The sequence below is a fragment of the Macrotis lagotis genome, chromosome 2, assembly GCF_037893015.1.
Source record: "Macrotis lagotis isolate mMagLag1 chromosome 2, bilby.v1.9.chrom.fasta, whole genome shotgun sequence".
Taxonomy (NCBI): Eukaryota; Metazoa; Chordata; class Mammalia; order Peramelemorphia; family Peramelidae; genus Macrotis; species Macrotis lagotis.
Genome location: NC_133659.1, coordinates 224,411,544 through 224,483,632, shown reverse-complemented (window position 1 = coordinate 224,483,632; position 72,089 = coordinate 224,411,544). Strand labels below are relative to the sequence as shown.

The 72,089-nt window shown below is 38.3% G+C and overlaps 2 protein-coding genes across 2 annotated transcripts in view; both read left to right on the top strand.

Annotated features, from left to right (window-relative positions):
* LOC141514292 (coiled-coil domain-containing protein 40-like) overlaps positions 1–17,119 on the top strand; it is a 19,814-nt gene extending 2,695 nt beyond the window's left edge. Inside the window, exons 2-3 of the mRNA XM_074224990.1 lie at positions 10,208–10,366; positions 16,066–17,119. Coding sequence (XP_074081091.1) covers positions 10,208–10,366; positions 16,066–16,311 — 405 coding nt within the window. The 3' untranslated portion in view covers positions 16,312–17,119. The remainder of the gene's footprint in view (positions 1–10,207; positions 10,367–16,065) is intronic.
* Positions 17,120–20,326: 3,207 nt separating this feature from the next.
* LOC141514291 (lysosomal alpha-glucosidase-like) lies at positions 20,327–58,084 on the top strand. The gene is given in 21 exon segments (XM_074224989.1): positions 20,327–20,419; positions 31,313–31,907; positions 32,067–32,212; positions 34,240–34,342; positions 34,344–34,406; positions 36,198–36,294; positions 37,608–37,727; positions 38,320–38,438; positions 38,605–38,736; positions 41,055–41,165; positions 42,236–42,349; positions 42,453–42,537; positions 43,146–43,263; positions 43,927–44,060; positions 48,540–48,691; positions 49,413–49,561; positions 50,870–51,011; positions 51,365–51,514; positions 52,253–52,417; positions 53,641–53,793; positions 54,896–58,084. Coding segments are annotated over 21 exon segments (2,937 nt in total). The 5' UTR covers positions 20,327–20,390; the 3' UTR covers positions 54,956–58,084.
* The last annotated feature ends 14,005 nt before the right edge of the window (positions 58,085–72,089 follow it).

Sequence of the window (72,089 nt, the reverse complement as noted above, 5' to 3'; positions counted from 1 at the left end):
TCAAAAAGAGATCCAAAAGAAATAATTTAAAAATTATTGGGCTATCTGAAAGCCACAATCAGGAAAAGATTCTAGACTTCATATTTCAAGAAAATAATGCAGGGGTCCAGCCTCCCTGGGGTTCTTGGAACTTGACAGGAGGGATAGAGTTGGCAAAATGAGTTGAGTCAACAAGTGGGTAAAGGCAGGAGCAGGTTGACTGACTGTCCAGCTGCTTAGATTTATTTTTATAGTCTCAAAATCATATGAAACAAGAAAACTAAAATCATTTCCTTGGTTACAAAAGTGTACAATTTTCATCATTAATCATATAGTTCATATGGTTACAAGTTTGATCATGTAGTGGTTACAAGTGTGATTATCAATCATGTAGTTAATTTTCTTGTCCCTGCTAAGACTGTGATGACCTCAACCTGCCTGTTACCTAGTTTGTTGCTGCATAGTAAAGTTATTGATTAAATAGAACTTTCCTTATAATAATCTTTGATATAATTTGTTTAATGGAATGCTTCCATGTTTTTGTATCGCATATGTAATGTTTTTCAATATGCTCCCTTGACAACCTATAGTGAGGGTAGTTATGTTTGTCCACCTGTCCGTTGACTCCTTCAATTGGTAGACAATATGGTTTCTATGGTTTCTATGACTTTTTATTCTTTCCCAATAAACTAAGGCTGTTAGAGTTCACATATTGGTTACCTATACTAACTATTCTCTCACCATCTTTATCATATATTCCTGTGTATGATAAGGGGGGCAAAACTGTTAATTTCCCTGGAATTCTATCTGACCCATCTTCTGTTTTCCCTGTATATATTCTGACATCTCCCTGGAACTCTCAGTGCTGTATCTTCCAAAGATTTCATCATGTTGAAGCCTTTTGTATGTCTCAGGGAGAGACAGTCCTGTTAAATTTGGACAGAGTTCACAATCTGTTTTATTCAAGGAATTTCTCTGAAATCCTTCCTTTATAATCATTGCACTATTAAGATGAGTAAGTTTTGCAATCAATAATAGACCTATAAATATGGGTATACATGGAATCCCTATATATATATATATATTGAAGAAGGAAATGTTGTTCCATCAGGCAGTGTGACTGCCTTGAGGCTTCTTGCTGTGACTGTGTCAAACAGCTTAGAGACCCTGGCTCCCAACAAAATAAAATATCAAAATTGCCCCAAGATCCTAGAAGCAGAAGATAAAATAGAAATTGAGGGAATTCACCAGTCACCTCCTGAAAGAGATCCCAAAAGAAAAACCACCAGGAATATTATAGCCAGATCCCAAAACTCCCAAATCAAAGAGAAAATTCTAAAAGCTGCCAGAAACAAGGCTACTGAGGCTCCATAGTCAAGATTACACAGGATCTGGCAGCATCTATATTAAGGGCTCATAGGGATTGCAATATCATATTCCAGAAGGCAAAAGACCTTGGTTTACAACTGAGAATCAACTACCCAGCAAAACTGAACATCCTCTTTCAGGGGAAAAGATGGACTTTCAATGAAACAGGGGACTTTCAAACTTTACTACTGAAACAATAAGAGTTGAACAGAAAGTTTGATCTTCAAGTACAGGACTCAGGGGAACCATAAAGGGGGTGGATGAGAAGGACTAAGTATGAGGAACTTAATGATATTGAACTGTTTGTATTCCAGCACAGGAAGAAGATATTGATAACTCATATGAACTTTCTCATTTATAAGAGCAATTACAGAAGCATACATAGACAAGCAATAGGAAGGAGCTGAATATAATTGTATGATGGAGTCAATGGGTGATAAAGGAAAGTACTGGGAGGAAGGGAAAGGAGATGAAGAAGAAGATAAGAAATTTCACATAAGAGTCAAGAAAAAGCTTTTTCAATGGTGTGGAAAGGGGGAAGATAAGGGGGAATGAATGAATCTTCATTCTCATTAGAAATGGCTCAGAGAGGAAATAATATACACAATTAATAGGGTGAGGAAATCTATCTTACCCTAGAGAAAAATGAGAAGAAAGGGATGGGATAAGGGGGAATGGGGGGAGAGAAGAGGAGAATAGGTGATAGAAGAGAGGGAAGATTGAGAGAGATAGTACTCAGATACAATACTTTTTTGAACAGAGCCAGGATGAAAGGAGAGAGGAGAGAATAGAATAAATGAGAGTAGGGAGGAATAGAGTGGAGGTACAGCTAATAATAGCAACTGTGGGGAAAAAAAACTGAAGCAGCGTTCTCTGGTGGACTTATGATTAAGAAAGCAACTCACCGCAGAGACAGAGCCATTGGAATCTGAACACAGACTGAAGTACATTTTTTTCCCTCTCTCTCTCACACTCTTCTTGAGGTTTCTCATTTTCTTGGGGTGGGGGAGGGTTTATGTTTACTCTTATTACAAAATTATAGTAATAATAGTAATCACAAATTAAAGTTCATTTGAAAAAAAAAAAGAAATGAAGAGGCATGGGAATTCAAGGAAGCCTGGAGGGATTTGCATGAACTGATGCTGAGCGAGACAAGCAGAACCAGAAAACCATTGTACACCCTAACAGCAACATGGGGGGTGATGACAAACCTTGATGGACACACTCATTCCATCAGTACAACAATAAGGAACAATTTTGGGGTATCTGTGATGGAGAATACCATCTGGATCCAGAGAAAGAATCATGGAACTTGAAAAAAGACCAAAGACCTTTAATTTAGGGGGGGAAAAACCCCATTGTTTTTACTATATAATTCTGCTATCTCTTATACTTTATTTTTCTTCTTTAAGGATACAATTTCTCTCTTATCATATTCAGTTTAGATCAGTGTATACCATGGAAACATTGTGAAGACTAACAAGCTGCCTTCTGGGGGGGGGAAGAAAGATTAGGGGGGAAAATTGTAAAAACTCAAAATAAATAAAATTAAATTAAAAAATAAAGAAGGGACCTTGGGCAAAGTCAAAAAATAAAAATAAAATAAATCTATTATATTCTCAAAAAAAAAAAAAGATATTTAGAGTTAGAGTTAGAGTTTAAAAAGGGTACTCAGGACAAGAATTCCAGGGACCACATGAGCCAAAAACATAGAGGCATCCCAAATACAAGCTTGTGCAGATCCATCATAAGTCCTGGGTAGGGTAAACAAAACAAGAATGCTTTCGGTAAATCCAGGACCTGGAGGAGTTCCAGATTACCTTGTTAATTCTAGCATTCCTAGAGTTATTGAGGTCAGGCAACATTCTGGGTGTTGTCATTAATCACATTTAAATAGTGTAATAATTTACTTGGAAAAATTATTTTTCCTAGAAATTCCTCCTTTGGTATTTTCAAGAACCCAACATTCTCATATTAATGCAAGCACAGTTACAGAAACAACAAGCTGAGTTAAAGTATCAAAGGGAGTTCATTAAAACAACAGCTAGGTAGTACAGTAGATAGAGCTACAGCTGTGGAGTCCAGAGGGCCTGAGTTTAAATTGACCTCAGACACTTGATACTTGCCAACTTGTGACCTTGGGCCAATCCCTTAACCCTTTTACCTCCCACTTTGGCTGGGAGTGGTATTAATTTCTCATACTTAAAATCAGAACTTTACAACATACTGATAAGATTTTATTATCCTGCCCAAATGGAAAGTCCCAACCTCCCAGGTGAGAACAATTTAAACATCCTTTTTCCCAAAACCAGTATGTTATTATTTTCCATTTTAAAGAAAAATATACCTAATTAAATACTTAAAATTTTCATTGTGACCTCATTTTTAAATGGCATGATTCATAATCTAACAACTCTAGATTAAAAAAGAAGTAATGTTTCTAATGAAACATTTTTTCAATTAATAGCATCTCTTAAATAATTCTTATTTTATAATAGGTTCCCAAAATTCATGAGAAAAATTATAATTCTAACAATAACATTAAACAATTATATATATTTTTAGAACATAACTCAAAACTTTTTGCTAGTCAAATAATATCAATTTATTTGAATATATCCCTGAATTCTCTCATATAGAAAACCAGCATCTATCAATTTAACTTTCTATATCAATCACATTAAAAAAACATTATAGTGAGATTATAATTAATTAATATGATAATAGTTAACATTTGTAAAGTGCCTCCCACCACCTGCTAGATACTGTGCAAAGCATTTTACAATTTATTTCACTGAATCCTCACAACAACCTTAGGATGTAGGTACTTAATATTATTTACAGATGAGAAAACTGAGGCAAACAGGTAAAGCAACGTGCTTAAAGTCACACAGCTAGTATTTCCAAGATCATATTTGAACTCAGGTTTTCCTGATCCATGTAGTTTCTTTTTTTTTTTTTTAAAGATTTTATTTGGGGCGGCTAGATGGCTTAGTGGATAAAGCACCTGCCCTGGAGTCAGGAGTACCTGGGTTCAAATGTGACCTCAGACACTTAATAATTACCTAGCTGTGTGGGCTTGGGCAAGCCACTTAACCCCATTTGCCTTGCAAAAACCTAAAAATAAAAGATTTTATTTTGAGTTTTACAATTTTTCCCCTAATTTTACTTCTCTTCCCCCACTCCCCACAGAAGGCAATTTGCTAGTCTTTACATTGCTGATCCATGTAGTTTCAAAGCATCATACCTTAATGTCAACTATCCAGTGTATTTTTCATTAAGTTCTGATTTACCACAGTTTTCCTAATAAGAGAACACTTCTCACCATAAATGAGATTACATTATAAGTTGATTTCAGGACAAATTTCAACAAATTAGATCTAGATTCATAATTACAAATGACAATATTCAAAATCTCAATTTTCCCAAGGTCCATTAACTGCCTGCACCTCAAATTTTAGGGCCCACTGCTTTTAGGTTACTTTCTTTTTTTAATTTTTTTTGCAAGACAATGGGGTTAAGTGTCTTGCCCAAGGCCACACAGCTAGGTAATTATTAAGTGTCTGAAGTTAGATTTGAACTCAGGCACTCTTGACTTGAGGGCCCATACTCTATCCACTGCACCATCTAGCTGCCCCTAGATAGTTTACTTTCAAAGATTCTTATCGATAGTCTCATATTCCCACTACCTTTCATTTTGGGGTCCATGAGGCTGAAGACCAGTATATGCCCTTCTAATGGGGCATCTAATATTTTTTAGTTTGCATACTCAAATAATTTCATGCCACAAATTTATTTCTGTTGTTTCCATTTTGGCAAATGTTAAAACTTGATATACTATTGTCTGTCTGAAATTGCTAATAGGTTTTCCAATAGAAAGTTTCACAAATACTTCTATCTTTTTTTTTTTAAGATTTTTGCGAGGCAAATGGAGTTAAGTGGCTTGCCCAAGGCCACACAGCTAGGTAATTATTAAGTGTCTGAGACCGGATTTGAACCCAGGTACTACTGACTACAGGGCTGGTTCTTTATCCACTGCACCACCTAGCCACCTCTAAATACTTCTATCTTAATGGAATCAAAAAACTTCACAAACTTCTTTCCAAAACTCCCAACTCTTGATTTTCAAACCCTCCATTTCACACTGTCAGGGCAAACTTTCTTTAACTTTCCATCCATTGTCCTTCTATTGCTACTTACTTTAAACCTTCTCTCTGGTAATTTTTCCCCCTTTCAGTAAACTTTGATTAAAGGTTACCATTTTTGAAAATAACCTTTCATTTTAAACTCTGATACCTCACATCTCTTTACTTTCACTCCTTAAGTCTATTTCATCTTATTTCTCAATCATCTTCTAATCTAACATTCTCCTGAATCTCTACTGTACAGATTTTTCCTTTTTACAATACCAATTAAATTGCTGTACTTTTACTTTTGGAGTTGTATAGTCTATTTCAGTTCAGGTGACTTTGCTACTGGTTTATTTTAAAAATTAAATTCTGTTGAATCAATATAACTTTAGTTCTACTTATTCCCTAGTAAGTGAAATCACCTTCAACTAAACAAAACATCTATCTCCCTCCAGGAAGATGAGTAAAGTGTATGTTGTTTGCATCTTAATCCTAGCAGCAAACCTCCAAAAATCCACTAGGATACTATCATAATTAAGAAATTTACAGTAAAGAGATTACATTTCAGAAAGAAATTTTAGTTTGTAATTAGTTTATAATACCATATATTTCTACAAACCATGAAAAAAGATTTCCTTCCTTTTCTTGTCTGTCTTTATCTTTATGATCTCCAACCTGGACAGGGCTGTGAAAACAAAGTTTTCCTTCATTATCTCCCATTGCAAATGCCTTGTTTAAAAAACAAACCTAGAATCACAGAGACTCGGTTTCCTTTGAGAACAGACCTCAAAATCTGAAATAGTTTTAGAAAGAAATTTATATCATTGTTTGGTAGCGGAAAGTGAGCCAGTAAGAAGTGTGACTCCCTCTTTTCCAGGCTCTGGAAGGTTTCCATTATATGGGATTTAGCAAGGATGCCCAGAATAAGAACCAAGCAAGCCAAAATACAGAGGAATCATCACAAGTCCTGGATGTGATAATGCAAAACAAGAATGTTTTGGGTAGATCCAGGACATGGGGAAACCCAAAACACATTGTAAACATTTCCAGTATTACTAGATTGTTATTGTCTAGAGAGATTCTGAGTGTGGATAATCTTTAATCACATAATGTTGGATTTAAACAGTATAATCATTTTCCCAAACAATATAATCATTTTTCTTACAGAATATACTCTGAATGTGTAATTTTTTAAAGATTATTTGTCCAAAGATATTTAAAGCAGTACTATGTGTAATTAGAAAAAAATTAAATACTCTATACAATAATGGGAAAATGGTTAAATAAATGTGGATAATGGAATAGAATTTAAGAACTTGGATTCTAGTTTCAGCTCTGACATCAACTAATTGTGCCATTGAGTATATTACCTTTCTGGAATTCAGATTTCTCATCAATAAAATGAAGAGATTCAATTAGATGTTTATTGAGATCTCTTCATAATTGACATTCTATGATTCTGTGAGTGGAAGGCTCAGAGGATTTTAAAAGGTTCAAGGTAAACCATTCAATTATGATACCAGAGCAAGTAAAATGAGTCACTCAACATTTTCTGCAGTACTCAGATTAATTAGAAATCATAATATATATACACATACATATTCACACATACATTTGTTATATCAAACAGTTGTTTGGAGGGCTATTGACTGATAAAGAGATCTCTATCAACCAAGTATTCTACTTCAACAAAAAAGGTCTAAGTCTTGATTACTTTTTAAAAATTTTTAATTAGTTTATTTCTAACATTCTTTTCTTTTGAAATTTTGAGTTCCAAATTTTCCCCCTCTCTCCCACAACCACTGAGAAGACAAGAATATAATATCAATTATATTTGTGGAATCATGCAAAACATATTTCCATATTAGATATATTTCAAAAAGAAGAAAGAAATCTAAAGAAAATGAGAAAATCATACTTCAATTTGCACTCAGAGTTCATGAGTTCTCTTTCTGGAGTAGGTAACATTTTTTTTTTTAATCATGAGTCCTTTGGCATTGTCTTCATGAGAGTAGTTTTGCCTTTCACAGTTGAACATCATTACAATATTATTACTGTGCACAATAATCTCCCATTTCTTCTCACTTCACTTTGTATCAGTTTACACAAGTCTCAACATGATTTCTGAAACTATCTCCTCATTATTTCTTATAGTACAATATCATTCCATCACATTTATATACCAACTTGTTCAGCCATTCCCTAATTGATAAGCATCCTCTCAATTTCCAGTTCTTTGCCACCACAAAAAGAGCTGCTATAAATATTTTTGTGCATACAGAACTATTTCCTTTTTCTTTGGTCTTTTTTAGATACAGACCTAGCAATGATATTTCTATGTTAAAGAATATGCACAATTTTATAGCCCTTTGAGAATAGTTCTTGTATAATACTTCCAGAAAGTTCTAAAAATTACCTTACCCTATAGAGTTTGCAATAATTTAACAAATCAAGAATAGAATATTTTTCAAACAGAAAGAGAAAACAAGTCAAATGCAATTTGTGATGTTAGATTATAACAGTAAAGTTTCAAGGACTTCTATGACAAGATAAATCATTACTATTCAGCAACAGTAGTTTTATGAAAACAGATTTCATTTTGTCTAATTGTCTAAAAAAGTATCATTTTGGGGTACATCCCATTATTTGCACAGAGGCTCTTTTGTTTTCATATGAAACAAGTAGCTTTTAAAAATGTAACAGCCTAATAAATTTTGGCTAAAACTTTAAGACCCTAAGACTTTTTTTCCATAATCCATGACTTTATGTCATTTGGGTTCAACAGAAACTCAAACTTCAATATGCTTCAGCTTTTTACTTTTACTGTCTGCCTCAACTCTTTCCACTTTGATCCATGCTGCTGTTTCCTAAAACAAAGGTCTTGTCCTGGCACCTCCACTCCATCCTGTTCCACTCTGTACCCCCACTCATTACACTCCAAAAGCTTCTCATTACCTCTAGGAGCAAATACAAAATGTTCTGTATGTTATTCAAAGTCCTTCATAATCTTGTCCCCTTTACATTTTTTATTCTTCTGTAGGCAGACTCAGTGGGCTAAAGGTGGGCTTAATGTTTAGTGCTGAACCTGGAGTCAGGATAACAGTTCATATCTGGGCTCAGACACTTGCTTCCTCTGTGATCTTAAGTCACTTAAAGTCTAGCCTCAGTTTCTTCCCCTGTGTTGTTGTTCAGTCATTTTAGTCAAGTCTGGCTCTTTGTCCATTGCTGGTTTTCTTGGCAAAGATACTGGAGAGGCTTGCCATTTCCTTTCTAGTTCATTTTATAGATAAGAGATCTAAGGCAAACAGGGTTAAACCGTTTGCTCTAGCCACAGCACCACCTAGTTGCCCTAGTTGTAAAATAAGGACAAGAAAATAATATACTGGTAATTTGCCTGGCATTACTGGAGCAAGGAGATGCCTCAACATCCAGTCTATCACCAAGAAGTCCTATTTCCTATTAAACCAGACTATAGAGTAAGATAGTTCTGGAAAAGGCAGGGAAGAGGATGTCTTTGCTCAGCATTGATTACAGCCCCCCCAACTCTGGTTCTTTGCTCTTGTTCTTGCTTTAGAGTGCCCTCTCTCTTCATTTTCCCATTCACCCAGTGACTAATGCCTTTTCCTTCTTCAATCTCATATAACCCTTTATTTAGCAAGTCTATTGCACTTACATGATATTATACTCAGTTGTACAGTAAGCATCTATTTATTTGTTTATTTATAAAATTAAAAAATTATATTTTGATTTTTATTCATATTCCAAACAGTTCTTTTCCTGGACGTGGTTAACATTTTTTTATCATTAAATTTTCTTAGACTACTATTGCTGAAATATCTAAGTCATTCACAGTTGATCTTGGCACACTATTGCCATTATTGTATATATACAATAAGCATTTATTAAGCACCCATTAAATACTGGGGATACAAAGAAAGGCAAAAATATATATAGACTGTCTCTGTTCTCAGTAGTTAACTATGTTTGTCTCATTCTCCTCCTAGATTATGGATTCCGTGAGGGTAAGGATGGTGTCTTAATAATAACTAACATAAATAGAATATCTTAAGGTTTGCAAAGTACTTTATATTATTTCATTTAATTCTCACAATAACTTTATAAGGTAAGAGGTAAAATTTTCAAGTCCCATTTTAAAGCAAAGAAATTTGGGTAAAGAATATATTTAAATAACTAGTGTCAGAAATAGGATTTAATGCCAGAATAACTCTAAATCCAGTGCTCTGTCCACTATATCATGTTAGCTTTGTATTAACTTAGAAAACCACATATTAACATTATCTTAATATTAATATATTCTTTTATTATTTTGTTCAACATTTTAATCAGATCTGCCTTAAGGTATATCCCAAGTCCTCCTAGAAGCTACTACAACTTACACAGAACTCTTTTTCCTTTGCAATTTCTATTGGTTTTAGAGTTAACACTATATAGAATAACATTAGATTTGTTCCCTCATTATTTCATTTTTAAAATTTTGTCCCCCTGGTTAATAAGGGCTATCTTATATATCCTTTGTATCCCTTTCAATGCCTTGAATTTTATATTGCCATCAAGACTATTGCAAACTGTCAGGCACATATTGTATCCTTAATATTTAGCATAGATCATTGATTTATTTATCAATTATTGTGTGACTGTCATATTGGCAGGAGCTAAGATAATACCTTTGTCTATTGTTTTTAATCTCATAATTCATTTTCCTTTCATAGCTCACTGAAGAATGTGACCAAAGCATCTCTGAGATGGAAGAAAATCAAAAATCCCTAAGTCAATCCCTTGTAGAAAAGCAGAAAAAGCTTGACAATCTACAGAAAGAGACTGACCAACTTGATACCAGAATCAGCAAGCTCACAGAACTTAAAAGACAGGTAAATTGATTATTTTGTTCAGTCAGGTAGATGCACACAGGTTAGCAGAACCTAAAACAAACCCTGCCATTGTGAGAGCACAAAGTCTATATTCAGGCTATTGATGCTACCAGGTACTACATTGCTATGAGCTTTTATTTGATGATCTTCTCTGACTAGAGAAATCAGATACCCTGATTATAACAGTTAGATGGAGGACCCTGTATGTGACTTCTAAGAGTTCAAATGAGAAGAGATTCACATAGTTTCTCCTATTCATTTGAATGCCTACATTTGATTGCAAAGACTTTTCCAAATGAAAAATTATTTGATAACTCAGTGCCCAGTGAGTTAGGGAAGAAAAAAGGAAAATACACCAAGACTTGCATTTCCAGATGGGCTAAGTGAGGCCTCAGGAAGGATAGAGATGTTGAGAAGTGCCCCAGTCCTCCAAATCTACCCCCAGACTAGGGTGGGGATATGGCAGCTTCTTAAAATGGCACTGTAGCTTTCCTTTTTACACATACAGTGCCCCAGCTGAATTATCTCTTCCAACTTTTACTTGCTGGCTGGATTCTCTGAAAGATGATATTCTGGGTCCACCTCCTAAAACTGTCACTCACAGTTCCATCAATTCATTTATCTGTACTATATTTAGCCAGAGGACACGATTAACTCAAGGCTAAAGCATTTAGGAAGTGGCCAGGTACAAAGCATTTCCTTCAAAAACTCAGGATTTTCCCAAAAATATACACAAGGCTAGAAGCTGAAACTGAGACTGAACTCTTTTCCTGGTGTCTGAGCCTCTATTGCTGCTAGAAAGGGCCATAGCTATTTCTTAGCACACCATTTCTTAGTGTGTGGCATCCTAAAAAAAAGTCTGACCATATATTTAAGAATGCCTCACAAATACAGAAAAGCAGAAATATTAAATGTTCTTTTTTGGACCATAATGCAATAAAAATTACATTCAATAAAGTTTTTGAAACAAAGCTTAAAAATTAATGGAAACTAAATAATCCAATCCTTAAAAAATGAATGAGTTAAAGAATTAATCATTTCATTAAATTTCATTAAAGATCATGACAATGAGGCAACAAACCAAAATTTGTGGGATGAAATCAAAGAAATACTTCTGCGAAATTTTACAAATCTAAATACTTATGTCAAAAAGAGATCAACTAGAAAAACAAATTTCTTTTAAAATACTTTAAAAATCAAAGGAGAGATTAATAAAAGTGAAAATTTTAAAAATTAAAATAATAAAACTAGATGCTGATTTTATAACAAAAATGATAAATATATCAGCCATTGGTTAATTTGATTTTAAAAAAAGGAGTAATTACCAGTTTCAAAATTTAAAATAGTGAACAACCAATAAAGATGAAGCAAAAGCAATTCCTAGAAGCTATTTTGCCCAATTTTATACCAATAAAACTATCTGAATTAAATGGATGAATATTTTTAAAAATTTAAATTGCCCATATTAGCAGAGAGAAAAAGAATATTTAAATAATCCTATCTTAGAAAAAGAAATTGGCTCCCCAGGGGAGCACTCCAGTGTAAGGGAAAGTCTGTGCCCCTGGGTAAGAGGAACTCTCAGAAACATTTTAGGGAACCCAATAGGAACAGGTGGCAGTTATAAGCTTTGAGGTAACCAGATCTAGGGTGTACTGAGGAGAGGACCTGAGCCCAGTAGTGGTATTCTAGAGTGGTTACGGACCAAGAGGGAGAGAAAGTTCAGAAGCAAGCAGCTGCAGTGTGGTTCACATTCTAGGAACAAATCCAGCTTCCAGCCCAGTCTGAAGTGTGCAGAGGAATAACAAGGCAGGATTCCCAAGCCAAAGGGAGTATCCATAATTCTCTCACTCTGAAATAGCAGTTTCCCAGCTGGCTGATAGTAGTATAGAATTAAACTCTGATTAGGAATTTGTAGAACTCAAGATTATGTTGCCTTGGATAAACTTTGGGAGTACTCAAAGTTTGCAGTCCCCAGCCCAACTTGTCCCTAAGATCCTGGGATAACACAAGATTCAATTCCCCAAAAAGCACAAGAGTGGCACACTTTGCCTCATTCATATAAAATACAAAATTCAAAAGTGGTCTGAAAGGATGAAACAACAAACACAAAGAATCAGACCATAAAAAGCTTTTTATGATAACAAGAATGCTTGAGACATAAATCAAGAAAGAAAATGACTCCAAAACATCTCCAAGCAACATCTTGAAAAAAAAAATAACTTGGGCATAAATCCAAATACAATTCCCAGAAGATATAAAGCAAGTTTTCTTTTAAAAGGGTTTTTGTTAGGGCAGCTAAGTGGATAGCGTCACTGGCCTTAGAATCAAGAGGACCTGAGTTCAAATTCTACCTCAGACACTTAATAATTACCCATTGCCTTGCAAAAAAACAAAAGCAAAAAGAATGGAGAACTCTTGAAGAAAGAATTGGAAAGGGAATTAACAAGTTAGCATGAGGTACAAAGCTTTACCCAAGCAATAAGGTCCCTGAAAATAAGAATGGACCAAATAGAAGTCATTGACTCTGTTGGTTACCTCCTGAAAAAGAGTTAAAACTGAAAATTCCTAGGAACATCATAGCTAGAACTCCCAGGTTAAGGGAAAAAATATTGCATGTAGCCCCCCAAAAAAAGAATTCAAGTATCAAGAAGTCACATGCAGGGTCATACACAATTTAAAAGCCACCACCATTAAGGAGCAGAGAACTTGGAATAAAACATTCCAGAAGGCAAAGGACATGGGTTTACAGTCAAGAAGACAGAGAAAAAAAAAACGAATCTTTAAAGCATTCTTTATGAAATGACTAAAGTTGCATAGAGATTTTGAAGTTCAAACAAAGGAGTTAAGAGAAACATAAAAAAGGTAAATATGAATTAATAATTATAAGGGACAACAAGGATGAACTGATTACATTCAAATATGGAAAGATGATGTGTTTCCCCTCTGAACCCCATGATCATCAGGGTCATTGAGGGAGTCTATGACTTGAGGATCTTTAAGAAAAGAATAGAAAGAGAGGAAAGATGACTAGGAGGTCCTGGTCCTAAGGGGTTTATGCTAGGGAGTAAAGAGAAAGAAATGTTAGAAATTTCTTTCACATAATCAGTGTATACAAATAAACATCAATACAAATAAGGAGGAACAGGTGAAAAGAAAAACTGACACTTGAACCTCATCTGGTTAAAGGAATGAACAAAAACAAAAACACAGGTACAAAAATAGATTTCACTCAAACAGGGATATAGGAGGATAAGGGGAATCTAAGGGAAGATAAAAGATTGTTTCTAAGCAGAACAAACTCTAAAGATGTAACAAAAATACTTCTAAATCTTTTAGAGGTGGTGAAGAATAAGAGTCCTGAGTCAATTGGGGGAAATTTTATGGTATATAAATATGATGGGATATCATTGTGCTGTAAGAAAAGATGAAGGGGGGCGGCTAGGTGGCGTAGTGGATAAAGCACTGGCCTTGGAGTCAGGAGTACCTGGGTTCAAATCTGATCTCAGACACTTACTAATTACCTAGCTGTGTGGCCTTGGGCAAGCCACTTAACTCCATTTGCCTTGCAAAACCTAAAAGCAAACAAACAAACAACAAAAAAGAAAAGATGGAGGGGTTGGTTTGAGAAACCTGAGGAGACTTGAATGAAAATCAGAGTAAAATAAACAGAACCAGAAGAACATTCTACCAAGATAACATTGATAGCATACTAAAGGCAAACAACTTTGAAAGAATTAGAAATTCTGATCATTGTAATGACTATGATTTCTGAAGACTAGTGAGGAAACAAGCTACCCAAGTTTTTATAGAGAAATGAAGGACAGAATGAGAATTTTTTTTTAATGTGACCAATGTAGAAATCTGTTTTGCTTAACTATACTTGTTTAATAATGAGTTTTGTTTTTCTTTCATTATATATTTGGGGGAAGAGGGGAAGTGAGGATAGAAAGTGCTGGTTGAAAGAAAATAAGATTTTTAAAAATATTAAGGTGGGGGGAAAATACTAATAGAGGATTTAGAGGGACTTTTCTCCCTTCCCAGGTGCTAGGAGTCCATTAGGATTTACATAATCAGAGATGGAGGGGTAGATGTCCTCAGTTGGGTTAAGGGGTTAAAAACAAAAGAAAGTGAAAAACAATTCAGATTATACCAGTATTGGGATAATAGTCAATTAATATGGGCATGAATCTTCCCAGAGAGTTCTGCTTCTGTATTACTTAGCCAATATTAGAATACTATGATTGCAGTGCTTACAGCTTTTCCCCTTGGGATTCTATATTTGAATATTAACTCAGGTTATATTAGGTAGAGTGGAACAAACTTTGAATACACAAAGATCCAAACAAAAGGGGGAAAGACCTTAATTATTGATATATTTTTTATCTGTATTCTCAAGCAAGCAGTTTCAGTGCTTTTATATTCCCCAGAGAAAGGATGATACTACAGTTATAAAATTTTTAGAAGCAAACATCTTCATATATGTTATATTAACATGAGAAAGTTCATATAAACCACAATTTAAAGACTATAAAATGAATCATGAAAGTCATAGTTTAACAGGTCCTACAACACTAAAAATGCAATTTTAATTGCCTCATCTTTGGTTCCTTGATGATAACCTGCCCTCTCTCATTGGAACCTTCCCCTTCCTTTAACTTTGACTTTCCTGTTAAGTTGTGTATTTCAAGAAATTCCCTTCTGGAATGAATATAACAAATTTATCCAATCAACAAATTACAGTTTGTCCTCTTGGAGTAATTGTAATATCTCTCTATCCTAGACTATTTCATTTTATCAGCCTAACTCTGGGGAGCTGATGAAGCTCCAATTTAGTTTAAGCCTAATATTGATGAATCTATAGTTGGCTTAATTTTGTCCTATGACCAAAAGGAACTCTTAACCTTGATCATTTTTTCATGAAAATTCACAGTGATGAAGAGAATGGACCAAGACACAATCACTTAAATCACTGCAAATTTATCCCTGCTAGTTAAAAAAAAAAATTTTAAGTTATATTCTTTCCCAATTGATTGGTCAAGAACTATTTATCTTTATTTAAGAAAAATGGTTAATTACCATTATGTATTACCTACCACCCATTCTCCCTTCTCTTTCCTTATCTTTTCAAGTGCTAATAGATTTATGAAGATAAGGATGAAGACTTCAAGGAAATGTATAATTTTATTGTTGGGCAGACATATTGATCCTTAAATTACAGACATTTTCTTATCACCAGATCATAGGAATGATTTCCAGAGCTCACACTCCGCCTTTAAGAACCCCCATTCACTACCATATCACAACATAATAGCACCAAAAGGAAGTTGAAATGACAATGGGAAAAAATTCAAACTGTCATTCTAATCTTCTCTAATATGTATAGAGAAATATATTTTTTGATGGATCTCTTGCTAAGTATGACTTTTTGCCTTCTTTCCTCTGCCACTTAACTTTGTGGATTGGATTTCACTGAATCAACTCTGAACCTGATAGGGCATATTCTTCTACCTTCTTTTTAAGACAATGAAAGACTATGTATATATATATATATATATATATATATATATATATATCTCTTTATCTAAAGACCATTTTTCAGTGATCACTTCTTTTAGTTACTAAGTTTTCTTGTGTTTATCATTTACTGAGTTTGTGTTTTATTTTATTTTTAGTCTGATATCTCTCTTTTCCTTTCTAAGAACTTTACAGAACTTGTAATGCTTCAGAACCATGCAAAGTATCTCCAGGCTGTAAAGGATGGAAAATATGTATGCCAGTACCGAGCTGAACAAACTCTGAAGAATGAAAGGAAGAAACAGGAAGCCCGAATGAATCTCATATGCAGCATTCTAGACCATGTTGCAAAAGAATATCCCCATTTCCAGGCTGCACTTCAAAAGCTCAACCAAGCAATGTCAGCCAAGCCAGAATTAGTTCCTTCTTAGAGAGGACAGGACAGGTTACATCTCCTGAAAGCCAGCATGTGAGAGAGGAAATCTGTGAATTTTAACTATAGAGAACCACGTTTTAATAGTTTCTCTGTAAACAAAGATGGGGGAGTATTTTATGATATATTACCAGGCCAATAGAGCAGGATCTCTTAATATCTCTTAAAAAACCATAGTCAAGTAATCTATGAATTTTTCACTCCTTTGAGTACAAATACAAAACCCCTGAATACAAATCAAAATGTCCACTTTTACAAATTAAAGGGTTCTATACATCAGAATGGCCCCAGGGAAATGTTATTTATCCTTTTGTCATCACAGATTTTAGCAGCTTAAAGCATAAAGGACAAAGGAATAGCATGTCTTGGCAGCAAAGATCCTTTTAAAAAACTATATCCTTTGTCTTACTAGCAACTTTCTTTAAAATCTAGAAAGCATCTTTTTAAGAACTTAGACAATGATTTTTACTCTTTGGAGGCTCGTATAACAAAAGTCTAAAGAAATCATTTCTTTCCATAGACACTAAAAATATAAGAAATAAAAGGTCCTGTCATTTCAAACTTATACACTAAATTATAATTAAACTTAGAGTGACTACTTAATAAATACAAATGAGAACTATAATAACACTATAGTTTTTAATATTAGAAATATTTGTTGTATTTACCACATGTTCCCATTCATTTTCTCCACCTCAAAAGTTGTGATGCTTTTTTCTTCTTTCAATTTCTAACTGCCGACTTCTCTAAACACTAATATAGTACAGAGAAAATGCTGTAAGATATTTTTCCTTAAAAATTTTTCTTAGTAACAAAATAAAAAAATTAATATAGGATCTGTCTTTTGTTTTTGTTATTTACCTACTCTCTGTCTCTGTCTGTCTGTCTGTCTGTCTCTCTCTCTCTCTCTCTCTCTCTCTCTCTCTCTCTCTCTCTATATATATATATATATATATATATATATATATATATATAAAACCAGACCCTATGCTAGATGCTGGGTATAGAAGAATAAGAATATTAACAAGAATAATTGATAGAATCTATATAGTTCTTACTGTGTGGCCCACACATTTGATCCCCATAACAACCCTCTGGGGTAGGCACTTATTATTCTCCTCATTTTACAGTTTTAGGAAACAGGCAGACAGGTTAAATGATTTGCTCAAGGTTACACAACTATTAAATATCTGAAATTAGATTTGAATTCAGGTCTGACTTCAAACCTAGCATTCTGTGAACTGTGCCATCTCACACAAAATTATTTCACAGAAATGAGTTATCCCTAATCCTATCAGTAGAGATATGTCATATATATGGACATATATTTATTACATATATGTATATACAATAAACTGAGACAAGATAATAAGTGATCAGGAGGGGCTTCATATAGAAGATAGATTTTGAGCCTTAAAAGAAACCCAGATTTCTAAGAGTCAGGGAGACATAATATCCTATAAAAGGAAGAATAAGGCCAGCTTGTCCTTATACCACAGTACATGAAACTGATAATTGGAAAAAGATAGATTGAAACCAAGTTGTGATGGACCTTAAATGCCAGATAAAGGATCCTAAAGATAATAGGGAGCAGGGGAATGGCTTGGTTAGATATTGACTTCAGTTAAATCATTTTGGCAGCAATTTGGGAGGAAGATTAGAAAAGGCAGGAAAATGGTTTTTTTCCCCAATGAATCCAGATGAGATGATGAGGGCTTGAACCAGGAAAGAAGCTGAGTAAAGAGAAGGGGAAGGATATAAGAGATGCTGTACATAAAAGAATCACTGTGACTCAACCAAATTTCACTGATTAGATAGGAATAGGTGAAGAGTAAGGAGTTGAGGACTCCAGGCTTATGCTACTGGTTGACTAGAATAAGGGTGCTTATTTAAAAAAAAAAAATAGGTAAGTCTTTATAACCAATTTGAAATACCCAGTAAATTGACTTCCGGCCAAGATAGTGGCTTAGAGAAGCAGCCAAAGTACCCCAATACTCTCTTCCAAACTGAAGACAAGAGGAAATGGGGCTTGGGGGAAGGGTTTAAGAATCAATGTGGTTTCATTTAGTGAAGAATTCACTGATTCAGAGAGCTAAAAAAGACTTAAACTTTAAATGCAAAAAACGTTCACTTGTTAAATTCTTTGGAGGAGCAGCAAGATAGTGAATCACAGTAGAAGTAGGAAGAGGGTGGGAGGATATGGGAATCAATGCTCCCCAAAACTGGTAGGGGATAAGTAGCAGAGAAGCTCAAAAGATCATGCTCCCCCAGTGAAAGCTGTCCTTGGAAGGCAGAGGAGCAGATCAAAGGAGGAGTGAGCCCAGCTTTTAAGGAGAATATAGGGAACTGTAGGTAGGGGCTGATAACTCTGGGAGCAGAGGTAAAGATTTAATCCTTTCAGGTTATTTTGTTGATAAGGGCTTTTGTGCCTGGGGGGCAGGGATTTACTGAGTCCTAGCCAGGGAGGGAGTAGGTACTTTCCTTTTCAGGCTAAGGCAAGGATTCATTGTTTTGTTGATAGAGACTTGTTTTGTGCCTGAGACCCTGGATTCACTGAATCCTAGCCAGGGAGGACAAGGTACTTTACTAAAAGTTTATTGACCTTGTCTGATAGCTTTAACAGTGGGATGGGGAGTGTGGGGGAGGAGGGGAGGGGAAAGATACAGGGCCATTTCTGGAGCAGCAAAGCTAAGAAAAGGTCAAAGTAAGACTGTTTCAGCCCAAGACAAGCTAGGTCAAAGACATGAGGGTGGAGGATGACCTGGGGGTCATACGGGTGAAACACCAGTGGTGGGATTAGGTGGTAGTGACAAAAACAATAGCAGTTTTTGGGGGCGGCTAGGTGGCATAGTGAGTAGCCAGAATAATCCAAGATACAAGCTTTTGGATTAAGAACTGGACATTTGACAAAGATGTTGGGAAAACTAGAAAGCAGTGGGGCTGAAACAGGACCAGCATATACTTCACAGGATCATGAGGGGGGAAAATGAGATAAAATAGGCCAAGTGCTTTACTTATTAAATAAAAGGAGCAGTGCGCTGTAGAGGACAGAGGGCCAGCCTTTGGCTTCCAGTATTCCTCTGAAACATGACTACTCAAACTGGGGCAAGTCACTTTTCTTTATTTCTTTTTTGCAAGGCAGTGGCGTTCAGCGGCTTGCCCAAGGTCACACAGCTAGGTCATTATTAAGGGTCTGAGGTCCTGTTGATTGCAGGGCTGGGGCTCTGTCCAGTGCACCACTTAGCTGCCCAATTTTTCTTTCAATCCCCGAAGTTTTCATACCTGAGCACCTGAGGACCATGAAAGACCCCCGTCCCCCTCCCCCAAATACCCCAGATTTTAAGATCTTGGTTTCAAAGACTGGGTGTTTTTATTCCCAGCGCAACACTGGTGAAAATTGTTGCAGACGTGCATTCTTTTAATATAATATAATGAATAAAAGGATCAGAGAATCTTTTAGAAACCCTTCTGGCAGGCTGCAAGAAAGCCACGCCTCTCCGAAAACAAAAGAAACACTAGCCCCGCCCCGGCCGCCCCTCCCCTCCCTTTCTGCCAGCCGGAGGGGGAGGCCCGCAGCTCCGGGGGGGGGGGGGCGCCGAGGCGGAAGCCGAGGGTCCGAGAAGCCGCCCCTCCCGCACCCGCCTCTGATAGCAACTATCCCGAGGGCGAGGCCAGGAGGGGGGATGGGGCGGGAGGGGATCGGGGCCACGCCTCCCTCTCCGCGGACTGCGCATGACCAGACCCCGGGCCGGCCGGCCGTCACGTGGGCGGGGGGAGCGGAGGAGGAGAGCCCGCCGGGGTCACGCGGTCGGCGGGGCTGCCCCGGAGGGACTGCGGGAGGTGGCCCGGATGCGCTCGGGGGAGGTGGCCCGGATGCGCTCGGGGCAGTTCCCGGACCGGACCGCACCGCCCGGCGTGAGGAGCTGGGCCGGGGCTCGCCGGGACGCAGGGGTAAGGGCCGGGGCCCTGCGCCGGGCTGCTCCCCCCAGACCCCTGCCCAGCCCGTCCGCCACCTCCGCCTCGGCCCCGGCAGCCCCCACCAGCCCGGGTGGCCGTGCCCAGAAGCCGAAACTCACCATGTGCAGAAACCGAACCGAGCCCCCCCGGTATTCTCCCCCTTTCCTGCCTTCCCTTTTTTTTTCAAGAAAGAAACTCAAAATAGAGCCCTGCAGTGTTCCCCTAGTCTTGCTCGCCCACCCACCCGCCTTCCCCTTCACTGTGAGCACCCTCCTCCCGGCTCGCGCCTCACCCGGCGGATACAGACTGGCTGGCATCTGCCCTGCCACCCTTGCGGCTTCCTCCTCTCTGCCACCATGGTTTTAGTCCCCAACATAGGCACTGTTGCAGTGGGGCTGCCTGCCCCCTGCCCTCTCCTGTCTCATGCCCCTCCAGTCCGCCCTTCATTCAGTCACTGGGTTTCCTAAAGCCCAAGGCTAACCATATGACCCCCTAAATCACGAAATTGCAGTGGGTCCCTGTCTTCTAGAATCAAGTACCAGTCTTTTTTTTTTTTAGTTTTTTTCGTAAGGCCCAAGGCCGCGCAGCTAGGTAATTATTAAGTGTCTGAGGTCGGATTTGAACCCAGGTCCTCCTGACTCCAGGGCTGGTGCTGCACCACCTAGCCGCCCAAATAGCGGTCTTATTGAGTACTCTTCCATCCAAGGACAATGGGCCCCTGGCTGTTCCATCAAGAAGACAAGAGGTCTCTTGGATTTTCTGACTGTCCCCTATCTGAAACTTCTTTCTCTGGTCCATCGCTAATTTCCCTGTCTTTTAAGCTTTTTTTTTGTACTTAAAAGATTTTATTTATTTTGAGTTTTACAATTTTTCCCCTAATCTTACCTCCCACCCCCCATAGAAGGCAATTTGCCAGTCTCTACATTTCCTTTTAAGTTTCCACCCATCTTTCTTTGGAAAGGAAACCTTTCCAAACCTCTCTTAATTCTAGCACTCTTCTTATTTATTTCTTATTTTTACTTCTCATACATAGCTACACATGCCCATATTTATTTGGGCAACTAGCTGACCTAGTGGATAGAGTTCAGGGCCTACAGTGGGTAAGACCTGAATTCAAATCTAACCTCAGATAAATTGTGTGACTGGGCAAATCACTTAACTTTTTGCCTCAGTTTACTAAAATGGAGAAGAAAATAGCAAACCACTCTAGTAACTTTGCTACAAAAACCCTAGATGAGCTCACAAAGAGTTGGACATGACCAACAACATATTTGTTTGCTTCTTGTCTCTATGTATCCCCAACAATTCATTAATGGACTTACCTCCCTTCCTCTAGTAGGAAGCTCCATGGGTTGGCTCCCTCTTAGCTAATCTCAGATCTTATACAGACTCCTCTGTCTAATATTTAGAGCCTTCACAATCTGGTCCCAGTTTACCCTTCCATAGTAATTTTATATTAACTTCCCCCCCCAATTCACCATAATCATGTTATACATGACAACCACTTAGTTCCTGTCTTCGCACCAATACTTGGAGTGTACTCTTTCACTGTCTTCTAGAATATCATGGCTCAAGGATCTTTCCAGGACCAGGCCTTTGCTGATCTCCCCAAGTTGTAAGCCCACACTTTCCAGTTCTGTTGTAGTGACTCGGAAAACTACCTCTAGGTAGACTGGCCTTGGGTTCCCTATATCCAATATTCCTTCTCCCAGCATCAGACCCTTGTACAGGATGTTCCCCAGCTTGGAATGTACTCAGTCATCTCCATCAAGAAAAGCTTTCTATAGGAGATGCATCTGAGGTCAGCCTGCAAGGAAACCAGGGATTCCAAGAAGTGAGACAAAAGTATGGGCATGGGGAACAGACAGCCTGGGCTAGGGTCCAGAGAGGGAGAATGGAATGTGCAGGTCAGAGAGCAGCAAGTAGACTCTGGCTAGAGAGCAGAGTATCTGAAGGGGAATAATGCAAAATGACTCTGGAAAGATAGACTGGAGCCAGACCAGATGGCTTTGGTGCCATGGGAAGAATTGTGAGCGGGAGAGGGACAAGGTCAGTTTAAAATGAGTGCTGCTGGTGCTGTTGGTGGTGGGGATGCTGGTGGTAGTGGTGTTACTGGTAGTTGGTGGTGGTGGCAGCACTGTACTAAGCAAATATCTCACTTGATTGTCACAATAAACCTGGGGGGACAGGTGCTGTTATGCTGTTATTTTATTACATTTTGCAGATTAAGCTGCTCAGTGGTCCAGGGTATAGAGTGCTGGGCCAGAAATCAGGAAACACAGCTGTGTGACCCAGGGCTGGTCACAACCCTTTTTGTCTCAAGTTTCTCATCTTTTTCTCCCTTCCCACTCTCCTCTCCTCAACAGTCTGGTGAACATGCTATATTATATTTGTGTTTAATATGTTTACAGATTAGTCATTATCTGTATGAGGAATTAGGACTAAGGGAAAACAAAACCATAAGATAGGAAAGAAAAACATAAGAGAAATTTTTAAGAAGTAAACATTAGTGTTAATTCAGATTCTGTAGATTTTTCATTGTTTTGTTTTTCTTCCTCTGGATGTGGATGGCATTGTCCATTTTTCCAGGGTTGTCCTAGCTCTTTGAACTGCTGATAGGAGCTGACAAGGTTGTTCATATCATAAAGCTGTTAATGTGTACATTGTTATGCTCCCTTAGTTTAGCATCAGATCCTGTAAATCATTCCATGCTTCTCTAGAGTCTCACCATTTGTGGTTTCTTTTAGAACAATAGTATAATGTTCATATACCACAACTTGTTCAGCCATTTCCCAATTGATGGGCATCTCCTCAATTTTCAATTCTTTGCTACTCCAAAAAGAGCTGCTATATTTTGGAACACATGGAACTTTTCCCATTTTTTTATGATTTCTTCTGGATATAGGTCTAGTATTGGTATTGCTGGGTCAAAGGGTGTGATCGATTTTATTGCTCTTTGGGCATAGTTCCATATTTGTCTCTAGAATGGTTGGATCTGTTCACAACTCCACCAGCAATGCTTAATATTCCAATCCTCCCACAACCTAGCCAACATTGTTTTCCCTTTTTTGTCATTTTAGCCAATCTGATAGGTGTGAGATGGTACCTCATAATTGTTTTAATTTGCATTTCTCTAATCAGTAATTATTTGGAGCTTTTTTATATGGTTATATGTATCTTTAATTTCTTCATTTCTTAACTACCTGTTCACATCCTTTGGAATTGTAATCTTATACATTTGATTCTATTCTCTGTATATTTTAGAAGTAAGACCTTTATCAGAACTCCTAGTTGTGAAGATTGTTTCCCAGCTTTCTGCTTTCCTTCTGATTTTGGCGGCATTGATTTTTATTAGTGCAAAACCTTTTTAATTTAATATAGTCAAAATCATTCATTTTGCATTTTATAATGTATGATTCTTGTGTGGTCATAAATTTATCCCCTTCCCATAGATCTGATAAAGTATTTCTTCATCTGTTAATTTATCTATGATGTCACCCTTTATGTCTAAATCCTAAAAGCTGAGTGAATTTTACAAGGAGACATAGACAGCAAAACTTTAATAATGGAAGACCTCAATCTCCCTCTTTCAAAACTAAATAAATGTAACCATAAAATAAACAAGAAGGAAGTTAAGAAGGTGAATGAAATCTTAGAAAACTTAGATATATGAAAGACCTTTGGAGAAATGAAGATAGAAAGGAATATACATTTTACTTGGCAGAAGATGGCACCTAGGGGCGGCTAGGTGGTGCAGTGGATAAAGCACTGGCCCTGGAGTCAGGAGTACCTGGGTTCAAATGTCTCAAACACTTAATAATTACCTAGCTGTGTGGCCTTGGGCAAGCCACTTAATCCCATTTGCCTTGCAAAAACCTAAAAAAAAAAAAGAAGATGGCACCTATACCAAAATTGACCATTACTATGGGGAAAAAAAGCCTTATAATCAATTGCCAAAAGAATAAATACATACTTCTCAGACCATAATGCAATAAAATTACATGTAATAAGGGTCATGAAAAGAATTTAAAATTGTTATTTTAAATAATGAGTGGATCAAACAGCAAATAATAGAAATAGTCAATAATTATATCCAAGAAAATTATACTAATGATCCATACCAAAATTTATGGGATGCAGCCAAGGCAATTTTGAGGGGGAACTCTGTATCTATCTCTAAATGCCTATATGAATAAAATAAAGAGGACTTACAATGAATTGGGTATGCAACTAAAAAAACTAGGAAAAGAACAAATTAAAGGTCTACCCAACTTTATAAAGGATTTAATCTAAGTTTAAACTCCAGCCCATTCCCACTGTGTTTGACTTGGGCTTGGATGGGGATTTTTTTTTTGTTTAGATTACCCAAGGATGGGAATTTACAAGTAAATGACAATAAAAGTTACATGCTCTCCCCCAAACCCTCATTAGAACAAGTCCATCTCTCACTATAATAATCTTCATTACTTGTTAACCAATCAGAGTTGATTTCCCCCCTCAATTGCACCCCCCCCTTTCCCAAGGGCACATAAACTGCCATGGGTTGTCTTTGGTTCAAGAGATACAAATGACCTGACCATTTATTAGAAAAATGCTAAAATACTCAGAAACTTTATCTCTCAAACTTTTTAAATGTCACAGATGATCCAATGACTTATTAAATCAAATTCAAATATAATACTAAAAGAAGAAACCCCAATATAGAAAATCTCCAAACTTTAACTGGGGAAAAAAGTATCTTAGGAAGGTCATGAAAGTAAAATATTTGCTTTTTAATCTAAGAATAGTCTTCAAAAAAATAACTGGGTAAACCATTCTTTTAAATCCTCATGATCTCTCTGCTTCTCTGTCTCTGTCTCTCTTACACACACCCACATCAAACATAGTTTACTTTTGGTTGGCTAGGCCTTGCAAAAACCTAAAAAAAAAACCCATAGTTTACTTTGCCTCCTTTTTTTGTTGCAGTTATAGCCATATAAAATGAAAGTCTCAATTAATTATGCTAATTACAATCAAGCCAAGTGAAATCTAAGTCCCTTGAAAGATAAAAAGATTGTCTTTATTCTGCAATGTTGGGTTCCAAGTTGGGTTTTGGAAATTTCATTAAGGCTTTTCATGCCCCCATCCTCCCCAAAACTTTGCTAACTTCCTATATTCTGTTCAGGACTTAAACAATAGTCCAGTTCAATTTTCTATATATTTTAGAAATGAGAACTTTATCAGAACCCCTAGCTTTGAAGATTGTTGCTCAGCTTTCTGTTTTTTTTTTTTTTTGATTCTTCTTGACCTTTTATTGCTCTATATGAATTTTATTACTATTTTTTCTGGATCAGTAAAATAGTTATTTGGTGCTTTGATTGCTATGGCACTGAATAAGTAATTTCATTTGGCTAGAATTGTCATTTTTCTTATATTAGCCTGACATAACTGAGCAATTGACATTTTTCCAATTGTTTCTATATGACTTTATGAGAAAAGTGCTTTGTAATTGTGATCATACAGTTTCAAAGTTTGTCTTGGGTGATAGATTCCCAAGTATTTAATGGTGTCTGCAGTTACTTTAAATGGCATTTCTCTATTTCTTGCACATGGGCTTTGTTCTTATATAGAAATGCTGATGATTTATGTGGGTTTATTTTATTTTATTTATTTATTTTTGCAAGGCAATGGGGTTAAGTGACTTACCCAAGGCCACATGGCTAAGTTAGATTTGAACTCAGGTACTCCTGACTCCAGGGCCACCTAGCCACCCCTATGTGGGTTCATTTTAAATCCTGCCATTTTGCTGAATTTGTTAATTGTTTAGATGATTTTCTCAGGTATACTATCATATCATCTGCAAAAAGTGAGTTTTGTTTCCTCATTGCCAATTCCTATAATGTCTTTTCCTCTTATTGTTAAAGCTAACATTTTTAATACTATTTTGAATAGTAATGTGATATTGGGCATCCTTGATTCACCCCTGATCTTATCAGAAATGCTTCTCTTCATTATTTATAATATTTGTTGATTGTTTTAGATAGATACTGCTTATTATTTAAAGGAAAATTCCCATTTATTCCTCTTCTCTCTGGTCATTTAATAGGATTGGATCTTGTATTTCCACAAAGGCTTTTTCATCATTTATTGGGAATAATCATATGATTTCTGTTGGTTTTGTTATTGAAATGTTCAATTATGTTGAGTGAACCATCCCTGCCTGCCTACCTATTATCCTAGTAATAACTTACTGTAATTACTTTGCTAAAATTTTTATTTAAGATTTTTGCATCAATGTTCATTAGGGAGATTGGTCTATAATTTTGTCTGTTTTTGTTCTTCCATTTTAGATATGTTGTAAATGATGTTGTAATTTTAAGTACTTAGTCCAGAGTGATTAAAATAGCTCTTTTTTCTTAGTAAACTTTTCTGCAGAAAAGGATCATTTCTCCTAGTGAGAAAGGCAGCAAATTACAATAATATCCATTCTTATATGCAATTTGAAAGGCTTGTTCTTCTCCTTCAGGTCAGTCATTGGTACAATTCTAATCAGTATCATCCCTATATCACTGTCTAATAATATGTTTTCCCTGCCCTGGTCATAAAAAGGAATTTGGCTAGAACTCCTATATTTTTAAACAGTTTAATAGTTAATTAGAATTAATTGTTCCTTAAATATTTGGTTGAATTCACTTGTAAATCCATCTGGACCTGGAGACTTTTTCCTTAGGGAGTTTATTGATGTTTTCTTCAATTTCTTTTTCTGCAATGGGGTTATTTAAGTATTTTATTTCCTCTTCTGTTAATCTGTAAAATATTCATCCATTCCACTCAGGTTATCAAATTTATTGGCATACAGTTGGGCAAAATAGCTTCAAATTATCTCTTTAATTTCCTCCTCATTGGTGGTGAATTCACCCTTTTCATTTTTGATACTGGTAATTTGGTTATCTTTTTCCACTTTTTTTTTTTTTTTTAGGTTTTTTGCAAGGCAATGGGGTTAAGTGGCTTGCCCAAGGCCACACAGCTAGGTAATCATTAAGTGTCTGAGGTCAGATTTGAACTCAAGTACTCCTGACCCCAGGGACAGGGCTCTATCCACTTCATTCCCCCCCCCCCCCAGCCCCCCCCTCCATGGTGCCTTTTAAGAAGATGTAGTTTCTGTCCTCATCTTTTTTAATGAGATCTATTTTTGCTTTTGCTTTGTCTGAGATAAGGATTGCTATGCCTGATTTTTTTTTACTTCAGCTAAAGCACAATATATGTTGCTCTAGCAACCTTTACCCTGTGTGTATCTCTCTGCTTCAGACGTGTTTCTTGTAAGCAACAAATTATAAGATTCTGGTTTTTAATACATTCTGCTATCTGTTTCTGTTCATCCAGTTGACATTTACAGATAAAATTACTAGTTCTTTATTTCCCTCCATGTTATTTTCCCCATTTGTACTTTTTTTTCTTTCCTTTCCTCTTATTACTCCTTACCAAAGTTGTTCCCTTTTCCCTTTAACTTTTCTTTTAAGTTTTAACTTTCAGGTTACTTCCACTTATACCTTCCCTTTCATCCTCTCTTCTTCCCTTTTTTTTTTTAACCTCCCTCCACTACTGATTTAATTAAAAATTAAGCCTCTCAATACTCTCAGTATTGGATACACCCTGGAGATCTCTCTTTAGAACTTTACAATTGATTGTAAGATATGGAAGACCTGGGGGCGGCTAGGTGGGGCATAGGATGCCCTCATCAAAGAAAGTGTTGAGATCTATGAAGCCAGACAATTAAAGAAGGTCAAAGGAAATGTGAGACACATAAGTTTAAAGACCTTGTAATTTGTCTAAAATGTGGTGATATCATTTTGGTTTTTAATAGAAGGGACAAGTGCCAACCATACCCATATCCTTTAAGTACAATACCTTCAACTATATTCAACCCTTTAAAACCATTTTTTTTTTAGGTTTTTTGCAAGGCAAATGGGGGTTAAGTGGCTTGCCCAAGGTCATACAGCTAGGTAATTATTAAGTGTCTGAGATCGGATTTGAACTCAGGTACTCCTGATTCCAGGGCTGGTGCTTTATCCCACTTAGCCCACCTAGCAGCCCCACCCTTTATTCTAAGAGAAATCCAATTCTCTAGAGTTGCAAGTGTTGTCTTCCCTTGTATACAATTGTATACAATTTAATGTTCTTGACTAACATTTTTCTCCCTTCCATTTACCTTTTTTAATGCATCTCTTGAGTCTTGTATTTGAAAATTGTATCCATCTTTCCCCCTGACAGAATACACTGAATTTTTCAATAAATTCTTGATTGTATTCCAAGGTCCTTTGCTATTAGTATTTCAGGTCCTCTATATTCCAGGCCTTCCAATCCTTCAGTGTTGAAACTGATAAGTCCTGTGTAAGTCTGGTTGTATTTAAATTGTTTCTTTATGGCTACTTACTGTACTTTCTTTATTTGAAAATTTCTGGAATTTGTCTGTGATAGAAGTTTTTATCCTGGAGTCTCTTTCTGGCAGAGTTCTGTGTATTTCTTTCAGTGGCGGTTTTGTCTTCTTGATAGCAGATTTGGACAGTTTTTCCCCCTGTTGATTTCCTGAAATATATTTTACAGGTTCTTTTTTTTGAACTAGACTTTCTGGTAGATCAGTAATGTGTAAATTATCTCTCCTGAATCTATTGTCCAGAGCTTTTGCTTTTCCTAGAAGGTACTTTATATTTTCTTCAGTTTTTTTCAAAGATGGAATCTTTTGTTTCATAGATACATTGATTTCTATTTGTTCAATTCTACTTTTTAGGATTTTATTCTGAGTTAGCTTTTGCATTTCTTTTTCCAGTTGGTTAATTTTACATTTTGTTGAACTATGTTCCCTTTCCAGTTTGTTGATTTGAGTTTTAGATGAGCTGCATGCCTTTTTCAGTTGGTTGAAGAATTGCATTCTTTTTACATACAGTTGGTTATTTTTACTTTTAAAGAAGTTGATTTCTTTAGTCAATTTTTCATAATTTCCCTGCATGGCTCTCATTTCTTTTTTCCATTTTTCTTCTTCCTCTTTTTAGTTTTTTAATTCTTTTTTTAAGCCCCTCTATGAGGTTTTGTATTTGAGTCCAATTCATAGACTCCTTTGAGACTTCCCATGTAGGTAACTTGTCAATACTCTTCTTCTGAGGTAGCATTTTTATTCCCAACTCAGTCTTGTCTCTGCCCAGGTATTTCAACTTTGTTTGGACCTTGGACTGTACTGTGGCTCAAGCCCCCTATTCTACAGATCTTCACTGAAGATCCTTCACGATGACTACAGTTGAAAAACTGTCTTTTTTCGTGAGATTTGTAGCTTTAATGTGTAGGGAAAAGCTCCAGGAGCATGCTAGCCTTATGCCGCCCCCTTGGCTCTGTCTGGAAGTCCTCAGTTTCTCATCTGGAAAATGATCTGGAGAAAGAAATGGCAAATTGCTCCAGTATCTTTGCTACAAAAACCTCAAATGACTTGAAGAAGAGTTGGACATGATGAACAGCAAAAACAAACAGATGAGGAAACTAAGGCAGACACAACAGAGTTTCAGGACTTGGCTTGGTCACTCAGCCAGTAAGTGTTGGAGGCTGGATTAAACTCAGCTCTTCTTGACTCTCTACTCTGTCACCCTCCTTGCCCCTTAAATTATCCTCCTCATCATTATGAACAGTAATCATAGGAGCTTATATTTATAATAGGGCTGAGCATTTCCCACTATGGCCCCATAAGGTAAGTGCCTCAAATATTGAGGGAAAAAGTGAGGGGGATTTGCTCATTGTCACATAGAAACCTAGCCTGGACTTCAAAGCAGAACTTGTTCTCACTTGCCTGTTCCCACTACTTTTCAGGACCCATTCTAGCAGTGCAAGTCATATTATATCTTAGAATCTCTTTTATAGAAAGGGCTCTGGAAACAGTGTGAGGGAAAGGCTTAGAGTCAAAAATATCAGTAGTAGCAGCAGGAGCAGTAGTAGCAGCAGCATAATACTACTTGCCTTTATAGCTCTTTAAGGTTTTTAGAATGTTTTATAACAATCCAGTCAACTAGGTGTTATTGGTGTCCAGAATACCACTTACAAATTATATTATCAGGAATAAAAGCTCTTTGAGTATCTTCCTTTGTAAAATAGAAATTATACGTATCTCTCAAAGACTTATTGTTAACCACACCTTAGGTAAGTATTTTGCAAACTTTAAAGCTCTATATTTATGTAAAAGTTATTAAAATACATAATACTTACATTTATAATATAGACATTTTATATGAATTTGTGCTGTTTATTAACTTTATTGAACTTCAGCCTACATCTAAAAATAGCCTGTTGTCCTTTGTTCAACATATTTGTTAGGCCATTATAGTCAGCCTTTAATAGTCTTCTTTACTTTGCTTACCTTGTCTTCCCTGCCTTATTTTCCTTTCATCTTCTCTATGGCTCTACTCTCTTGTTGGGTAAGCTTAAGGTCCTATTGGGGAGACTTCAGTATCTTTGTTTTGTTATCAGACTTCTTTGTTATTTTGTTTGTTTTTGTTTGTTTTTTTTTGGCATTGCTGCAGGTTAAGTGATTTGCCCAAGGCCACGCAGATAACGATTAAGTGTCTAAATCAGATATGAACTCAGGTCCTCATGACTCCAGGGCAGTGCTTATTTACCATGCCATCTAGCTGCCCCCTACCTTATTTTCCTTACTTTCATTCTGTTACCTTGATCATAGCTCTGAGCAAGTCACCTGATATCTCTTAATTTATTCATTATGAAAAGTCAAGCATCTGTCTCTAAAGACAAAGTTTAAGGGGAAGCTAGTGGATAGGCACCAGCCCTGGAGTTAGGAGGACCTGAGTTCAAATCTGAATTCAGGCACTTAATAATTACTTAACTGTGTGACCTTGGGCAAGTCACTTAATCCCATTGCCAGACAAAATTTGAGTTGATGTTTGGTAAATGCTTTGAGATCCCAAGAAAATGTCTATGGATTTGTAATTTTCTAATCAAGCTTACTTTCCTTTGAGTTGACCTTATCCCCCTCACACTATCAAGTATTCATTAATTCTCCATCTCAGCAGACTCCAGCTGGATCTAGAAAGAGCTCCGGTGGAAGTCATGGCTGTGGAAGGGATGCCACATCCCTGGAGCTTGAACTGGCTGATTCTTGGAAGCTGTGGGGCTGCTGTCTTAATGATCATTGCTCTCCTGGGGGCTCCCTTTCTTCACATAGCAATTGTGGTTCCCAGAGAACATGGAGACCTCTCTTCAACACAGCAGAGTGTCTACAGAGCTGACCAGGAGGCAGCAGGGAAGCCCTGGGCCCAGCTGCATCAAGAATCTCCTAAAAGCCCCCCTGAAGCCCCTTTGCAGTGTGACATTTCCCCTGATTACCGCTTTGACTGTGCTCCAGAAAAGACCCTCACTCAGGAGCAGTGTGAAGCCCGAGGCTGCTGCTATGTCCCGGTTCCTCAGCAGGGATTCTCTCGGATAGGGAAGCCATGGTGCTTCTTCCCACCCAGTTACCCCAGCTACAAATTGGAGAACCTCACCACTACCAGGATGGGCTACACTGCCACCCTGACTCGTGCAGTGCCTACCTTCTTCCCTAAGGATATCCTCACCCTGCATTTGGAGGTTTGGATGGAGACAGAAAGCCGACTGCATTTTATAGTAGGTCGAAGCTGAAATACACTGCCGGATTTGGGGTAGGGTAGATATACTGGTTGTAATTGTTTAGGTAATGGATTTTGGGGATAGCACCATGCATCTCCCAGCTCTTCAATGAGTCTATGACTTATACTTAACAATTCCCCTTTCCTTTTCCTCCAGATCAAAGATCCTGCCAATCAACGTTATGAGGTTCCCATGGAAACCCCAAAAGTCAGGAGCAGGGCTCCTTCTCAGCTCTATAATGTGACATTTGAGAACAATCCCTTTGGTTTGGTCATATCTAGGAAGTCAAATGGAGTGGTTTTGTGAGTATTCATTCATTTGCCTCTCTCTGACTCCAGGTTGTAGTGAAGAGTTGTTTAGAGCTAGTAGGGATCTGAAAGGGTCATCTAATCCAATATTTCCATTTTATGGACTAAGGCCCAGAGAAGTTAAGACATGAGGCTGAATCCTAGATATTTAATGACTATGACTTGGGTAGCTAGATGGTGCAGTGGATAGAGTACAGGCCTGGATTCAAGAGGACCTGAATTTAAATCTGGACTTCAGACTCTGATTGTGGGCAAGTCCCTCAGCCCTGTTTGCCTCAGTTTTCTCATTTGTAAAGTGAGCTGGAACAGGAAATCATAAAACCACTCCAGTATCTTTGCCAAAAAAAAACCCCAAAACAAAACCCCCAAAAATGTAGTCTCAAAGGATTGGACACAGCTAAGTGACCAAACAATTCGCTTAGCCTCTGAGATGCTCAGTTTCTGCGTTTATAAAAATGGGGATTACAAAGAGGGAAGGAAATATGTGCCAGCCACCATGCTAATCATTTTACTAATGTTACCTCATTAGTAAAATGATTAACACAACCCTGTGAGGTAGCTATTGTTATTATCCTCATTTTATAATTGAGGAAACTGAGGCAGACAGTTCTTTCTCTTGCCTAGGGTCACACAGATGGTAAATGAATATCCAAGAATGGATATAAACTCTGGCCTTCCTGACTGCAGGTCTAGTATTCTACCCACAATAAGATATAATGATACTTAAACTACCTATTTTTTTTTGTTGTTGTTTTTTTAAGGTTTTTGCAAGGCAATGGGGTTAAGTGGCTTGCCCAAGGCCACAAGGCTAGGTAATTATTAAGTGAGACCTGATTTGAACCCAGGTACTCCTAACTCCAGGGCCGGTGCTTTATCCACTGCGCCACCTAGCCGCCCCCAGAGTTGTTTTGATGAAAAGCTTTTGCAGACTTCCAAGACTAAGATGAATATGCTTCAGAAGTATAAGGGTTACCTTTTTGATCAGAAGTGTCCAAAGCCATGACTTCTCCCCAATATTCACTCTGGGATAATTAGGTAAGCCACTTGTGGCCTCAAATGACTCTCTTATCTGAACAGTACAACTGCAACTGCTGGATGGTGTGTCTTCCTCTAAGCATATAGCTTCAATACTAGATTCCCTGGCTTTTTTGTTTGTTTGTTTAAGGGAGGCCTCTGCATACAATAGAATGGGAAAGATATTCTTATTCTATTAAATCAGCAACATATTAAATCAGTAATAGAGACAGCAATATAAGAATATTCCTTTTCCTTTTACACAAAATTAGCCAACTGTAAGCCCCCCTTCACCCCTCAAGTCTCTGCCCAATTTATTATTTTTTTTTTATAAACTGTTATCTTCTCATGAGATCTTTTTGTCCTGGGAATAAGCAGAGATCCAACAGTAGAGTAGAATTTTGTGGATTCTGGGGTTGAACAGGTTCTCAAGAGGTCTTGTTTTTAGACAGTCACAGAAGGAAGAGCTGTCATATCAAGTCACTTCCCTTGAAAGCTAGCACTCTCAAAGAGTGCTATTTTCTAACTTAATAATAAATATTACTACTTGACTCCCCAGTGTCATATGGGGAATGAACAACTAAGACAACCCAATCTTCATGGGCTGTGGTTACTGCTACCTTTGTGGCCCCCTCCAACTTCTGCTTACTTTTGGTTTCAAGCTTGGTAAGTGAGGCATTGTGTTTGATGAAATATGATTTCTTCTATCACAAAGTCATTTATAGTTTGCTCTCCTGGGGAGGATATGGACTATCTAGAGAGTATCTAGGCTAAGTAGAACAGCTTCCACCAAAAAGTCTGCTACATATCCCCAAGGCCAAGGTCCTTTTCAGTGTCCCATGACAGAAGGACAGGGTGGTCTTCTATAGGCCACAGAACCTGCCCAAATTGGTCCCTGTGGGAACATTTCTCCCAATGTGTGCAGGTTACTCTCAGATTCTTCTGCTTTCCTTAAGATTCCCTGTGGACTAGATGGCTGAAAAGGAAATCTTGATCTCTCCCTGCAGGCTGAATACAACCATTGCTCCCCTGTTCTTTGCTGACCAGTTTCTCCAGATTACTACCTCTCTGCCCTCCCAGTACATCGCTGGTCTTGGGGAACACCAGACGCCCCTTAATACTCAACACCAACTGGACCATGATCACCTTCTGGAACAGAGACATGGCACCTGTGGTAAATAGGGAGGGCCATGAAATGAAAGATTTTTTTCTTTTTATTCAGTCTGACCAGAGGATAGGAGGGGAAGAAGAGATAAAACATTCATTGCTCAATGACTTGCAAACACTGTGCCTCTCCAAACCAAGATCTTATTTTTTTTGTTATTGTTTCTCACTGTTGACTTAAATTGAGTTTGCAAACCTCTAAAAACCTCTGCTCTCTTTGATGGGAGGTGTTATCTAGCCACACATTTCCCCATCCAGTATTTGTGTAGTGTGCTGATAACTCTGGTAGAGTCTAAAAGTGATTTCTACTTATGCTTTAACAAAATGACTTGAATTCAAAGAATAACGGCAGCTCTCCCACCAGTCTTCAGAGTACATAGTTGGATGTAATTCAAGAATACTTGGGGTGGCTAGGTGGCACAGTGGATCTAACACCGGCCTGGGAGTCAGGAGTACCCAAGTTCAAATCCAGCCCCAGACACTTAATAATTACCTGGCTGTGTGGCCTTGGGCAAGCCACTTAACCCCATTGCCTTGCAAAAAACCTTAAAAAAAAATACTTGATGGAAATGACCTAGTAGATATAGTCTCTCTTCCTTTCACTAGAGTTGAGCTTTTTAGTGTGTATCATTGATTCCTTTGTTTGGTGAAATTTATTAGGCCCTTCTTCAGAAATCATCTAGTCTAAGCTGTTCCTGAACAGGAATCATTTCCATATTGTTCTTCACAAGTGACCTTCCATTGGTGATTTTGAAACCCAATGCCTTTCCATTTTTGGATAGTTCTAATTGTTAGGAAGTAAGCAGGGGCCTTGCATCCCAAGATCTAGCATAGTGCCTCCCACACAAAAGGAGTTGATTTTAAAATCTGCTTTTCTGTAGGAACAAGGCTATCTATTCCTCTTCTGTCTGACTCCCCCCCAGCCTGGTCTTCTCTTTCCTTGAGTCAAAGAGTTCTCATCTTGTGAACAGACTTTCAAGTAGCATAGTCTCTAGTGGGAGGCCAATCTCTATGGTTCCCACCTTTCTCTCGATGCACCCAGTTTATCAGTGATCATAGATCTTATGAGTTGGAAAATATTATATTTGAAACAGGGAAGAGTGGACAACCATCTCCCCTCTTTCTTGAAAATATATATTAATACTGCATATAATTAGAGAATTTGTAGAAGAAACCCCTCTCCACGCCATTGTCCTTTTTTTCCCTTCCAGAAACTCAGAGGGTTTTGAGTGTTGGTTTGTAAGATAACCATTTATGTCATCTTCCATTGCCATGTCACATGTTGACTCATCCAATTTGTATTTCATTAACACCTTCCCCCAAATTCCTTCCTTGAGTTTATTCATACAAATGATTATATAGCTCTGTCTGCGTTCTGTAATTAGGCAAAATCTAAGTGGAAATTGCTTCCTTGTCCCTTTAATATTACTACTGGAGTTTGAGAGGTGGTAGGGTCAAATCACTCCATCCTTCAGAATAAGAAACTATGACTAGTTAACATCACCTCCATCAAGAACCTTTTGTTATGCACTGAGAGCAAATGAGAGGCTTAGAAAGTTCTCAGAGATCAGGAAGGAACTCTTGGTAAAGGATGCTGTATACCCAAGCTTTTTTTTTTTTCTTCCTTCCTTGTCATTAAACAAGTACATTGCCCATATATCTCATGAGAACATAGCTACATTGATGAAGAAGTAATCAATCACATTTTAATTACTTGAGGGGGTGATAAGATGGGATTTCAGGATTTCAACAGAATTTGGTTAGGCAGGAACTAATATTGGCAGCTTCTTCTCCATCCTAGCCTGGGGTCAGTCTCTATGGTTCCCACCCTTTTTACCTATGCCTGGAAGATGGAGGGTCAGCCCATGGAGTCTTCCTGCTGAACAGCAATGCCATGGGTAAGTCATTGAGGAGTTCTGGTAAAATGTTACATTTAGAAATGGAAAAGGCTTCTAGATCATATAGCCCAGGAGTTCTTAACCTAGGATCCATAATTTTGAGTTCTGGGGGTTTTGAAATGTTTTTTTAATATTTTGATAGTATTTCAGTGTGGTTGATTCCCTTGTAATCCTATGTATTTTATACATATAAAATCATGATCTAAAAAAATATTAAGAACTGATCCAGTCTAACTCCCCCTTCCCCCATCACCAGTTTTTTTTTGTTTGGTTGGTTTTTTTTAAGGTTTTTACAAGGCAAATGGGGTTAAGTGGTTTGCCCAAGGCCACACAGCTAGGTAATTATCATCACCAGTTTTACTAGAACCCTTTCATTAATATTAATATCCCCAGCCTTTCTGTCTCTGGGAAAAACTTAGAATCTTATGACTATTGGGGTAGCTAGGTGGTGCAGTGGATAAAGCACCGGCCCTGGAGTCAGTAGTACCTGGGTTCAAATCTGGTCTCAGACACTTAATAATTACCTAGCTGTGTGGCCTTGGACAAGCCACTTAACCCCATTTGCCTTGCAAAAAAAAAAAAAAAAAAACCTAAGAATTTTATGACTATCCATTCCTTAGTAGTGTTCCTAAGGTTCCAGTATATATAAGAGGTCTAATACTGGTGCAGTGAAGCAGAAGTTCTATTTCTTGGCTTTTCTTCCTAACTCCAACATTGCTTTTCTATTGGCCATCTCTTTCCTCTTGGCCCCATTTTTTTTTTGTTATTGATTGTGTATTAACATTCCTATTCCCAGCAGGCTGCCTTAAGATGTTAAAAATCAATAATAAAAATGTACATTTCATATATATATATATATATGTATATATATATACATATATATATATATATATATGAAATGTGAAATCGTATAGGGCACTTAAAAGAAATTTGTACATTCTGTGTACAATCACCTTCCACCCAGGAGTAAGGGGGAGTGTTCAAGGACCTCACTTGTGACATATTATTAGGAGATGGCTCAGGGCCATTTTTTTCCTTTATTCCATATCTCATCCTGGAAGAGAGCAAAAAAAAATCAACTAACTGACCACCAAGCTAATGAAATTCAAATCACTTTATTGTTCTTCCTTCTTTGTATTTCTGCCTTTCTCCTCAAGGATTTTCCACTTTCTTCAGAAAGTGAATACAGGAGGGAGGTGATGACTGTGGCTTCAGGGGTACCTTAAGGTCTGAAGCCTAAAATGTAAGGTGGGAAGAGGAGATTCTTGCCCTCCAGGTGCTTCCTACAACCTCAAGCCTGCTTTCCTTTACAGATGTAGTATTACAGCCAAGACCTGCCCTGACTTGGAGGGCAATAGGGGGCATACTGGACTTCTACATCTTCCTGGGACCAGAGCCAAAGAATGTGGTTCAGCAGTACTTGGAAGTTGTTGGTATGCTCTAACCCAGTCTTATTTTATAAAAGCCCAAAAGGATAGTCATTGAGGGTCCTCCATCTTTCCCCAGCATAGATCAGCATCAGGAGATTCAGTATACAGTATACATAAGAGCTCTAACACTGGATATGGGATATTTTTAATTCCATTATTATTTTAGTTCCATTATTCCATATTATAATTCCATTATTATGTTGCATCTAGTAGACTGTGAAAATGGGGGTCTTGGCATGACTGTTAACACTCTTGACAACTACTCAATGTCAAGGGCAAAGGGAAACTTGTTTTCTTTTGGGGGTTCCTTCAGCATAACCTGAGGGTTCTAGAAATTCAGGTTTTATTATTACATTTCCACCCCTTTGACTGTCCCTTGTGTCCTAAGTACAAGACTGGTCTCTTGTGCATACCTCAGTTGCCCCATCTATGAAAGGTAGATGAGGCAACAGGCTCACAGAATATTCAAGTTCATACACAGTGCAGAATGGACAGATGTGAACAGGAAGTCTTTAGTCTACTGTTCCTCTCTCCTTTTTTATCTACTGCTTCACCTAGTTGCCCAGATTCAGTGAATTTTGTTATTGCTTTACAGGATACCCATTTATGCCACCTTACTGGGGTCTGGGCTTCCACCTGTGCCGATGGGGCTACTCCTCCACCACTGTCACCCGACAGGTGGTAAAGAACATGACAGCAGCTAACTTTCCCCTAGTAAGTCCTCTGTTGGATTTCCAGGGATATCTTGGAATAAAAGAAAAAGATGATGAATAATCCCTAGGGACCCCAGAGATAGGTTGGTGGTGGTAGAGGTAATACAGGACTAGAAAGTTGTTTGACTAGCAACTCAGCAAATGGAACCACCGCGGTTTTGCTATAGGATGTCCAGTGGAATGACTTAGATTATATGGATGCCAAGAGGGACTTCACTTTCAACAAGGACAACTTCTGGGACTTTCCAGCCATGGTACAGGAGTTTCATCAGAGTGGCCGAAGGTATATCATGATTGTGGTGAGTGCTGTTTCTTCTCATAGCCCCTCTGCTCTCGCCTCACCTCATCCTCAGCACTTAAATTTAACACATCTTTCCTAATCATCCTCTTTGAAAAGGGGAAATGCTCAAGTCTCTGATTTCTCTTTCTTATCATTTCATCATTGTCATTATCACTGAGAGCCATTTATTAAAACCATAGCATTAAAAGCATATCATGAGGGGGCAGCTAGATGGCGCAGTACACCGGCCCTGAAGTCAGGAGGACCTGAATTCAAATCCAGCCTCAGACACTTAATAATTACCTAGCTGTATGACCTTGGGCAAGTCACTTAACCTCATTGCTTTGCAAAAAAACCAAAACAAAACAAAAAGCATATTGTGAACATAGATAGATATAGTGCTGGAAGGGTCCTGAGAGGTCATTTAGTCCAACCCCTCATTTTACAGATAGGGAAATTTGAGAATTAGAGCATTTAAATTATTTGCCTAATACTGTCACCTTTAATATGCAGGTATTATAAAACAAAACTGGAATTTAAACCCAGGTCTGGAAGGCCAGTGCTTTCCCACTATTCCTTTGTAACTTTTAAATGTTCTATGTAACATTTCAGAGATATAGAGTTCTAGCACTTATCCTTAAATCATCTTTAGAATATTAATTCCTTAAAGATGGACTGCAATTCTGCCCCATGCTTAATTAGCATTTTCTTGCGGATTCAGAAATCTTCAAATCCTTAAGGAACTTACCTTCATTCTCCCTATGATCACAGTAGCCGTAGATCAAAGATTGATGAACAACATTAGGTTTAAAGATATGTAGTACTGGCATACTTTACACAAAAATCTGATGAAAAATTAGTGCTGATATGGTGAGATAGTTTTCTTTTTCACTAGCAATTTATTCCCTGTGAAACTATTTCAAGCCTTTTGACTGAATTTAAAAAAAAATGATCATTCTTTAGTAGCTATATTCTTCCAGGGAATAACTCTAAAAGATAAAACAATATACAAAGGGGTAAATGGTATCACTATTTCCAATAGCAAAAAAAATTGAAAACAAGCCAACACTAAAGAAAATGGAGATTCAGATGATAAACACATGTAACTTGAAGTAACAAAAAACACAAATGGCTTGCAGACACTAATTGTGATTATCTATTAATGCATTTTTTTAACAAAAACCAGGAAAAGGGATCAAAGAATCAGAATTTCAGAGCTGGAAATGATCATAGAGGTCATCTGTTATAATCCCCCTAATCTTTCTTTTAACAGAGAAAGAAATAGAATTCATTGTATTTTCAGATACTTTTCTAAACTCAAAAAATGTTTTAAATCAAGCTTTCCCATTCTTTAAATATTATATGAATTATAGTACTTTAACTTTATAGATAATTTTCAGGAAATTGTCTGTTGTGTAAGTGAAGCATGTGTATATCTGTATTACAACTTTTGATTATCTAGACTGCTGGAATTACTAGTCTCCAAAACCTCATGTTAGCAAATCATTTTAGCCTTTTCATACCTCTAAGCTTTTTATCAGAGTATCTCACTTGGATCAACATGGATTCTTTTTCCTTATTTCAAATGGAGAATGGAGTAATGGAGAAAAGGTTTTTTAAAGCACCAGATAATACAGAAATTGAGAAACAACCTCCAAATACCATCGTTCTTCCCTTAGTTGCCCTATGCCCTCACATTACCTTGGACTGTTATTGATGTACTGTAGCACATTAACAATATTGACCTGTTGATAGATGAAGAATACTTGATGATGGGTCATCCAGGGGTGAAGTCAAGGCAGTGACTTCTGTCTCTGACAGTTAAACTTGGAATTATACTCTCTCCTTCAGGTTTTTCATTATGATTATAGCTATTTTGGTACCTCTGTTCAGGAGGAACAGTCAAGATGGCATAGTGGAGAAAATGTTATGTTTGGATTCTTGAAGACCAGAGTTCAAGTTCTATCTGTGTCATGTATTAACTGTGTGATTCTGAGCAAGTCTTTTTCACCTTCCTGTTCAGTTTTCCTACATCTAAAATGGTAATAATTAAAGTAGTTGGAGAGATCATATGAGAAGGCTGTTTTTAATGATAACCACTATTATTTCCCCCAACTGGTGTTTGAATAAATGCATCATGCCTTAGATGACCACTGAAGAAGAATGGGATCTCTCAAGGACCTTGGGCCAGGGAGGCAAATCATGGTGTCGAGTCCCCCTAAATTCTGACTTAAAGGCTACCATTTCAGAGGGGAAGAGAAGGAACAATGTGAAAACTTGTGACCATTCTCCATCAAATCCACAGGAAATGAGCCATATTCTTTCTGTCTCCATTAGGATCCAGCCATCAGCAGCTCTGGTCCTGCCGGGAGCTACAGACCCTATGATGAAGGCCTGAAGAGAGGGGTGTTCATCACCAATGAGACAGGGCAGCCTCTGATTGGAAAGGTGGAAGCTGGAATGGGAGTAGCAGTGTTGTAGAACATGAAGGCTTGGGGTCAAGGGGAAGGGGTGTGGAAGTCCAGAGAGATGGTCAGAATATTTAGATGTTAATGCTGGTAATCAACAAGGATGCAGTTTGGAAATCTGAGTCATAACCTGTATGTAGCAAAAAACCTTGGTCCCTTAACACAGGGGATCCATTTCTTGAAGTGTATAGATGTGGAGAGAAAACCATGAAGTCTCTTATCTATACTCCATGTCTTGAGTAAATACTTTTCTCTTTCTTGACCTGTAGTGCTCATTTGATCAGACTTTGTCCCTTCCTTTAAAGGATCTCTATATAGCCCTTTAAATTTGTCAACCAAACGGTCAAGTGAACTACCATGTGCCAGATAAGAGTGAACACAGTCACACAGTGGGTGAAGTGATTCCTTTGAGAATTGCAGAGTGTGGGAGAACATTCCCTTAAGTCTGGATCCTCCAGCTCAGTTATCTAGACAACTTCCAGGCAGACTGTAGTCAGCAGATAGAGTCAGAAGGACCTGGGTTCAAATCCTGATGTAGGCAATTGCTATATGACCCTAGGGGAGTCACTTAACTGTTCCCTGCCTCGGTTTCTTCATCTCTAAAATGGGGATAATAGTTCTTCCCTCATAGAGATGTTGTGAGGATCAAATTAAATGAAATAGCATATGAAGAGTTTCACAAACTTTAAAGTACTGGATACATGATAGCTATTGTTATATTATCCTTTGTGATATGCAGTCATTCATTCAGTGATTACTTGTTGAGTCCTTAGATGGGAGGCACTGTACCAGATGATGGTGAGGATAGAAGAGGAATAAAGTCCCTGCCTGAGCTGACATAGTGACATGCTTCTGTTTAAAGGAGTTGTGGCTTTTCTCCCTGAGGTTGGAGGCCGAGTTGTCCTGCCCTGACTTAGAAATTGTGGCTGAATGAAAATCTGAGGTTCCTCCCAAGCAGTTTGTAGTTGAAGCCTCAGGGGCCTGACTTTAGTCTCTTTGGAGCTGAGACTTAGATGGCCTCCCTTTGTCTCCATTTCCTTTGCTTTCCAGGTTTGGCCTGGGGAAACTGCCTTCCCCGACTTCACCAACCCCCATACCCAGGACTGGTGGTATGACATGGTGAAGGAGTTCCACACTCAAGTTCCCTTTGATGGCATGTGGATTGTAAGTGGCCGGCCTTTTCTACATTTTCTGCTAATAGCATAGGTGTCTGCATTAGTTAACCCTGCTCTATACACCATCCTGAGTAGCTGTTCTGTCTTTCCAGGACATGAATGAGCCGTCTAATTTTGTAAGAGGCTCTGTGCAAGGTTGCCCCAACAATGAGCTAGAAAATCCTCCCTATGTACCAGGTAATTACTTCCCCCCCCTCACCCCATGCTTCCGCTATCCCAGCTGAGCATCTTGAGGTGCCCAGGCCCCATCCATCTGGCATGTTGTTGGGTCTTTTTGGTTATGTTTGACCCCTTTCCACTTCCTCACCAGCTGTAACCAGTTGAGTTTAACCAACAATGGATAATCTGGGTAACTAGAGAAGTGTTTGCATCAGGAAGGCACAGGAAGTGAGAGACCTAGGAGAGAGCTTTAAACTGCTCATCTACAGAGTATGTAAGAATTAATTCCTGAATAAAGGCAGCTAGGCCTGGCATCAGGAAGACTTAAGTGCAAATCCAGCCTCATGTGCTAACTGTGATCCTGGGCAGATCACTTAATCTGTCAAATGAGCTGCAGAAGGAAATGGCAAATCACTCCAGGATCCTTGCTAAGAAAACCCCAAAAGGAGACCTGAAGAACTGGACATAACTGAAATGACTGACAAAGAGAAATTCCTCCATAGAGAGAGGACTTGGGTTTATGCCAAAGCCAAAGGAGCCAAGGGGTGGGTGGGTGACCAGAGTTTGGATTTGCCCTGGTCTTTGAGGTTTGAGCAGTACACCATCCTCTGGCTTTTTCACTGCAGGTGTGATTGGAGGTGCCCTCAATGCAGCGACCATCTGTGCCTCCAGTCGTCAGTACCTGTCTTCTCACTACAATTTGCACACTCTGTATGGACTGACTGAAGCCATTGCCTCCCATGAGTAAGGGAAGCAGATCTGTCCCTCTGACCCTCCCCTCTCCCATGCCCTCTGCTTCTTCCTTGCCCCTTTAATATCATAAGTAGGTGATCTAGGGTTAAGAGAAGCAGGCAGTGCCCTCTACCCTTCCCCAGCCCCTCACCTCAGAAAGTTCTACCTGTCTGTTGTTAGATTGGGTGGGAAAGGGGCAGGTCTGTCTTTTCTGAAAAACTGAAAAATGGAATGATCCAACTAAACAGACCTTGAGGTGGGGGGCGGCGACTGTTATTCAAGTTATCACAAGTAGGAGTGTTAAAGAGGATGAATTATGTTTAGGATCAGAGGTTAGACCAGAGCATGTGTATGCCCTAACTAGCCTTAAATATTCCCTTTATGTATAGTAAATACCACAGGACACTCTCCTCCCTAGGTACAGCTAACTTAACCCAAAAATGCCTGCAGTGTACCTTAGGCTGAGGTGATAGGTATTTCTGTCAGTGGAGTCGTCTCTGTCAGTGGAGTCATCTAGAACTTGGGAATGGATTGTGGGGAGAGCTAAGGGACTGATGCCTAGAGTAAACAAGTTCTGGGGTTTAAATTTCAGATTTATTGATTCATACCGAGGCACAGAGGGAGGGTCTGGGAGTAAATGAGAACCCCACTCTCAAACACCTGCTCCCCTCACAGTGCCCTGGTGAAGGTTCGGGGACTGCGCCCCTTTGTGATATCCCGATCGACTTTTGCTGGCCATGGCCGTTATGCTGGTCACTGGACAGGAGATGTGGATAGCAACTGGGAACAGCTGTACTACTCTGTACCAGGTAAGAGCCAAGGGACTTGCCTGGGAGCTCTGGTAAGACCTTGCCATTCACCACCCAACCTCAGGTCTTGGGATGCTGGCTCAAACAAGGGGGTTATTAAAGAATAGGTTTCTTCAGTCATCCATTATCTGTGCAGTTCAGATGCTTCCAGTCTTGAATCAGAGCCTGCTATCCTGGTAGATGGCAGCTCAGAGGTGGTTCATGATGATGCTAAAGAAGGTTCATGATGATGCTAAAGAGACTGTAGGGAAGTGATTGGCTAGATGGGATGGTAAGCAAGTCTGAGCAAAAACTTTTGATTTTTTTTTCTATCTCTGGCCAGGTTGCAAAAAATCTTTAGGAAATAAAGTGCTATTTTTAAAAAACTACTTAATTTGGGTAGCTATGAAAATTATAGGAGCTTCTGGGAGAGATTTTTTTTCACTTTAGAGATGAGGTAATAAATTGCATATATATATATACATACATATATACATACATATATACATATATATATATATATATATATATATATATATATATATATATCCTACTGAATTCTCCTACTGAATCCTACTGAATTTATTTTTTTCTTTTATTTAAGGCAATGGGGTTAAGAGTGACTTGCCCAAGCTCACACAGCTAGGCAATTATTAAGTGTCTATGAGGCTGGATTTGAACTTAAGTCCTCCTGTCTCTAGGGCCAGTGGTCTATCTACTGTGCCACCTCGCTGCCCCTCATTGTCTTTAAATATACTGAATGTTGTAAAAGGAAATGACTTTGAAAAAGGTACTTTGGTGAAAAAACAATAGTTTTTGCTTCCCTTGATGCATTCCCTAGCAATTAAAGTTAATTCATTAAAAAGAAAAAAGTAGCATCTGTGCTTAAAAAAGCCTAATAAGACAGGGGATTATAGGATCTTATCTTTATATTAAAACATTAATTATGTTAGCTAACAATTATATAACACTTTATGGTTTGCAAAGTACTTTATGAGATGTCATTTGATTCTAAGAATCTTGTGAGTTAAGTACTATTACCTCATGCTTCAGATCAAGAAACTAAGGATGGGAGAGGTTAAGTGACATATGCAGTATCTAAGGCAGAATTCTTTTTTTTGTTTGTTTTTTTTTTTTGCAAGGCAATGGGGTTAAGTGACTTGCCCAAGGTCACACAAACTAGGTAATTATTAAGTGTCTGAGGCTGTATTTGAATTCAGGTCCTCCTGACTCTAGGGCTGGTACTCTATTTACTGTACCACTTAGCTGCCCCCAAGGCAGAATTCAAACTCATCTCCTTGTCCAGTGCCCCTGTTGGTATGACACCTCCAGACCTCTGTGTATTTTATATTGTGCATTATCAGAAGGGTTATAAGAACTACTAACTAGACACTGTGGAATGCGTCATTATAGTCCTGGTTTGACTCACATAAACATACAGGATTGTTGTGAGATTCCATTATCTCATATTTTACGAGATTCAAAAGGCAGGTCCCTGGCCCTCATCTTCCAATATAGCTCTAATTCTGACCTAAAGCCGACCTTCCCATAGCAGAGAGAATTCCGGTACTTGTTTTCTACCCCCCTTCCTTGAGTGCTTAGCAGTGCCCTCCACCTGAGGGTTCTGTTTGAGGGTTCTCGGCCCCAGTGCCAGCCTGACCAGTCCAAGAAAAGCCAGGGAAAACTTGGCAAGAACTAGGTGAAGGTGGCATGTAGAACTGGAGGCCAGCTGAGACACCTAGGGACTGTGGTCCTGAGATTCCAGAGATAATTGCATATAGTTCCTTGTACATGGGCACTTGATAAATATTGATTTAAAATTTAATTTCTCCCTTTAAACAAGAATTATGGAGGTTTTCCATGATATAATCAGAAAAAAATAGGCCTGGAATTCAGAGGCCCAGGATTGATTCCTACCTTAGGCCTTCAGAGGTTTATGTAGCCTTTTCTCTGAACCTTCTTCTTGCCATCTGTATGATGGGGACAGTACTATTTGAACTACTTCCTAATTGAGGTTTGTGAAGAAAAGGCTTTACACGTCACTCTTGGGTTGCTATTGATAAAAGTTTTTAGGGGCAGCTCAGTGGTGCAGTAGATAGAGCACCATCCCTGGAGTCTGGAGAACCTGAGTTCAAATCCAGCTTCAGACATTTGACACTTACTTTCTGTATGACCCTGGACCTTGCAAAAAAAAAAATACAAATAATAATAAAATAAATGAAAGTTTGTGAATGGAGAGGAACCATAATAACAGTTAGCATTTTTACGGTGCTTAAAGGATTGCAAAATGCTTTACAAATATTCTCATTTGATCCAACAATCCCAGAAGGTGAGTACTGTTGTTATTCCCATTTTTACAGATGAAAAAATTGAGGCTGACAGAAGTGATTTGCCCAGGGTAACACAGCTAGTAAGGTTGGATTTGAACTCGGGTCCTCTTAAATCTAGCTCCAGTACTTTATGCACTGAGCTACCCATTGCCTTCTCTACCTTTTTCCTCGGAACACTGAGAATTAAAAAAATGATACACAGGTTATATAAATATTATTCATTATTGTGACATATTCACAAAATGTTAAATCTGGAAGAGAGATTAGAAGTCATCTGGTCCACATCCCTCATTTTATAAATGAGGAAGCCAGTGCCCAGGCAGATGAAATGACTGGCTTCAAGCCATACCACTAGTTAATTACTGTTTTGACTAAAATTTTAACTCATTTTCTGATGCCTAACCTACCACTTTGTACACTATAATAATAATTTTGTGATTAAAAACAAAGAACAGGAATTCCAGCCTTATCAAAGTTTGCATAGACTTTTCCAGAAGATCTAACAGAGAGTTTTGTTTGCTCCAGTTCATTTCTGGAGATAAGTTATTACAGATCAAACCAAGCATGGGTTATTGCTGCTGTTTCTTCCAAATTGTTGCTGTTGCATGAATTCCTGGAAGGAAAAGGATAAGAAATCAATCCTTTTTTTCTTAGATACTTCCTTTTTGTCTGTTTCATCTCATTTTTCAGCCACAACTATTGGCACACCTGGGCCAGGAAATTGGTATTACTATCAGCCCTGTACTGTGCTAAGCTGCTCTATTCAACTCAACAAATACTTTTATAATCATTTACTATGTAAGGGACTCCAAGAGTGACACCCCCCCAACCCCCGCTGTCATGGAGTGTGAACTTCTGGGGTGAGAGGCTGAGGCCTTGAGGAAAAGGACCAATGTCAAAATGCATTATGGTTATGGAATGATGAAGTACTCTTTTATTTTCTTAGATGCTTTGCTAACAGATTCCACCTCCATGAATACTTGGAAGTATTGGAAAGTTGAGGTTTTATTTTTTTTAGTTGGTTTGTAGGCAGATTGAATCTCCAAACCCAGTCCCAATGAAGACTGGAGGCTTCAGTCTCCTCCTAGGCGGGATCTTTGGTCCTTGAGAAGCAGCATATTTTGTTCAGCCAAAGTGATTTTTTTTCTTAGATAGTTCAGGACATAGCATAAATCAAACACAGCTTTCATGAGTAGCAGTAGATGTCAAGTCAAGAATGTCTTTATACCTGATTTCTGAAAAGAACCAGGACTGGGACAGTGACCTTTATTATCTGAGTAATGGCAATCTTCTTCCCTTCCCCACCTTCCAGCCAGGTGATTGAGCATGCTCTAGTATCCTCATCATCTTGTGATACTACCTTACTGGATTCCACCCAAAACTCCCTAGAGCTAACAACTGGCTCTTAGGTTTCACTTAATGTGGAAGTTAGAAAATAGGTAGGCAACTAGGTGGTGCCATAATACATAGAGGACTGGCGTGGAATGAGGAAGACTCATCTTCCTGAATTAAAATCAGGCCTCAGACACTTAACTAGCTGTGTGACCCTGGGCAAATCACTGAACCCAGTTTATACCAGTTTCCTCATCTATCAAAAGGGCTGGACAAAGAAATGGCAAAAAAAAAAAAACTCTAGTATTTTTGCTAAGAAAACTTTAAATGGGGTCAGAGGGAATATTGAAATGTCTAATCAACAAAAAAGAAATATGTACTAACAAGTCCAGTCATAGATGTAATCTCCAAATGGTTAGCTTCATATTTATCTGTAAATACAGACTGTTTATGTCCCTCATTCTGACCTTCTGTCTCAAAACAACATCCCATGGTTCATCCCATGTAAATCTTGTGTACCAAAAATGACTCATCATGACCCTTCTTTCTTCAGTTCTACTGAATGTAAGTCATCTACCTACAGAGGACAAATAACTTATTAGTAATCATTGGGAAGGGATTGTTGAGAGAGGTGGAGAGAATAAGAGTCATATTTTCTCTCTTTTTTGCAGGCCTTAATGAAGATTAATTCATTAGATAAACATACCATGATGCCTTCTTTGTCTAGGGCATGGGTAGAGGAGGCAATCTACAGTGGGAATCCTTGGTGATAAGTCAGTAATTACCTTGAACAATTCTGGCACCTTATCATAGATTTTTTTTTCCTCATTCCCTAAAGGGGTTCTCCTCTTTAACTTGTTCGGGGTACCTCTGGTGGGAGCAGACATCTGTGGCTTCTTGAGCAATACTTCAGAAGAATTGTGTGTGCGATGGACCCAACTGGGGGCCTTCTATCCCTTCATGAGGAACCACAATAACAAATATAACCAGGTAAGGAAGATAAGGGCAACTAAGTGGTACAGTGGAGAGAGTGACAGGTCTGAGGTCAGGAAGACCAACTTCCCAATTTTAAATCCAACCTTAAACATACATACTAGCTGTGTGACTCTGAACAAGTCATTTAGCCCTGTTTGCCTCAGTTTCCTCATCTGTAAAATGAGCTGGAAAAGGAAATGACAAAACCCCCTGGTATCTTTGCTGGGAAAACCAAATGGAATCTCAAAGAGTCAGACACTCCTGAAAAACAGTTGATTGACAAAAGGAGGATATGGTCTGGGCTGAAAGGCCTTCCATGCTTTTACTTCTAACATATCTGCCTTAGACTTGGAAATGTGGTCTGGAGAATCCAAAAGACTTAGAGGGTTGGAAAGAAGGACATACTTGGCAAGGGGTATGAGGCTCTAGCTTCCCCTCTATAGTTGGGGTGTGTGTGTGTGTGTGTGGCTGGGTGCTAACATCTGGCAACCATCTCCAGCTGTGGAGGGAGGATCTCTACTAGTTACAGTCAGCTAGGAGAATGTGGATACTGAGTGAACCATACAAAAGGACCGTAAATAAACATAGCTTGACCACCCCTTCTTCCTACTTCCAGAGACTCCTCAAGCTTTTTAAATAACTTGTTCCCCCTCCATCTGAGAAGAGCTCTGCAATAGTCAGTGAGACTTAGGGACCAGAGGGCCCCCCCTGCCCCTCACTGCTTCCTCCTTTGCAGCCCCAGGAGCCGTATGTCTTCAGTGAAGAGGCTCAGCAGGCAATGAGGAAAGCCTTTATTTTGCGCTACATGCTCCTGCCCTATCTCTATACCCTGTTCTACAAAGCTCATTCTCGTGGAGAGACTGTGGCTCGGCCCTTGTTTTTGGAGTAAGTATTCCTGTGAAAGGGGGATGGAACAGGCTGGTTGTGACTCTGGCTTTGAGGCAGTCCTGCATTCTGGAACCCTGTTCTCCTCTTTTAGGTTCCTTCCCCTGTTAAGTAGAGTTGATGGCTGCTTTAAAATTTGGGCATGTTGTTGGGAACTATGTCATAAGGTTGATCATGATGTTGCAAGTAGCTGGTGTGGTTGGCTTTATTCAGGCATGTGTGGTATCACTGACAAATCATTGACAGCAGGTAAAGGGCATAAAATGTAATTTCAAACATTTATTCGGCAGAATCAGTGAAACAGGAAAGCACAGTTGCAGAAAGCAAGTACTTCTCTGGTTCTTTACTCCTGTTCCAAGAATTTAGGCTTCCTCCTAGAAATATGTGATCTCTTACATTTAAATATTGATTATTGCCTTTGGGGGTCACACAGCTAGTTAAGTGTCTGAGGCCAGATTTTAATTCAGGCACTCCATTCATTCCCCAACATACTTCCCCTGCTTCAAACACTTTGTAAAATATTTTTAAAACATTCCCTTGACAAAGCAACTATTTCTGTATACACCAGTGCACCTGCTATCCTTGAACTTCCCCCAAATGGAAGCAACTGAGTTTCCTTAAAGACAAATTGGAATGGAATAGCTGTATTTGATTATTGTTTTTGTTTACATGCTTATAGTCATAACATTTCTCTGTTCTGTATCAGTTCATATAAGCCTTCAAGTTTCCTCATTTTCATTGCTTTTTGTATTTGTGTGTGTGTGTGTGTGTGTGTATGTGTGTGTGTGTGTATATGTATGTATTTTAAAACATAGTCTATGTCCCACACCACCGCCATGCCTGTAAGCAATTTTCCTCTTTCTTCCTTCCTTGGTCATGGGGACCTCAAAGCTTACCTTGGCCTGTGGACATTGGGTTTACCTCCTCCCCCTCCTTTCAATCAGTAAAATACCATGCTGCCACATAATCCCAAGCCTCACAAATGTTGAGATCCTATTTTGCAATCTCTCCTTTTCAACGCCTTGATTTTCCTCAAAAGGAAAGTTGACTTAACTCAAATTGAGTCACTCTTAAACCTAATAAAGTTTAGTAGGAAAAACCCTAGACTAGAAGTCAGGAAAGCATCTTCTAACCTGCCACAAAGTAGTTAGGCAACTGAAAAAAATATTTCCCCTGTTTGAAACCCAATTTTCTTATTTGTAAAATATGCATAATCAGATGCTACCTAGTGGGTAAAACCCATAGCTTCCCTGGCTCATGTAATACTTCTCTTCCCCAATATACCAATCAGACGTGTCATTTTGATAGGTTTCCCTTGGACCGAAATACCTGGACACTGGACCGACAGTTCCTGTGGGGGGAAGTTCTCCTCATTACTCCGGTACTTGAAGCTGGAAAGACTGAAGTGAATGGCTATTTTCCGGCCGGTACATGGTACCCACTTTTGGAGGTGAATCTGTTACCATTAAATCCCTGGCCTCACTCACAAGTCAGGAAGAAAGTTCAGATGGGATGACCTGTATCACATTTGCCAGATGACCTTTGGGGTGACTCAAAGAATAAATTATTAGCATTTTCCTCTACTTCAGGAAAGAAATATTATTCCTTTGCACCTCATATTGACCTAAAAACCTATAGTAAATTCAGCTACAGTAAACAGTAGGAGGCATTATTCTCATATTCTGGACTTCGATACTGCATTTAGTTTGTCCCTCAGGTAGGGAAAGAATCAGACAGACTCCTGATAGAGCCAGGGACATTGTCACTGCTTAAGCCTTGTTGACTTTATGTCTGTCTCTCCAGGTACCAATGGAGCCCCTTAATGACTTGTCTCCTTCATCTTCTACTCTCCATGACTCAGTCATCCATAGCAAAGGGCAGTGGTTCACTCTGTCAGCACCACTTGAAGTGATCAACATTCACCTCCGGGCTGGGTATATCCTTCCACTGCAGGTGCAGAAGGGGTTGTTAGTGGTTGAATCTCTTTATCCATTACCAGGACTGCTATGAAATCCCTTTCCATCATCACCTTGCCCAAGAAATCAAACAAGAAATTATGTTCAACTAATATTGTTTGCCCTAGTCTCTCCTCATCTGATCATGTTGGGACTCATACATTTTCCCCATACCTTCAAACTGATTCCACTGTTAGAAAGTATAGGATTAGATCAGAAGGCAGTTAGATGGTCTATAGGAGAAACTAAGTTTTACTTTTTTTTGGGGAGGGCATGGGGGTAAGAAAAGGAACCAGCGGTAACTTGAGTCCTTTTGCAGGCTACCTATAGAGTCTCCCCTTACTGCTTTGTGGAAAGCATGGACAGGAGATAGAAGCAGGAGTGAGGGCAGTCTTAAAACAATAAAAAAATTAGTAATTTATTAAGTATCTATTACCTTCCAGGCAAGCGTTGTATGTAAATATCTGACTTTGCCAGTAACTCAGAAAGGATCTCAGAAGTCATCTGTCTGCCCCCAAAACTGAGGCAAGAATAGTCTCTATAATTTATATCCTGTCTCCCCCTGAAGATAGTTAAGTAGAATCCATTGTTTCCCAAGGCATCCAGTCCTACTTTGAGACAGATGTACTTGTTAAAAAATGTTACCTTTCAAGTTGCCCTGTTGAGTCATAGTGTGTATTGCAGTGGGTCCCAGGCATCTCAGGAAGCATCTCTCTGATTTTTTCCCTGGAACCAGGATCCTGGCCTCACCACCACAGAGTCCCGCAATAAGCCAATGACCTTGATTGTGGCCTTAACTCCAAGTGGCATGGCCCAAGGGGAGCTGTTCTGGGATGATGGAGAGACCCTCGGGACACTGGAATGGGGTCACTATACCCAAATCACGTTCCTGGCTAACAATGTGAGTCCTTGATTCTGGGATAAAGCAGTTGCAGAAGTAGAAACCGGTTTGGGGGAAGGGGAGGGGAGATGACCAGGTGTGCCTGATCTCAAATCTAGAACATGGAATTGATTGAAGAGTTGTGAGTATGTATCAGAAGAGGATACCCATCTTAACAGTAGTGACTGCAGGTATCTAGAATTAGACTTCTTGTTTAATAGAAGCAGCAGAGAAAGCTTATCCCAAAGGGAAATGGAACCTTTTTTTAATATAAATTTATTTATTTTTCCAATTACATGCAAAGATAGTTCTCAGCATTCATTTTTTTTGGTAACCTTTTGAGTTCCCATAATTTTCTCCCTCCCTCTCTTCCCTATTCCTTCCCCTTGTTGACAAGCAATCTGATACAAGTTTAACATATATAGCTATATTAAACATATTTCCATTTTGGTCATGTTGTGAATGAAAACAGAACAAAAGGAAACAAAAACCTTGAGGAGGGAGAAAACCATAAAGCATAAAATAAGTTTCAAAAATTGAAAATAGGATTCCTTTGGTTTGTGTTAAGATTTCATAGTTCTTTCTCTGGATGTGGATGGTATTTTCCATCACAAGTCCTTTAGAATTGTCTTTGATCCTTTGTACTGCTGAGAAAAGCTAAATCTGTCATCCCACAATGTTACTGTTAATGTGTACAATGTTCTCCTAGTTCTACTCACTCAGCATCAGTTCATGTAATTCTTTCCAGGTTTTTCTGAAGTCTACTCATTCACAATTTCTTACAGAACAATAGTACTCCATTACATTCATATACCAACTTGTTCAGCCATTCCCCATTTGTTGGGTTTTGTACATGTGGGTCTTTTCCCCTGCATCAAGGGGTATGCAGTTTTATTGACCTTTGGTCATAATAGGACCTATTTCTAAAGGATTGTGGATAGGCCTTTCCTTGTCTGGAAAAAGATGAAGCACCAGGAACCTGAGATACTTTGACTTTGTTTGAGCATCTTGGAGAAGTGTCCCACATCTTGATTGAGATTATACTTTACAGATTTTTCCCCCACAACATCAAGGTGATGTCCAACATTATTTTCCCCTCTTATGCAGAGGAAGAAACGACTTCAGGAAGGCTATAATTTTCCCATTGAAACTAGTGAAACTCTGATTTGACCCCATAAGTACCTGGGACCAAATCGCTTCTCCTTAACATCAACACTTTTATCTTTCTCTTTTGCTTGAAACAGAATGTCATTCTGAATAACCTGGTACAAGTGACCAAGGAGGGCACCAACCTGAAATTGAGAAAAGTGACCATTCTAGGTGTGACCAGCAACCCCCATCAGGTTGTCTCCAATGGCATCCCAGTCTTCAACTTTTCCTATGATGCTGATACCAAGGCAAGAGAATTAAGAATCCAGATAGCAATGATTAAAAGGGGACTTGCAGAGCAGTTGATTTCCAGTGTTTGAAGAAAAGTTTATAAATAGTCTGTTGAGAGTTTCCATTCTAAAACAGATCAGAAATTTGTTATCCTTGATGTCTCCCCTTAGAAACCTTGCTAAACTATGTCTATGAAAGCTTTAAAACTTGATCAAAGAAGCAACCAAGAAATCCTTACTGTGCACTGGGCAAACATTTAACTTGCCTCTTCAGTCCCTGGGGTGTGGAGTGAAGGAATTATGGCCTTCATATCTCAAGGCCTATTTTTAGTGAATTGCTTGCTAATCTTTCTTCTAGGCTCTCTAAGATACTGGCATTGATGTGTAAAGCATTAGAAATGATTAGTGCCTTATGTTTTTCAAAACAGTAAAATAATTAAAGATGACAGGTTCTCATAAAGAAGCATATTAGCATATAATTAAACTGACCTCGAAAGATCTGAGTTGAAATTCTACCTCTGATACATACTAGCCATGTGGCTCTGGGCAAGTTACCTAACCTTGATGGCCCAGGCAACTCTGAGACCACAGAATGGCAGAAAAGGTGTTAGCATGCATTGGCAGAAAAGTTTAGTCCCCAAGAACCCCATACTTTAAAAAGAGAGAGAGAGAGGAGAGAGAGAGAGAGAGAGAGAGAGAGAAGGGCAGCTAGCTGATGCAGTGAATAGAGTACTAGCCCTGGAATCAAAATGATCTGAGTTAAAATCTAGCCTCAGACATTTAATAATTACCTAGCTGTGTGACCTTGGGCAAGTCACTTAACCCCATTGCCTTGCAAAAACAAAACAAAAAAAACAGGAAAGAGCCCCATTCTTATGAAATCATATATCCTCTTTTCAAGTCTTTACAGAGAGAGATATCCTTTTGAACTGAGGAGTAAACTGGGGAAATGTGGTAACTGGAAAATTCCTTCCAAATTGCCTTATATAAAGATCCCCAATATTTTTATCATCCTCAAAAAGGGTCTGAAGCAAAAAAATTCTGAACACTGTCTTCTGAGTTGCTCTGTAAGGATTTCTTGTTTATGATCTTAGTTGTATTCTGCTTTTTTTTTTTTCAGATTCTGGATATCCCTGTGTCTTTGTCAGTAGTGGAACAGTTTCTCATCAGCTGGTCCTAACTGGAGGGATCCTGATATGTTTAATCCTTACTTTTTTGGAAGAAGAAAAAACTCATAAAGAAATAAGTTTCTATAACTGGTTCAATATATGTCATGGCCTTGGATGTTTGTGTTGCTACTTAGGAAGGTGACAAGGCAGGTTAGTCTACATTTGAAGACCAGCCTTTTGATGATGATTCATATGTCTTTTTTAAAAATTAGTGTTTTTCCATTAAAAGGAATTATTTTTCTCTCCCACTTTACCTATCCCACTGAGGAAGAAACAAAGAAAGCCATTGTAATTGAATATGCTTATTCAAGCAAAACAAATTCTCATATTGGTCATGTCCATTCTGCATATTTCTCTGTGTAGCAGTGGATAGCATTTGTGCATGTTTTTCTACATTGTGGTTGCTTAGTATCCCGATCCTGGGTTTTTCTCTTTGACACTGTTTGCCAGCCTATAACTAAGGACCTTGTCCAGTACAGAATCACTGGCATTGTGTAAATAATGAGACAGGATGTGACAAACAGGGAAGGCAATACTCTAATATCACCTATTATCCTCAGATCTGAGATATTGCTAGAAGGCTGACTATTAAATATACTAAAAAGGTATTCATTGGATTTCTTTTCCTTTGGGCATCTATTCTAGTCTTGGAGAGGTCATGGCAGTCACGAAATGTGTCTACATGGTGGTTGCTCTTCTAGCTGTTAGTTGAGCTTTGGCTCTAAACAGTGGTTGGGGGTTATCTAGTCAATGGGTTCAGGGTACCTAGGCTATTTATAAATAATAGTAATCAGAGGTAGAGTCAAGATGGCAGAGGAAAGGCAGAGTCTTGCCTGAGCTCCCTCCAAACTCCTAATAATTTTAAATAATGCACAATTCCTGAAGCAGAAGAACCCACAAAAAGATGAATTGAAATAAGTTTCCATCCAAACACAACTTAGAAGATTATTAGGCAAAGTCTGTTGCACCTAGCTAAGAGTGGAGCAATGAACCAGCCACTGTGGCAGTGGCTGGAACTCTCAGCCCACAGACAGACAGACAGGAGATCAAACAGTAGACTGGAAGGAGATTGTGCTCTTGGTTTGCACTGAGGCAGGACCAGAGCAGTAGATGTGACTTGGCCCACATTCAAATCTGGATCACATGTTGAGGAAGAGAACTAATGCACCAGGGCTTGCAGCCACACTTCCAGAAAAGCCACTCACAGAGTAAGGAGGATAGTAAACACACCTCTCCTTAGCAATATATCTCTAAAACCAGCTGCACAAGACCCCTGAAATTTGAGTCAGTGTGCCTTCAACCCTGGGAGCAGAGCCCCATTTTATCAGAGTTAAAAGTCAAGAAATAGATGGGGAAAATGAGGAAAGAACAGAAAAACTCTGATCATAGAAAGTTATAGTGATAAGGAAGATCAAAGCACATACTCAGAAGGTAATTAAACCAAAGCCTTCAAGAAACATGAATGGGACTCAGGCTAAGGGAGAACTTGGAAGGAATTTTGAAAAAATCAAATAAGAAGTAGCAGAAAAATTGGGAAGAGAAATGAAAGTGTTGTAAGAAAATCACAAAAAAAAAAGTCAAGTTTGGTAAAGGCAAAAAATACTGAAGAAAATAACACTTTGAAAATAGATTAAGCATAGGGGTAGCTAGGTGGTGCAGTGGATCGATCTGGAGTCAGGAGTACCTGAGTTCAAATGTGACCTCAGGCACTTAATAATGACCTAGCTGTGTGGCCTTGGGCAAGCCACTTAACCCCTTTTGCCTTGCAAAAAAAAAAAGAAAATAGACTAGGCCAAATGGGAAAAGAAATTCAAAAAAGCCAAGAGAAAGCCTTGAAAAGCAGAATTGGCCAAAGGAAAAATTTTATAAAATTAGGAGCCATTCCCTAATTGATAAATGATCAATAGATGTGAATAGTTTTCAGATGAAGTAATCAATGTTATCAGTAGTCATCTGAGAAGGTGCTCTAATTGCTGGTTGGAGGAATGTAAATTGAAACAATTCTGAATTACTACCTCATGTCTGTTAGACTGACTAATAGAACAGAAAAGGAAAATGATGTTGCAGGGAATGTGGGGAAAAATTAGATGTTCATGCACTGTTATAAACTGATTCTTTAGAGCATTTTGGAACTAAACCCAAAGAGCTATAAAACCACACAGACCTTTTGACCTAGTAGTGCTATTATTAGATCTATCCAAAAAGATATTTTTTAATTAAAGATTTTATTTATTCTGAGTTTTACAATTTTTCCTCCAATCTTACTTCCCCAGCCCCCCGCAGAAAGCAATTTGTCAGTCTCTCTATATTGTTTCTATGCTGTACATTGATCTAAATTGAGTGTGATGAGAGAAATCATATCCTTAAGGAAGAAACAAAGTATAAGAGATAACAAGATCAGACAATAAGATATCAGTCCAAAAAGACATTGTTAAAAAAAAGGGAAAATGACATGCATGCATACACACACACACACACACACACTCACAGAGAAATATTTATAGAAGCTCTTTTCTGGCAGGCATCTTCTGAGGATGCCCATCATTGGGGAATGTTTGAATAAATTGTGCTATGTGATTGTAATGGAATACTGTGCTCTTAGAAATGTTGAATAGGATGATTTCAGAAAAACTTGACTTTCATGAACTGATGCAAAGTGAAATGTACTGTGTTATGTACAACAGCAATATTGTAAGATGATCAGTTGTGAATGATTTAGCTATTCTCAGCAATATATTAATCCAAGACAGTTCTGAAGGGCTTATGATGAAGTTCCATTCCTGGATGAAGAACTGGTATCTAGATACAGATTGAAGCATTGAAACATGCTTTTTTAATTTTCTTTATTTTTCTTGAGGGTATTTTGAGGGGGGTTTTTTGGGTCTGTTTTCTTTCACAGCATGACTAATGGAATATGTTTTCCATGACTACACATATATATATATATATACCTGGTGTTGAATTGTTGGCTTTCTCAGTGAGGGGGGGTGGAGAACAAGGGAAGGGAAAGAATTTTGAACTCAAGTTTTAAAAAGGAATCTTAAAAATTCTTCGTACATGGAATTGGGGAAAAATAAAATACTAAATAAAATTATGATAATCAGTTGCCTTGAAGTTCATTCAGTTGTTCTAATAAAAGATATTTTGAATTAAGTTTCTGCTGCTGCTATTGGTGACTGAGGGAAGGGAAATTTTATGTGTCAGACATAATCTTAATTGGATCAGTTGTTCAAAAAACAGTCTTTTATAATATTTGCTCATTCAGAAAACAGCAAAAGTACTTTTTTTTGCAAGATTGCCAAGTTCTGGGGATACAAAGGTTATAAAAATTAATAAATGCAGCCTCTACCCTCATGGAGCTTGTGATCTATCAGGGAAATACGACATGGATATATCTTGAAGCAACCTTGATAATTAGAACCAATATGACAAGTACATTTTTATGAAATCACAGACATTTGAGGGAAAATGTCTTAGCACATAAAATATGTCACTGTTTTCAAATATAAACATAAAAACTACAACATTTTATAAATCCCTTGACGTTTTTATGCTTTTGCTTAATCTATTCCCTCTAAATCTGTAAAAAATGCAAAACTTTGCCAAGTCAAATTGGAACCGTGCTCAGAGCAATCTATTCATATTTTATCAAGAAAAACATTGCTTCCTGTAGCTATGACTTGGTCTGGTTTTTGACAAGCATAATATAGGATTGTTGTCATTTCCAACCCCCATTTAGGTTTTCCTTGGCAAAGAAACTGGAGAGATTTACTATTTCCTTCTCCAGCTCATTGTACAGATGAGGAAACAGACAAACGGGGTTATGTTACTTGCCCAAGCTCACCCAGCCAGTAGGATTTGAACTCTATTCCTTTTTTTTTATTAAAGATTTTAATTATTTTGAGTTTTACAATCCCCCCCCATCTTACTCCCTCCCCTCACCCCCCAACAGAAGGCAATTTGCCAGTCTTTACATTGTTGCCATGGTATACATTGATCCAAATTGAATATGATGAGAGAGAAATCATATCCTTAAGGAAGAAATATAAAGTATAAGAAATAGCAAGATCAGACAAAAAGATATCAGGATTTGAACTTTAGAAACTTAGTCTTCTGACAGCCAACCCAGTGCTCTCTACTGCTCCTCCACCTACTCACAGGTCATTTTACTTTTCGAACTAGATATCCCAGAAGCATCTCTCATCCAAAATTGAACTCATTCTCTTTCTTCCTCCAGTTCCACTTTGCCAAATTTCCCTGTTTCTTTCGATTATTGTCCTGGTCAAGCAGATTCATAACCTTAGTGTTCTGGATCTCTTACTCTTCCTCACCCCACATATCTTGTCAGTTATCAATCCTGGTTTTTTTTTTTACATTTTTACATTTTGTTTTCCAATTATATAAAATAGTAATATATACCCATCATTTTTTGCAAGGCTCCGAATTCTACAATTTTCCCCCCTCCTCCCTTGCCTCCCACCCCCAGAGAAGGCTGTCTGACAGTCTCTACATTGTTTCCATGCCATATATTGATGTAAATTGAATATTATAAGAATAAACATAACCCTCCCCCCCCAGGAAGATGGGAAACCTCAAGAATAGAGAAAAAAAATTTACTTCCATCTGTGTTCAGATTTCAATGACTCTGCCTCTGGGTACTCTATCATAAGTCCACCAGAGAAGTTGAGTCAATGTTTTTCCCTCAGTTGCTATTACTAGCTATGCCTCCACTCTATTCTATTCTCTCTCTCCTTTCATCCTGGCCCTGTCCAAAGGTGTGTTGCATCTGAGTACCCTCTCCCTCGATCTTTCTTCTATCACCTATTCCTCCCTTCCCTCCCCCCATTCCCCCTCATCCTGTCCCTTTCCTCCCATCCTCCAGGGAAAGACAGATTTCCTCACCCTATTAAGTGTGTATGTCATTTCCTCCCTGAGCCATTTCCGGTGAGAATGAAGGCTCACTCATTCCCCCTTGCCTTCCCCCCCTCCACTCCATTGAAAAAGCTTTTTCTTGACTCTTAATATGAAATCTCTCAGCTTCTTATTAATCTTTTTTCCTTCCAGTACTTTCCCCCATCGCCCATTGACACCATCTCTTTACCACATCATACCATTATATTCCACTTCTTCCTTTGTCCTGTCTATATATATGCTCCTTCTAGTCGCTCTTATAAATGAGGAAGTTCATATGAGTTATCCATATCTTCTTCCCATGCAGGAATACGAACAGTTCAACATCAAGTTCCTCATAGTTAGTCCCTCTCTTCCACCCCCTCTATGGTTCACCAGAATCCTGTACTTGCAGATCAAACTTTCTGTTCAGCTCTGGTTGTTTCAAAAGGAAAGCTTGAAAGTCCCCTGTTTCATTGAAAGTCCATCTTTTCCCCTGAAAGAGGATGTTCAGTTTTGCTGGGTAGTTGATTCTTGGTTGTAAACCAAGGTCTTTTGCCCTCTGGAATATCATATTCCAAGCCCTACAAGCCTGTAATGTAGATGCTGCCAGATCCTGTGTAATCCTGACTAGAGCCTCAGTAGCCTTGTTTCTGGCAGCTTTTAGAATTTTCTCTTTGATTTGGGAGTTTTGGAATTTGGCTATAATATACCTGGAGGTTTTTCTTTTGGGATCTCCTTCAGGAGGTGACTGGTGAATTCCCTCAATTTCTATTTTACCCTCTGCTTCTAGGATTTTGGGGCAATTTTGATTATTATTTCTTGAAAAATGAAGTCTAGACTCTTTTCCTGATCATGGCTTTCAGATAGCCCAATAATTTTTAAATTATTTCTTCTGGATCTCTTTTCGAGGTCAGTTGTTTTTCCAATGAGATATTTTACATTTTCTTCTAATTTTTGGCTTTTTTGGAAGAGTTTTATTTCTTCCTGATTTCTTACAAAGTCATCAGCTCCTCAACCAACTCCAGTGACTTCCGATGTCCTGTAGGATAAAATATGAAATTCTAGGTGTAGCTTTTAAAACCCTCATCAAGGTGGCCCTAATTTATCTTTTCAGCCTCACTGAAAATCACTTATCCATCTTCCACAAATTCTTTGTAGCTAACTGGCCTTCTCTCTTTCTCATGCCTTTGCAGTGACTATCCTACATACTTAGAAAGCAACCCCTCCTTACTACTACCTCATGAAGTTTGTTTTTTAAAACAATTTGCAGGAAGTTCATGAGCAAACTTGGTATGGACTAAGAAAGAAAAATAGAACTCCCAGGGTCAGGAATATTATGGTAATCCTCAGCTTCATGTATTTCCCTACATATGTGCCTGATTTCTGTTGTGCTCTATATTGTATCTATTCTCCCTAGTGACCACATGTGTGTAGAGGGGTCAATATACCTCTTGAAAATGTTTTTTAATTTCTGGCCTCAGCATACCTTCTTGGTAATTATCCTTTTGTAAAAACTAACTGCTACCAATTGGCATTGGGGAACACACTGAATTAGGGCTTGTTGAAAAGTTATTATTCTATTAAATAAATTTTAATTAAACCTATATTTCTATTAAAACAGTAATCTCTCAAGGCTACTTCCTGAACCCTCAAGGAAAAAGTAGTAATCTCCCTTCTGGGAACCTAATCTTCCAGTGCTGTTCAAGTTTGATGAGCTAGTCCAGAGTGGGGTGTGCTATAATTATTCTACTGTTCTGCTTATCTATTTTTAATTTACTACCAAATAGTAATTTTCAAAAATTTATTTTTAGTTCCAAATTCTTGGAACTCCAATCTCTTCCCCACCTATTGAGAAGGCAAACTATATGATACCCATTATATATACTATGTAATATTTATAATTACTGGTTTATAATATAATTGGAGAACTGGTAACATAAAATGCCCATCATTCATATGTTTTTTATTAGCCTTTTCTTCCTTCATGTGAATTTTATTATTTTTTCCAATGCCATAAATTATCCTATTTGTAATTTGATTGGTACAGTGTTAATTGTAGATTGGTTTGACTAATAATGTCATTTTTTCCATAACATACAAAGACAGTTTTCAGCTTTCATCTTTCTGAAAGCTTTTGAGTTCCATATTTTTCTACATCCTGCCTTTCCTCTCCTTTCCCCGTGGCAGCAAGTAATCTGAGCCAGGTTGTACATGTGCAATCATGTTTAACATATTTCTATATCAGTCACATAGTGAAATAAGAATCAGAATTAAAAGAGGGGAAAATAACGCGAAAGAAAAAAATAAAAGAAGTTTTGAAAAGTAAACATAGTAAGCTTTGCTCCACATTCAGACTCCACACAGTGTTTTCTCTGAATATGGATGGTATTTTCCATCACAAGTCTTTTAGAATTCTCCTTGATCTGCTGAGAGAAGCTCAGTCTATCAGAGTTGATCATCTCACAATATTGCTGTTAAATGTAAACACTTGACTTCTGGTTTGCTTACTTCACTCAATATAAATTGATATAAGTCTTTCCAGGATTTTCTGAAGTTCAGTAACTCATGATTTCTTCCAGAACTCCATCACATTCATATACCATAGCTTGTTCAGCCATTCCCCAATTGATGGGCATTCACTCAATTTCCAATTCTTTGCCACTACAAAAAGAGTTAGTACAAATATTTTTGTACTTGTGAGTCTTTTCCCCTAGTGGTGGTATTTGTTGGATCAAAGGGGATGCAGTTTTATTGAACTTTGGGCATAGTTCCAAATTGGTCTCCAGAATGGTTGGACAAGTTCATAACTCCACCAACAATGCATTAATGTCCTAGTTTTCCCATGTTCTTCCCAACATTGATCATTTTCCTTTTTTTGTCATTTTAGCCAATAGTTGTGAAGTAGTACCTTAGAGTTGCTTTCATTTGCATTTCTCCAATATATAATGATTTAGAGTATTTTTCATATGACTCTAGAGAGCTTTAATTTTTTCATCTGAAAACTGCCTATTCATATCCTTTGAACATTTAACACTTGGAGAATGACTTGTATGCTTATAAATTTGACTCTGTTCCCTATATAGTTTAGAAATGAGTCCATGGGTGGCTAGGTGGCGCAGTGGATAAAGCACCAGCCCTGGAGTCAGGAGTACCTGGGTTCAAATCTGGTCTCAGACACTTAATAATTACCTAGCTGTGTGGCCTCGGGCAAGCCGCTTAACCCCATTTACCTTGCAAAACCCTAAAAAAAAAAAAGAAATGAGTCCATTATCAGAAACACTAGCTGTGAAAATTGATTCCCAGCCTTCTGCATTCCTTCTAATCTTGGTTGCATTGGGGGTTTTTTGGTGAAAAACCTTTTAAATTTAGAGATGAATCCTTTGTCAGAAACACTAGTCATAAAAAGTGTTTCCCAATTTACTACATTTCTTTTGATCTTGGTTACAGTGCTTTTGTCTGTGCAAAAGCTTTTTAATTTAATGTAATCAAAATTATTTAGTTTTTAATGATGTTCTCCATCTCTTCCTTGGTCATAAACTGCTTCCCTTTCCATAGATCTGATAGGTAAACTACTCCTTCATCTTCTAGTTTGCTTATAATACTGTTTTTTATGTCTAGATCTTGTATCCATTTTGATCTTATCTTGGTATCGGGTGTGAGGTGTTGGTCTAATATAAATTTCTTCCATACTGACTTCCAATTTTCCCAGCAGTTTTTATCAAAGAGAGAGTTTTTATCCCAATAGCTGGACTCTGAGTTTATCAAACAGCAGATTACTATAATCATTTCCTGCTATTGTACCTAGTCTATTCCACTGATCCACCACTCTATTTCTTAGCCAATAACAGACAGTTTTGATGACTGATGTGTTATAATATAAATTTTAGGTCTGGTAGGGCTAAGCTACCTTCTTTTGCACTTTTTTTAAATTAAATCTGAAGATTCTCGACTTTTTATTTCTCCATATGAATTTACTTACAATTTTTTCTAACTTATTAAAGTAAATTTTTGGAATTTTGATTGGTAGGGCACTGAACAAGTAGTTTAATTTTGGTAGAATTGTCATTTTTATTATATTAGCTCAGCCTATCCATGAGCAGTTGATGTTTTCCCAGTTATTTAAGTCTGATTTTATTTGTGTGAGAAGTGTTTTGTAATTGTTTTCAAAAAGTTTCTGAGTCTGCCCTGGCAAATGACTCCCAGGTATTTTATATTGTCTGAAGTTACTTTGGGTTTTTTTTGTTTTTTGTGTTTTTTTAGTTTTTGCAAGGCAAATGGGGTTAAGCGGCTTGCCCGAGGCCACACAGCTAGGTAATTATTAAGTGTCTGAGACCAGATTTGAACCCAGGTACTCCTGACTCCAGGGCCAATGCTTTATCCACTGCACCACCTAGCAGCCCCTGAAGTTACTTTGAATGGGATTTCTCTTTCTAGCTCTTCCTGCAGTATCTTGCTAGTCATATATAGAAATGTTGAGCATTTATGAGAGTTTATTTTATATTCTGTGACATTGATAAAGTTGCTAATTATTTCTAGTAATTTTTTAAGATGATTTTTTTTTGGATTCTCTAGGCATACCATCATGTTATCTGCAAAGAGTGAGAGTTTTGTCTCTTCCTTCTCTATTCTAATTCCTTTGATTTCTTTTTCTTCTCCTATTGTGGAAGCTAACATTTATAATACAATTTGAATAGTAGTGGTGATAGTGGGCATCCTTGTTTCACCCCGATCTTATTGGGAATGCCTCTAACCTATAATGCATATAATGCTTGTTGATAGTTTCAGATAGATAACTGTTTATTATTCTAAGGAACAATCCATTTATTTTTTTTATTAAATTTATTTTTTATTCTCATTTTGTACAAATGTTTTTTTACATTAATAAAATATTCTTGTTAACAAGTAAACAAAATACCCCTCCTCCCCCATGAATATAGATACTTGCTTGGGCGAAAAAAGTAAAGGGGAGAGAAAAAATTAAAATAAAAAAAATAATAGTAATAATTGTAGGTATGGCCAGGTGGCGCAATGGACGAAGCACCAGCCCTGGAGCCACGAGCACCCGAGTCCATATCCAGCCTCGTAAACCCAACAATCACCCAGCCATGTGACATGCAAGCTACCCGATCCCCACTGCCCTGCAAAAACCAAAAAAAAAGAAAGAAAAAGAAGACCCAAAATAAAATAAAATAGTAATAATAGTAGGGGTGGCTGGGTGGCAGACAGAGCATTGGCCCTTGAGCCAAATCCGGCCTCAGACACCCAAAGATCACCCTGCTATGTGGCCCCAGGCAGGCCATCCAGCCCTACTTGCCCTGCACCCTCCCCCAAATAATCATAACACAAAATGTGCTTGAGTCTTTGTTCCAATACCAACAACTCTGTCATGGGTGGATCTCATTCTTTATGATAAGTCCATCACAAAAGTTATTTCCATATTTTTCCACCCTTGCCATTGCTGATCGCAACTCCCTCCTTTCTTATTTCTCTACTACCATGTACTCTATTTTCTCTTTCCTTTCACTATGACTCTGCTGTATGGTGGCTGAGTGGCACAGCAGACAGATTCCTGGTCCTGGGGCCAAGAAGCCCTGAGCCCCCATACCACCCCTTAGGCCCAGAATCCACCTGGCCCTGTGGTCCTGGGCAGGCCTTCCATTCCCAGCCCCTTGCAAGAAGTAAGAAAGAAAATGTGTTATATCTGACCACTCTCCCCCCATGGTCCATCCTCTCCTCCTTTATTCACATCCCCACCCCTTCCCCCTGCTCCCCCCTCCTTCTTACTCCAGTTGTCTATACCCCATTGAGTATATTTGCTGTTTCCTCTCCTAGCCATCTCTGATGAGAGCAAAGTTTCCCTCATTCCCCCTTGCCTCCCCACTTCCATATCATTGCAATAGCTCATTGTAATAAAAAAAAAATCTTATTATGTGAAATATCTTGGACTATTCCCCCTCTCCTTTTTCTTTCTCCCATTACATTTCCCTTTTTTTCTATTGACTCCATTTTTACACCATATTTTATCTTCGAATTCAGCTTTCTCCTGTGCTTCAACTATAAAAGCTCTCTCTAATTACTCTATTAACTGAGAAGGTTCATATGAGTATTATCAGTGTCATATTTTTCTATGCAGGAATACATGCAGTTCATCATCATCAAGTCCCTCATATTTCCCCCCTGTCCTCCAATCTCCATGTTTAACCTGAGTCCTGTATCTGAAGACAAAACCTTCTGTTCAGCTCTGGCCATTCCAACAGGAACATTTGAAATTCCCCTGGTTCATTGAAAGTCCATCTTTTTCCCTGGAAGAGGACATTCAGCCTTGCTGGGTAGTTCATTCTTGGCTGCATTCTAAGCTCTTTTGCCTTCCGGTATATTGTATTCCAAGTCCTACGAGCTTCCAATGTAGCTGCTGCTAAGTCCTGTGTGATCCTGACTGCAGCTCCACGATATTTGAACTGTGTCCTTCTGGCTGCTTGTAATATTTTCTCTTTGACTTGGGAGTTCTGGAACTTGGCTATAATATTTCTTGGGGTTGGTTTTTTGGGATCTCTTTCTCTGGGGGAGGGGTGGATTCTCTCCATTTCTATTTTGCCCTCTGCTTCTAGAATATCAGGGCAATTTTCCTGTAGTAATTCTTTGAAAATGATGTCAAGGTTCTTTTCCTGATCATGACTTTCAGGTATTCCAATAATTTTTAAATTATCTTTCCTAAGTCTGTTTTCCATATCAGTTGTTTTTTCAATGAGATATTTCACATTTTCTTCTAATTTTTCAATTTTTTGGTTTTGAAGTATTGATTCCTGATTTCTGGTAAATTCATCAATCTCCCTGAATTCTATTCTTTGTCTGAAGGATTTGTTCTCCTCAGAGAGTTTTCTTATCTCTTTTTCCATCTGGCCAATTTTGCTTTTTAGAGCATTCTTCTCCTCAATAACTTTTTGAACTGTTTTATCCATTTGACCTAAGCTGGTTTTTAGCATGCTATTTTCTTCAGCATGTTTTTGGATTTCCTTGACTAAGCTGCTGACTTCATTTTCATGTTTTTCCTGCATCTCTCCCCTTTCTTTTCCCAGTTTTTCTTCCAACTCCCTAATTTGATTTTCAAAGTCTTTTTTGAGCTCTGTCATAGCCTGAGCCCAATTTCTGTTTTTCTTGGAGTCTTTAGATGCAGGAGCTTGTGCTTTCTCATCTTCAGACTGAGTATTTTGATCCTTCTTGGGCTCATTTGCAAAATATTTCTCAATAGTCTTCCTTTTGTTTCCTTGCTTGCTCATTTTTCCCAGCCTGGGCCTGGTTTGGGGGTGTTTCCTGAGCTTTTGGAACACTCCCACAAGGGTCTCAGTGTGTGAGGTTCTGTCCTCACTCCTGGTCTGTGAATGACCATAAACGCCCCCCTCTGCCACGGGGCTGAGGTGGGGGGGCCCTGTTGTTCTATGGGGGGGCCTAGACTGGGATCAGGATCTGAATGTGGTCAGAGCCCCAGAGTCCTGTTCCAGAGGCAGAGGACAGAGCTAGGCAGTCTCTCTCTCTTCACTCCCCTCCCTCAGCTCAATGGGCTCATGCCCTGGAGGCTCCTACTTACCTGCACTGCCTGCTTCTGTTTCCTGGATCAGGGCTGGGGAAAGACCATGCTGCTTGCTGTGTGCCCTGAGGGCTGGGCTCCACATGCACGCTGTGGCAGAGTTCCCCTGCTGTTCCCCCACTTTGTGCCCGGTGCTCCCCGGGGTGCAGCTCAGGAGACTCCCCCACGGCTGTGAGCCCTGGCTCCCAGCTCCCTGGGGCTGCCTCCTGGAGGCTGAAGTTCTTTGGCTCTGGCGGGCCACCCCTCTGGCAGGCCGTCCCTCCGACCCGGGGACCAGATCCTTTCTGCTCTTTTCCAGGTTACCTTGAGTAGGAGAACTGCCTCACTGGGTCCCTTTGTGGGTTCTGTCTCTTGAAAGTTTAGTTAGAGTCCTTAGCTTATGAGTTTTATCAGAGAGCTCCTAAGACTTGATCCCTTCTTGTTGCCATCTTGGCTCCGCCCTCTGGAACAATCCATTTATTACTACACTCTCTAGTGTTTTTAGAAGGAATGGGTGCTGTATTTTGTCAAAAGCTTTTTCAGCATCTATTGATATAATCATATGATATCTGATAGGTTTGCTATTGATATAATTAATTATACCAACAGTTTTCCTAATATTGAACCAACCCTGAATCCTGGGGATAAATCCTACTTGGTCATAGTGTATTATCCTAGTGTTAACTTGTAGTCATTTTGCTAAGATTTTATTTAAGATTTTTGCATCTATATTCATCAGGGAAATAAGTCTATAATTTTCTTTCTCTGTTTTAACTCTTCTTGGTTTAGGTATCAGTACCATATTGGTTTTACAGAAAGAGTTAGGCAGAGTTCCATCTTTCCCTATTTTTCCAAAGACTTTATATAGAATTGGAACTATATTAAAATTTAAAAAAACAACTCACCAAACTCAGGAAAGGCACTAACAGTGGTGGGAACCAGGGAAAGCTTCCTGAAAGTTGGATTTGAGCTGAGTTTTGAAGAAAACTGGGGAAGATGGAGATGAATGAATGAGGAAGTCATTTCAAAGGCACAGAGATGGGAGATCTAGCATCATGTGCATGTGGAATAAAGGGCAGCTAGGTAGTATCATGAATAGAGCACTGGAGGCAGGAGGACCTGAGTTCAAATGATGCTATGGACAGGATACTTACTAGTTGTGTGACCCTGGGCAAGCCATTTAATCTCATACCTCACCATCTCTCCAAAATAATGAAGAGCAAGTTGGTCAATGTAGAGAATATGGTTTATGGTTCATTCCTAGAACCATGTAGGCTAACATCTGATCATCAGAGTTCTAGGATAACTTGAAAGGTTTATACTGGGGTGGCTAGGTGGTGCAGTTGATAGAGCACTGGCCTTGGAGTCAGGAGTACCTGAGTTCAAATCCGGCCTCAGACACTTAATAATTACCTAGCCGTGTGGCCTTGGGCAAGCCACTTAACCCCATTGCCTTGAAAAGTCTAAAAAACAAACAACTCCCCCCCCCCCAAATAATCTAACCCTTTCCTTGTTTTCAGTCTTCTTACATTTTTCCCTGACTCTTTGATTAGTAATACTGATCTCCTGGCAGTCCATGAACAAGACATTCCATCCCCCCCTTTTTTTGTGGGGGAAGAGTTCTAAATATCAAAATAATAATAATAATACATTTCATAATAATAATAATAATAATAATAATAATAATAATAATACATTATTTTCCTTTTAAAATATACTCTCCTTTCCATCAACATATCTGTGTGAGGCGGTGGCTAGGTGGCATAGTGGATAAAGCACCAGCCTTGGAGTCAGGAGTACCTGGGTTCAAATCCAGTCTCAGACACTTAATAATTACCTAGCTGTGTGGCCTTGGGTAAGCCATTTAACCCCATTTGCCTTGAAAAAAACCTAAAAAAAAAAAAATCCATGTGAGGCTTGATTTTCTTCACATATTTCAAACATAACAATATATTACAATAATTTGAATGCAGAAGCAAATATGCGATTCCATTTATCATCTATTAATAGAAATGTAAAATAGTTTCAAAAATATATAAAACTGGGGCAGCTAGGTGGCGCAGTGGATATATATATATGTATATATATATAAAACAATGTCACTTTTAAAAATAAATTTTATTTTGGAAAATGTAATTATTTACATGTAAAAGATTTATTATTAATGATGAAATAAATATCTTAAAATTTTTATCAGGTTTAATTTCCAATACAATAAATACCAATAAGTATAACCTTACATATCTCTTTTGGGTGTCCTCATTAATTTTTAAGACATAAAAAGGACCTGAGATCAAAATGTTTGAAAACTGTTGGGTTAAATGATCTCCAAGATCTCATCTAAGGCAGTTAGGTGGACCTAGAAGTAGGAGGACTTGAGTTCATATCCAGCCTCAGATATTAGCTCTGTGACTCTGATTGAGTTACTTAATCTTGTTTGCCTCAGTTCCTCATCTGTCAAATAAGCTGGAGAAATAAATGTCAAACTATTCCAGTAAATTTGCCAAGAAAACCCCCAATGGGATCATTAAGGTTTGGACAAAACTGAAAACTAAACAAGAAGAAAGATCCCATTCAGGTCTAAATCCTACGACTCCCTAAACGTTAGTTTTTTCTTATAGGAAATATGGTTAATGATATTTTTCATTGTTGTTTATCCATTTTTGAAGAGTACCAATGATATCAGGAAGACAAGATTTAAAAATGGATTTTTTTTTTTTTTGGTTTTTGTGTTTTGCAATGGGGTTTGGACTTGTCCAAACTATTAAATGTCTGAGGTCAGACTTGAACTCACATCCTCCTGACTCCAGGATTAGTGCTCTATCCACTACACCACCTAGCTGCCCCAAATGATTTGAATTTAAGTGAGGTAGAACTGCAATGTCATCAACCTCACTCCTCTAAAACTATCAGAGTCCAGTGGCAAAACATTGGTTAAGAAAATTGGTGGTGGCCCCAGATGCAGTGGGAGCCTTGACCTTTTAAAGCTAAAGTCTGTCTCAGTTCTCAGTTTGAGACAACACCTATTCAGTGAATGAAGGGGTAGGTAAGATTTGAGGCAAAAAGTGACCTACTTTGCCTTCACAAAATAATTGGTTTCTGTCCAGAACAGAAACTGGTGGAGAAGTGTAGGGTGGAGGATCCATTCTAGCATAATACAGTAGAAAGAACCAAATCTGGAGCAAATTTATATCCCAGTTTAGATACTATATGAATGGTAAATGACTTTATGTTTCTGGGCCTCAGTTTCCTCATCTTTAAAAATTAATAGATTACATTAGATCTTCTAGCTCTATTATCCAATTAGAATCTGAATTTAAATCTGAATTTAAAATTCAAGTCATAGAATTTGGAAATTTTGGAAATCAGTCATAAAAGGCTTATTGTTTTCATCAGCCATCTTTTGGAGCATCATTCAATAGCAAATTTAATTATCTCCCTATGAAGGAAATTTTGAAGGCAGATAAGGATTTCCTCACTACATCTATGTGGATTAGGGTCAAATTATGTGGTGCCATATTCTACAACAAATGTATTAATTGACTTTTTATTCACCTACACATTTATAAACTGACTCTGGAGTACCTGCTTGTAGTTATCTTACAATCTATGCTCTTGTGATACCTTCTAAGAAAATTGGGAGTTTGTGTCATTTGAACAAAATTTAAAAATCATTTCACATCCCATTTTTCTCAGCCTGCTCAACTATTAATGCTTTTCATTTACCCTAAATACATATTCTAGTGTACATGTTATTTGGTGTACATAGTTATTTACATTTTATCTCCCCTGTTAGAATCTAAGTTTCTTGAGAGCTTTTTACTTTCTATGCATCCTTAGTGCTGAGCAGAGCTGCTATTTGCTTCTGAATTTTTTTCTTACATGGGTAGGGCCCATGACTGTGACTACTCCTCTCTGCCACCTCCTAGTCATAAACCTGTCTCCATTTGCCCTGGATTTGTGATCTGGGACTGGGTAGTGATAGAATTCAAAGAAGACAGCCATTTCTGCCCCATGAGTTTATTTTTTTTTAAATTTGATTTAAGGCAATGGGATTAAGTGACTTGCCCAAGGTCACACAGCTTGGCAATTATTAAGGGTCTGAGGCCAAATTTGAACTCAGGTCTTCCTGACTCTGAGGCCACTGTGCCACCCAGCTGCCCCATATGTGCTTGTTGAAAGATACCCTGCGACTTCTTCCTGGTCCTATGCTTCCTACCCTGGTGCCCTCTTAGAGATCCTGGCTGGACCCCAGCCCTACTACCTATGACCTCTCTTTTGTCTCCTTAAGCCAATGTGAGTTGGAAAATAATTTTTTCTTTTTTGGATCAGAAGGGGAGAAGGTATGGGGAAAAGCTGAGCTGTATTTCCTTTCACTTTGCCCATCTCAACTCCTGAATCTGATTTTGAACAGCTTTAGTTCTTACAACTTGCAAATATACCCCCATCCTGCCTATTAATCTTTGAGTTTATTTGTTTTCATTTTCTCCATTAGACTTCAGCATTTCCTTTTAATTAATTTCTTTTTAAGTATCTCCTCATTTTTCCAAAATCTGAGGTTACCTTTTCCCCAATACAAATAGAGATTGATGCTTATGAATGCAATGAAGAGAGAAGAAAATGCTCTTCCCACTCACTTTTTTTGGGGGGGGGCCAGGGCTCCCTTCAAAACATTACTAAAGTTTCTG